Source organism: Oratosquilla oratoria, chromosome 22, assembly GCF_046742065.1.
Source record: "Oratosquilla oratoria isolate Oo_2021 chromosome 22, ASM4674206v1, whole genome shotgun sequence".
Lineage (NCBI taxonomy): Eukaryota > Metazoa > Arthropoda > Malacostraca > Stomatopoda > Squillidae > Oratosquilla > Oratosquilla oratoria.
This window is the reverse complement of record NC_134798.1, coordinates 56193834-56265922: the sequence shown is the minus strand read 5'-3', so window position 1 is coordinate 56265922 and position 72089 is coordinate 56193834. Positions and strand designations below refer to the sequence as shown.

General features: G+C 41.1%; 3 protein-coding genes across 7 annotated transcripts in view; 2 read left to right on the top strand and 1 right to left on the bottom strand.

The window, feature by feature from the left end:
* The window catches only part of LOC143037605 (uncharacterized), a 152589-nt gene extending 147992 nt beyond the window's left edge, over positions 1–4597 (top strand). For all 4 annotated transcript variants that reach the window (XM_076206085.1, XM_076206084.1, XM_076206086.1 and 1 more), the window contains one exon: positions 617–4597. In XM_076206085.1, coding sequence (XP_076062200.1) covers positions 617–2388 — 1772 coding nt within the window. In that variant the 3' untranslated portion in view covers positions 2389–4597. The remainder of the gene's footprint in view (positions 1–616) is intronic.
* A 10279-nt stretch (positions 4598–14876) lies between these two features.
* Positions 14877–26890, bottom strand: LOC143037604 (methionine aminopeptidase 1D, mitochondrial). Of its 2 annotated transcripts, none has more exons than XM_076206081.1 (6): positions 26337–26890; positions 22554–22773; positions 22183–22374; positions 19124–19274; positions 17285–17395; positions 14877–15214 (listed from the first exon to the last, which is right to left on the bottom strand). In XM_076206081.1, the coding sequence occupies exons 2-6, from the start codon at positions 22647–22649 to the stop codon at positions 15018–15020; spliced, it is 747 nt and encodes a 248-aa protein (XP_076062196.1). In that variant the 5' UTR covers positions 22650–22773; positions 26337–26890; the 3' UTR covers positions 14877–15017. The 2 variants fall into 2 exon arrangements, with proteins under 2 accessions (XP_076062196.1, XP_076062195.1); XM_076206080.1 differs by having other exon boundaries at positions 26415–26890.
* Positions 26891–28678: 1788 nt separating this feature from the next.
* On the top strand, positions 28679–71094 carry LOC143037391 (uncharacterized). Its single transcript, XM_076205529.1, has 15 exons — positions 28679–28800; positions 33133–33312; positions 33421–33654; positions 35362–35457; positions 36332–36471; positions 36585–37238; positions 37654–37767; positions 57604–57699; positions 57864–58141; positions 58204–58241; positions 65309–65488; positions 65606–65839; positions 67628–67723; positions 68598–68737; positions 68851–71094. Exons 2-15 carry the CDS (start codon positions 33139–33141, stop codon positions 69503–69505), a joined length of 3129 nt encoding a protein of 1042 aa, XP_076061644.1. The 5' UTR covers positions 28679–28800; positions 33133–33138; the 3' UTR covers positions 69506–71094.
* Positions 71095–72089: the final 995 nt, after the last annotated feature.

The window sequence follows — 72089 nt, the reverse complement described above, 5'->3', positions numbered from 1 at the left end:
AAGAAGGGATGTAGTAATAGTGGACTTGCTAGTGAAGTTGTTTAATGTGTGTCTAAGGGAGGGTAGAGTGCCAGAGGACTGGAGGAGTGTCTGTAGAGTTCCACTTTACAAAGGAAAAGGAGACAAATGTGATAGTAGGAATTTTAGAGAAATTGGTTTATTGAGTATAGGAAGGTTTTGCGAGGATTAGGAGAGGAACAGAGGGAGTAATTGGTGAGGAACAGTGTGGGTTTAGGAAAGGTATGGGTTACATGGACCAAATTTTTGTGGAAGACATGTGGGAAAAAACCATCCCTAGGTGAGAAGTACACAGGAAAACAGACAAATCAGGAAAGACATTTAAAAAAAAGGGGAGGAGTTGAAATGAATGAAAGTATCAAGAGGAATAGTAAAGGTTACGGATGGGTAGTTTTTCAGGGATTTGTTAAATGTTGATTAGGTTAGGAAGGGAGGGTTTGATTGATTGATGAGAGGCTATGGATGGGTGTAGAGTGGGTATATGCTTTGATGAAGTCACTCTCAGTATTAGAGTGATAAGGCCCTCGATATGTATTTATTTATGTTTATGTGACTAGTGTTTGTTAGAAGATTTTAATGATTTTTTTTTCTCCGACAGAATTAGATTTACCTTCCCCGCCACCTTACTGGTTGTCAGGGGAGAGTCCACCGCAAGAGCCCCTTTACCCTTGGGAACAGGACTGGCACCTGGACAAGGTCATCATGAATGGCCCAAGAGGTATGTTGAAAGAAGAGGATGTCAAGACCGAGGAACCCGAACAAGAAGAGCTGGAAGAGGAAGAGGTAATGGAGCAGCAGGAGGAACAACAGGAAGAAGAGGAAGTAGAGGCGGCAATTCCATTCAAGGAAGCAGATGAGGCAGGGGAGGAAGAGAAGAAAGTGAAAGAAGAGAAAGTGGAGGAGAAGAAAGAGGAAAAGGAAGTGGAGGAGGAGGAGGAAGAAGAAGAAGAAGAAGAAGAAGAAGAAGAAGAAGAAGTAAGGAAGGAGGTAGAACCAGAGGAAAAAGTGGAGGCAAAGAAGGAACAGCCTGGTGTAGTTAATGTATATGACTTTGAGGAGGAAGAGGAAGAAATTCCCAAAGAAATTGAGAGAGATAAACCAGAAGTGAATGTAGGCAAGTTACATAGTGCATCGAGTCCTTCCCGGGTAGTCTCGATGGTACCCTCACAGGGGAGTAAAGAAACTATCAAGGGTAGTGATGATGAAAACACTAATATATTGACAGAAAAGCAGGGCTCAGATCTAGTGAATCTCCCCGTAACCGTTTCTTCCAATAGACCTGATGTGGTGGACGTGCCGTGTGCCAACAGTTTACCAACAACCAAGGGTAGCAGTCTAGAACCGCCGCTCCCAGTGTTTGTGTCAGGGTCACCGGTGGAGGAGGCCAAAATATCACCTCTACTTTACCTTGATGGAAAGAATTTAGTGTTACAAGACTGTATAGAAAAAGATAAGCGAGATAGGGATAAAGAGAAGAAGGATAAGCTAGATAGGTTGGAAAAGAGAAAAGAACGAAGTGAAAAATCTGAACGAAAGGAAAAGAGTGAAAAGAGAAAATGGGATAGGGTTAAAGAACGTCACAAAGAAGAGAAACTTAAAAAGAAACTTAAGATTAAGATTAAGCATAAATTGGACTTCGAAGAGCGTGCCATGGTTCCTCCACTTAGGATAAGTCGAAAGGAAGATCGAGGATCGGGATTGAAATTGACCCTCAAGAAACAAGAGGGCTCAGGAGCTTACTATAGTGTCGGTGAAGAAAGTAGAAAAGAATATAGGATTAAAAACAAAGCTGGTGGTGGTGGTGGTGGCGGCGGTGGCGGTGGGGTTGCGGCTGTTGTGAATGAAGAAGGAAGCGGCGAAGCTGCTCTGCATCCACCTCAGCCCCAGCCACAAGAACACCAGCAGCACCTACTGGAGGAAGACTTGGACGACCAGGAGCCTAACGGTAGAGTGCTGAAAGTGGTGCTGCAGGATGTTATGAAGGACAAGAGGTATATGGAAAGTATAGACACGAACCCAAGTAATATTAGGAAGAGATTACGTGAAAGTGATGGGGGGTGGAGTGACGGGGATGTCCCCAGGGCGGGAGTGATCATTGAAGGTGGGAAAATGGACGGGAGTGAGGGTAGTGATCACAGTGAACTTGTCACTCCCCTGAGAAGGTCCTCGGCAAACAGACACCCAGGTTTAGAAAATAGAACTATCGGAGAAAGTACTTTAAATCAAAAGAGTAGCGACCAGCATTCTCATCATCGTTCAAGTCACCTCCCCCATGACAGATATAATTCCTACGAACATCATCGTCACCAGCTTAGTTTTACCTCGTCCAATGAAGCCGTATCAGACATTTACAGACATCACCACTATTGAAGTTTGTGCAGTCTGGTTCATTTCATTTCAGATTTACAACCCAACAGTGGAGAAACCTGTAAAGATTCTCTCCTCTCTTTTCTCTTCACTCCTCTCTCTTTCTATCTCTCTCTCCCCTCTCTCTTTCTATCTCTCTCTCCCCTCTCTCTCTCTCTCTCTCTCTCTCTCTCTCTCTCTCTCTCTCTCTCTCTCTCTCTCATCTCTTTCTCTCCTATCTCTCTCCTCTCTCTTCTGTCTTTCTCCTCTCTCTCCTCCTCCTCCAATCTCTTTCTCCTCTCTCTTCCATCTCTCTTTCTCCTCTCTCTTCCATCTCTCTTTCTCCTCTCTCCCATCTCTCTTTCTCCTCTCTCTCTCTCCTCTCTCTCCTATCTCACTTTCTCCTCTCTCTTATTGCTCTTTCTCCCATTTCTCTTTTCTCTTTATCTCCTCTCTTGCTCACTCTTTTCTCTTTAGCTCTCTCTCTATCATGTGTGTCTTAAGATTTAGTTATGAGGATGATTAAGTACTGTAATGATATTTAGTTTTAAAAGTTTTGTGGAAGAGTGTATCAGAGGTTGGTAGACTTCAGTACTATCTGTGATCCTTTTAAATGATATGAGTTCTACCTCTGTTGGGTACTTAGATGTGAAAGTACAAATGAGACAGTGTTTATTTTGCTTCTCCTGGGGGTCCTAGTGTTGTGTTGTAGCTTATGGCTGGGTTGGATTTTGTAGATGTGTGTGGATGGAAGTAAGTAGGGCGTAGGCACACGGGGAATTACAGGGTTGTATGGTTGTAAACATGTTCTTGGTCACCACACAAGTTCAACACATGAATCTAGTCTCCTTTCAGCCATTTAGCCTTTTTTAATTTTTAATAATTTTCCAGATATTAGTCTGCCCGTTGTCCTGTTTGCATACCTTCCTTGTTTCATTTGTAAGCCATTCATTGTGTTTTTCCGTTGGAGCATTCACGTGCAAGGGACTAGTACCATGTCTGTGCTAGTGTAGCTTATTTATCTTTTAAGAAAGAATATTAGCATAATCAGTAGATGACGAAGCCTTTTGATACTTTTTTATGAAACGGATGTTCTCATGGTATGTGATCTCAAGCGTGATTTATTATTCTTTGTGACAGTTCCAGGTCGACAGAATTACGTACGTATGTGTATATTTTGCCCAGTACTTAACGTTGCTTATTACTTCCTGTTTGTGACAGCTCTTATTTCAGGGGAAATTTTCACATTACTCTCCTTGAGTTATTGTGAGTGTTATTTATTAGTATACTACTTAATATATACATATCACATATGTATATATTTAATACTTTTTTATATTGAGATCACCTTAACTAGTTGGAACATTTTAATCTATGCATAATATGGAAAAATCAAGGCTATGCTTCATTATGAATACCCTCCCCCCCCCCTCCCATTTTTAATTTATTTGTTACATTTTTTTCATCATTTGTGTAATTGAGTCCAAAATGGCCTTTTTACTTGCATTTTGTGAGGATAACTGGTTGTTGGTGTATTTTGTGTTACCCCAGTTGCTAAAAACACCATCATGAACCATCAGGAATGAGTGGACCTTGGGTCAACAAACACCTGTAGGTGAGGAAAGTGCAGCTACAGAGTATTTTAAAAGTGTGCAGGTTTCGATTTCTTTGAACATAAGCCATTAAAACATGTGCAGGTTTTGACTTCCTCGAACGTAAGTGATTCTTTAGGATTGGAGAGTTCTTCCTTTACGAGCTTGGAAATTGTTGTGGAACTGTATGCATTTCCCTAAGCTTACTACACACTATTCAAACAAGTTCCTCAAAATGTGCGAGAATTGTGTGTTGTCATCCTTTCAGTTTCGGTTGAATGCATTGTTGTGGTCAATGTCTTTGTTGAGGCTTGTCACTGGCAAATTGCACAATGTCCTAATTCTCAAGGTCCTGCCTGGAGGGAAACTTCTTCCTGGTTACTCTGAGACAAAGACTTTCAGTGGCATTAATATTACTGAAATTTTTTTGATACTAGAAACGAGGACGAAAAAGTGACATATTTTTTATTAAGTTATTTTTTTATACTTCCCTTCTAAAGTTAAACGTAAAGAAGTTGAGACGAGATTAGAAGGGGCCTATGTTTCTTTCTCAGGGTCCACCGAATAGAAATTAATGATCCATTAGTAAGTGATGTGGCAAAATTAAATGTATCTTTTAATAGTAAAATCTCAAATCTAAATTGCATATGATTAATCCTTTTTGAGCTTTGCAAATGACCACCAGTGATTGCCACTTGCCCAGGCTGTGAGTAAATAGGGTAAAGGTGACTTCTTTGGCTGCTGCTGAGCACCTGGTGTATGCTCCTAATTATGTATCCATTTTGCTTGTTTCTTTGATATTTGCTTTGCTCTTGGTGCAATAAACCATCGGTAGTGTTGGAAAAAGAGATGTATGTACTAGGAATGGTTGCAAAGAAGATATAAGGAAGGGCGGCTATAAGAAGTAATAGAATGAAAGGGTGGGACCAAGGGCTAATGGATACGAGGTAGGGTGTTTATTTAAGAATTTTGAAAGTAACAAAGGCAGATGTGGAGGGAGTGAACATGAGGGGACGTCCTAGGATGAGGTGGATGGATGGGGTGAAGGGGGCTTTGGGGAAGAGGAGAATGTCTGTTGAGGAAGGAAGGGAGAGGACGGAAGACAGAGGTGAGTGGAGAATGGTTGTATATGGATGATGTTGTGATTGCATGAGGAGGAATGGGCGGGGGGGTGGGGTAGTATGTGTGAGTAAATTTTGATGCAGCCCGAAGGGATTTCTTCCCGTCCTCTCCTTATATGCAAGGGGGGGTCGCCGATTAAATGAAGCGGCCTTGCTGTGGATGTGCTGTGTCTTGCGACACTGCTTCTGAACCAGGGCGGTGGGCAGGGTGCAGGGATGACCCGTCATCCAGGAGGTGCTCAGATGAGAGGGAGGGTGGGAGGGGTGTGGAGTGTATTTAGGGATGAAATGGGTGGGAGTGCTTTTATGCCTTTCCCTTTTTGGCTACCTCCCTTGTAAGGGGGAAAAAGCCTTGGTATATGTATGTATGTATGAAAGTAACAAAAAGACATTTTTCTGCATGAGGGGATGGAGAGTGGGGGAAGGGTCGCCAATTAAGTTTAGCAGCCTTGCTGTGTCTTGCTGCATTGCTTCAAACCCAGGACAGTGGATGGGATACAGGAACAACCTGTCATCCATGAGGAGCTAAGAAGAGAAAGGTTTTGAGGGTGAATGTATGTCTTTTGACTTTGGTTACCTCCTTTGTAAGGGGGTAAGAAGCCCTTGGTATATAAATAGAAAAAGATGTTTTGGAAGGAGGTGAAATCCCCAAAAAAGCCAGTGAAAGAGAGGGTAAAGGGAACAGAAGGACAGATGTTGATAGAGAAGGCAAAGAGAGAGAGAGGTGGAACATTTGAAGTTGTTGAATGCAGAGGGTGAGCTGTGGAGGTCAGGGTTGCTAGAAGAGAATGATTGCTTAACCCCTTCACTCCGGGCCAAAATCTCACGGGCAGCATTAGCTGCCAGATGTTGCGTCATAATACTCGCATTATAAAAAATAAAAGTCACTTCTGTATTGCTCGTTCTCTCTTTCACCCGTGAATTTTGATAACCATAGAAAATATGATGAAGCCAGTTTACAGAGTATGGGGGTCACGCAGGTACAACCACAATAAATATAATCAAGACGCCGACATCGGCATCCTCGCGTACCCACTTGCTCCTCATGATGCCTACGTTGGCGTCACCGTATGGAAGGGGTTAAGGAAAGGTACAAGAAGCATTGAAATTTAGAAAGGCACCAGATTAGTACGAGTGTCATGTGGGATGTCTGACAAAGGGTAAAGTGGCTTGTCAGATTTTCATTTACATCATAAAAAGAATGTGTATATATATATATATAGATCTGAAGAAGTGTATATGTAGTCCGGCTATACAAGGGGAAGGGAAACTATTATGAATAGTAGTTTTAGAAGTTGTCAAAGTGTGGTTGGTAAAATGTTTTAATTTATTATTAATATGATTTTTTTTTTTTGCATCCGACCTAGATATGGATCAAAAGGTCTCCTGTCGGCATGCTCCGCCTTTGTAATCCTTTGTAATCCTTTGTGCGTTGCTTGGGTGCTAGCAAATGGGTGAAGAACTGGCATAGGTGAGGAAGGAGGTGTGTTGATAAAAGTTTTTGTGGCAAGACAGGCAGGTAAGAGGTAAGGATGATTTGTGGGTTTTTGTGGACTGATAGGGTGGACAAGAAGCTTAGCGGTGTTACAAATATATACTGTCTTGCGACACTGCTTCTGACCCAGGGCAGTGGACAGGATGCAGGGATGATCTGTCATCCAGGAGGTGCCAAGATAAGAGGGAGGGAGGGGAGTGGAATATATAGGAAATGGAATGGGTGGGTTTGAAGTGAGTGGTTTGAAGTAAAGGTGGGACTTCGTCAAGGATGCGTTATGTCATCCTGGCTGTTTAATCTATACATGGATGGGATGGTGCGAGAGGTGAATGCTAGGGTAGTGAGTCAGGGATTGGAGATGGTTAAAGAAAATGGAGAAAAGTGGGAGGTGAGCCAGCTGTTGTTTGCGGACGACACTGCGCTTGTGGCAGGGTCAGAGGAGGGATTGAGGAAGCTGGTGGCAGAGTTTGGGAGAGTATGTGATAGAAGAAAGCTAAAGATAAATGTGGGTAAAAGTAAGGTGATGAGATGTACAAGGGGTGAAAGTGGCAGTAGACTGGAAGTGAACATTAAGGGAGAGCGACTGGAGGAAGTGGATAGTTTTAGATACTTGGGTGCAAGTATAGCAGGAAAAGGTGGAGTGAAGGTGGAGGTAGAATGTAGATTGAGAGAAGCGAGTAAATGCCTTGGTGGTTTAAAGAGTGTAATGAGGAATAGACATTTGGGAATGGATGCGAAGAGTCGACTGTATGAAGGAGTGATTGTGCCAACAGCACTGTATGGGGCAGAAACGTGGAACATAAGAGAAGAAGAGAGAAGGAGTTTGAATGTGTTTGAGATGAGGTGTCTGAGAAGTATGGTGGGGGTTACTAGGCTAGATAGAGTGAGAAATGAGGAGGTGAGGAGGAGAACAGGGGTGAAAAAGGATTTGGGAGATAGGGTTGATGAAAGAATATTAGGATGGTTTGGACACATGGAAAGAATGAGTGAAGAAAGACTAGTAAAAGAGGTATGGAGGGCAGATGTGGAGGGAGTGAACATGAGGGGACGTCCTAGGATGAGGTGGATGGATAGGGTGAAGGGGGCTTTGGGGAAGAGGGGAATGTCTGTTGAGGAAGGAAGGGAGAGGACGGAAGACAGAGGTGAGTGGAGAATGGTTGTATATGGATGATGTTGTGACTGCATGAGGAGGAATGGGCGGGGAAGTGGGGGGTGGGGTAGTATGTGTGAGTAAATTTTGACGCAGCCCGAAGGGATTTCTCCCCGTCCTCTCCTTATATGCAAAGGGGGACGGAGAGGGGGGGTCGCCGATGAAATGAAGCGGCCTCGCTGTGGATGTACTGTGTCTTGCGACACTGCTTCTGACCCAGGGCGGTGGGCAGGGTGCAGGGATGACCCGTCATCCAGGAGGTGCTCAGATGAGAGGAAGGGTGGGAGGGGTGTGGAGTGTATTTAGGGATGAAATGGGTGGGAGTGTTTTTATGCCTTTCCCTTTTTGGCTACCTCCCTTGGAAGGGGGAAAAAGCCTTGGTATATGTATGTATGTATGGAATGGGTGGGAGTGGTTTCTATGCCTTTCTCTTTTTGGCTACCCCCGTGTAAGGGGGAATATCCTTTGGTATATGTATGTACAAATATATACAAAAACGAGAAGTTGAAGGCAGTCGAAGAGTTTTTACTTGAGCAGTGGGGTATGTGTAAGGATTGGAAACGGAGAGGGTGAATGGTTGGAGGCAAATGTGGGACTACATTAGGGTTAGGTGATATTACCAAGTTTGTTCAATGTGTCCATGGATGGGGTGATAAGGGAGGTATGGAAGATTGTTAAGCAGAAGTTTGGAATGAGTGGGCGAGAACAATTGTTATTGGTCAACGACACCACTTGCAGATGATTTGAAGAGAGACTGAAGAAGTTGGTGAGTTAAGGATATGTGAACAAAAGTAAAGTGATAAAATGCACAAGGAATGATGATTGTTGCAGTTTAAATGTAAGTTTTGGGTAAGAGGTCTACAGTGGAGTTTTGAGAATTTGGTTGCATGTGACGAAATTGAGGGATAGGTTTTTTGAGTAAAGGGAATGAGTAAAAATCAGAGTGGGGTGAAAATGTTATGAGAATTAAGTATTTAAGAATGAATGCAGAGAAAGTTTTATAAAGGTGATTTTAACCCACACCACTGCTGTAAAAAGTCAAAACGCATCAACTCCAAAATCTTTGTTTTGAGAAAATCAGTGGTAAAGGTTTGAAGGCTCATTGCTTTTTTGCTACTTATATCTATATCTTGCAGTTTTTCAAACCTGGGGATAGCCATTAGAACTTGCTTTGTGGTACAGTGAGACCTCTCATTAATGTCTGTTAATGAGAGGTCTCACTGTATTAGATTCCCACTAAGTGTTACGCAAATAGTTGATGTGTTATATATACATATACTAAAGGCTCTTTTTTTTTTTTTTTTTCCTTACAAGGAAGGTAGCCAAAAATCAAAGGCACAAAAACCACTCCCACCCATTCCACCCCTTCTAATAATGTAGAAAATGTGGAGTTAATGCAATCTGCCCATTGAGACACTGATATAATGGTAAGACAGGATTAACCCACCTTAAGAATAAGGTTTCTGTTGATTCCATAGATAACAATATTGCAAAAAAATTTTTTTTTTTTAAGTTAATGCCTTCTGCCTTTTTACAGCATTACTGTATGGAGTACCAAGTTAGATATAAGGGAGATGGATGATTTTGAGATGGCAATTGGGAAATAATGTTGTTATAAGTACAGATTGAGTGTGGAACTGCAGGGTTGGGTAAAACTGTGCTTGAGGTGGTTTAGATGTATAGAAAGAAGCTAGGGGAGTAAAGTGGACGACGTGAGCTGTAAATGAAGAACGAATATGATGGATAGATGGAGTCTTCATGGAGGTTTTGATGCATATGAAGAATGTTGAGCAGAGAAGAAAGGGTGCAAAAGATAGAAGTGAATGAGGTGAGGATACTCACATATACCAAAGGCTTTTTTCCCCCTTACACGGGAGGTAGCCCAAAAAAAAAAAAAAAACGGCATAGAAACCACTCCCACCCATTCCATCCCCTACATACTCCACCCTCTTCCCTCCCTCACATCTTGGCACCTCCAAGATATTGTCAGATATTCAGTGTTAACGAGGATATTGTCAGATAATTCGATGTTGACAAGAAGCTGGGGTTCAGCAATGGAGAAATTGTTCAATCTGTCACCCTAATTCTCCTGCAGGAGATTCACATCCTCCAGATAACTGGCAAGAAGCAGAACCCAGATTGGGTGCTGTGTTGTTTGGAGAAAGCAAGAGTAGGGTATGTAAGGATGCTCACTGGCCGAGGGGTTTAGGGTGTCGTTATTTGTGGCGAAGGTCGAGCTGATGACGATTCAAACCCTGCTTGTGGCGAGTTGAACCAAGGGCATGGTTTATTAAATTCCACACAACGAAGTCCACTGTAAGGGGTACCGTTCTAGCCTCCTGAAAGGGGGAGTTTGTGATGTTAAACTAAATCAGGGCATGTCAGATGAGGTGAAACAGTGGGGGTAAACCAGCTCATGTTGTCGGGTTACTTTTAAACTCTTGGTGGGGACCAAATTCAAACAACTGAATTAGCAGGCAAGCATATCACAACATATACAAGGCATTTGTGTGATTCACCATGGTCTTGGATCACGTGTTGGACTCGTGATCAACAGCTATTACCCTTCCAGATGAGAGCTCATATATGACCGATCTATGGGTAATGTTGTGACCTTACACACACACACCCCCCTAACTCCCCGCCCACAAGGGTTGGAGTAATGACATGCAGCACAGTGATACTGAAATTATTTCATCCCTGGGTGGGATTTGAACTCAGACTGCTGTAGTAGCAGTTGTGAACACTACCACTATGCCATTGAGTGTAAATGTATGTGTGTGTGTGTATATATATATATATATATATATATATATGCAAAGTAATCCCATAAACATGTGATAAACTATATCTGCCAAAACCACTGGGAAAATTAAAAAAAGGTGACAACGTTTTTATCTATTAAGACATCTTCAAGAGTACCCTTGAAGATGCTTGTTTGGTCACCATTTTTCAATTTTCTCAGTGGTTTTGGCAGATATATATATATATATTTGTGTATGTATGTATGATTTGTATACAAGTGCTGGTCCCCCTCTCCCCTCTTTTTTTTTTTTTTTTTTTTCCTCTTTTCTTTCTTGAGAATATTTTGCCTTAGCTGAAATAGGGACAGCAAACTCCAAATAGATTATTCATGTGTGGAAGTGGCAAGGGGCACCCCCAACCAACTTGGTTGTCATATTGTACTCAATTTTGTGTCGGGCTGTGAACTTAACTCTCATATCTTCACTTTTTATAATAAAAAAAATAATGCTTTTCATAATATTATCCACTAAAACATAACCATGGACTGGGAAATAAATTAACAAACAATTTTATTAACAAGCAAGGTTCTGCATCAATAAGACAATTTTCCTCTCCTCACTGAAGTTGCTGCTTTAGGGAATGGTGGTGGCATAATTGGAGGCATGCTGGTCTCTCATTTGTTTATAGTATTGGATCCAACACTGCCTTCCAATTCTCAGCAGTGACCTATCTGGCTCAACAGTCCAAGCATACATACATATACCAAAGGCATTTTCCCCTTACACAGGGGAGTAGCCAAAAAGAAAAAGGCATAGAAATCACTCTCATCCATTTTATTTCCCATATATTCCACTCCCCTCCACCCTCCTCCCTCCCTCCTATCTTGGCACCAAGCATACATATATGTACCAAAGGTTTTTTTCCCCCTTACACAGGAGGTAGCCAAAAGACAAAGGCATAGAAACCACTCCCACCCATTTCATCCCCTACATACTCCACTCCCCTCTTCCCTCCTTCTTATCTTGGCACCTCCTGGATGACGGGTCATCCCTGCATCTTGTCCACTGCCCTGGGTCAGAAGTAATCCAAGCACATACAGCAAACGTGATGGTTTTGGCTGCAGCCGTACGCCTCTTGTCGTAGGGCTCTCACTTTGATTTCAAAATTGTATACTCCAGATACCATGGTTCTGATCTTCGATTTTCATTTTTTTTTGTGGTGCAATCATATACACAAATACACTAAAAAATTGCAAGGAAAAAAAGTTATAAATAAATAAAAAATATAATAATGTAAATGATAAATAAAATACATAAATGTATAGGTATAGTTAAATAATAAACAGGTAAATAGTAAATAATAATAAATTTACATATAACTAATAATAAATGAGAAGCAAATAATAATAAACAGACAAATGATAAAACAAACAATATAAAATAAATGATAGTCATTACAGCATCTTACTTATTTCCATTATGGTTCTCTTAAAAAAACAAAGAATACAGATATGTTTAATCATTATTACTACTTGAAATAATTATCATTGAAAGGACTCCTCATATAGAGCAAAAAAGTGCTAAGATCAGAACATTGACTCCTTATATCAGCAAAAAAGTGTATATAGCTAAGATCAGAACATTTCTTACAAGTTCGTACAAATAATAATCTTTGACAACTCATCATGTAAAGGAAAAATACAGGCACCTGAAGTATTAAACAAATAAGATATAATAATAATTATGAAAAAATTAAAGTAATAATATACAATAATAATGATGATGCATGACTTATACTGACAACTTTAGTACAAACAAAAATTGACTAAAACTATAATAGCTGCAATTACACAAAAAAATTTACATGTGTACACGAGGAGAGAACAAATTTAAGTATTGTGAGTAGCACCATGCTATATAAGAAAACAATAATAAAAGATTCCTGATTTCTGGCTATCAATTCAGAACTTAAAATATTTTTAATCTGACCCTTAAAGGCTTTTTTGGTTGGTAACTTGTGTTTGAAGGGAGGTCATTCCATAGTACAGTAATATTGTGATAGAAAAGCTGCTTTTATGGGAGTCAGGGTGTTTGATTTGGTAGGAGCCTGAACTGTTTCTGATGTGGCTAATTATGAACTACTGGCTGGAAATTGTATCCCAAGTACTTTGGTGCATTGTTGTTGTAGATGTTGTATACATAATTTAGTTTTAGTTATTTAACATGGTAATCCATGGGCAACATCCCCACTTATATTTTTCCTTTGTACTTGGGACCTTCCTTCTCTCTTCTACAGTACTTATTCATTACTGCAAAGCTAATCAAATTCTTCTGGTACCAGAAGAATTTACTGAAGGAAAATTGTCTTGATTTTGAGATTCAGTTTAGGATGTTGAAGCATATATTTGTATATATATATGTGTGTGTGTGTGTGTATAATATATATATATATATATATTTATATATACAGTATATACACATATATATATATATATGGCATTGACACTAGTTAGCTAGGATGCTCGCTGGGTGAGCGGGTTAGGGTGTCATTATTACTTGCGGCGAAGGTCGAGATGATGACGATTCGAATCCTGCTCGGAGCGAGTTGAACTAAGGACATGGTTCATTAAGTTCCACTCTACAAAGTCCATTGTAAGGGGCACTGTCCTAGCCTCCCGATAGGAGTTTGTGATGTTAAACCAAATCAATCATATGTATATATATATATATATATATACACACACACACACACACCAAGGGTTTTTTTTCCCCATTACAAGGGAGGTAGCTATGTCAAAAGGCAAGTTCCAACTCCTATCCACCCATTCCTCCCTCTCATCTTAGCCACTCATGGATGATGGGTCATCCTTGTATCCTGCCCACTGCCCTGGGTCAGAAGCAATGCAGCAAGACACAGCACATTCAGAACAAGACCACTTAATTGGTGACCCTTCTCTCCATCTCCTAATGCAGAAAAAAAAAGAGTTGGGGAGAAATCCCTTTGGGCTGCGTCAGATCCTTGTGTCACAGTGTCGTCCATACACAGCCATTCTCAATTCACCCCTATCTTGTGCCCTCTCCCTTCCTTGCTCAACAGACATCCCCTCTAGTTCATTGCCCCTTTCACCCCATCCTCAGTTGTCCCCTCAAGTTCACTTCCTCCATCTCCACATTCCACACCTCTTTTGCTAATCTTTCTTCACTCATTTCAATGTGTCCAAACCATCCCAATACTCTTTCATCAACCATATCTGCCTTCTTTTCCACCCATTCTCCTCATTTCTTACTATCAAACCTTATAAGCCCTACCATACCTCTCAGACATTTCATTTCAAATACATCTAAACTTTTCCTCTCCAACTCTTAATTTCTAGATCTCTGCCCCATACAGTCCCATTGGCACAATGGTCTCCTTTTTGCATCCATTCCCAAGACACTTTTTAATGCCCCAAGGCATTTACTTGCTTTTCTCAGTCTACAATTTACTTCCACCTCCACTCCTGCCTTTCATACCACATGCAACCCCAAATACTTATAGCTGTTCCCTTCCTCTGTCCTCTCTCCTATAAGACTTACTTCCAACTTGCTGCCATCCTCTCTCTATGTACATATATTATATATATATAATGTATGTATGTACAATATTACAGCATCAAAGGATTCCAATACTCTTCACCATGGTTTATTCCACAAATCAATTGAAAAGTGCCACATGACACAACCAAACATTAGTGGGTCATTATGTCAGACTGCAAACTGACATTTTCTTTTCCTTTCTTTCTTTGTTTCTCATTTAGACTGTTTAACCAATGGTGCTGCAAATAAGATTTTTTTCTTAAAGATTTCTTAAACTCAAATTTCTGTAGAACCAGCTGTCCATTTTGTAGACTTAAGAAATATTAACATTTTCTTTTCCTTTCTTTCTTTGTTTCTCATTTAGACTGTTTAACCAATGGTGCTGCAAATAAGATTTTTTTCTTAAAGATTTCTTAAACTCAAATTTCTGTAGAACCAGCTGTCCATTTTGTAGACTTAAGAAATATTATACTGACCAAATATTTTTGTGTACTGAATCTTCTGGATCAGCAAAGAGTATCCATCCCATATTTCACCCTCAGTATTTGTAAGCTTTTGTTTATCAGGTGTCAAAATATATGTGAAGAGGACATTGTGTATAATGTAGGGCTGCCTTCTTTGCAGTCACCTGACAGGAGATGGACACATGACATTGCCAGGCTTAAGCCTTACAGGTCTGAGAGCTAGACATGTCTGAAATCGATGGTTCAAACAAACTTTGCCATACCGGATAGCTTGTTGACTATATTAATTACAGAGACCATTTTTCTTAATATTGGGAAGTGTGGCATTTTAAGGAGTTTTGAGGTTTCGTAGGAGGTGAATAAATAAAACTTTTCATGAGTGATGTATTTAATTCCACATAGTATAAAATGACTGTCAAAAATTTCTATTTGGCAAGAAACATTATGGCATCCTGCAAATATATTTTACACATACTTTAGGAAAGGTCCGGAAATAATTTCCTTCAAAGAATCAGAAGTAATCGGTCAATATTTCATGACCAGAACTTGTGATAAGAACAGTATGTTCAAACTGCGCTGCTCTTGCATTATCCAGCATTACTGCAGTCCAGCCATCTTCGAGTATAATAGCATCCTGTGATCCTTGAGTGAGTATAGGCTCGATAGTAAAGGTCATTCCCTCTTCCATTGAGCCAGGATAGCTATTATCTGAAAAGAAGTCAGATCTCAATTAAATAAGTTCAGGAATACTCAAAATGTTCTTCGGGCAAATGTGTTCAACTTGTCCATACCAAAGGATGCAGTGGAAGTGAACAAAACCACATAGCCCACTACATTCAATCAATACATGGAGTTAACTCTCTCGTTCAGAAGATCCACGGCTCCCAGGTAACTGGTATCAGCCACCAAATTGGCCCACAAGTCATTAATGGAAGAGACTGTATTTACCTAATTGTAGTATACAGGAAAGGAGCAATGCTTATTGGGTCCTATTTCTTATTCTCTAATTTCTTTTCTTTATTATACCTAGTATCAAATTCATGTACAGTTTGAACTTAATCTACATCCTTGATTTCCAAATATATCTAGTGGGAACAAATGTGACTGTAATAACTTCAGAGGGATCAGTTTGTTGAGTGTAGTTGTGAGGGTTTTGATTGAGAGGAATAGGTAAGGAACAGTGTGGATTTAGGAAAGGTATGGAATGTGTGGATCAGATGTTTGTGGAAAGGCAGATATGTGAGAAAGCTTTAGGAAAAGGTAAGGACATTTTTTGGGCCATTATTGATTTAGAAAAGGCTTATGATAGGGTAGACAGGAAGGCACTGTGGGAGGATTTGTAGATTTATGGGGTAGGCAGAAAGCTATTAGAGCAGTCAAGAGTTTTTACAAGAGTAGTAGAGCCTGCGTTAGAATTAGAAATGGAGAGAGCGAGTGGTTTGAAGCATAAGTGGGACTTCGTCAGGGATGTGTCATCATGGCTGTTCAATGTGTTTGTGGATGGGGTGATGCAGGAGGTAAATGCAAGGGGATTGGAGATAAAGAAAATGAAGAAAAGTGAGAGATGAGCTAGTTGTTTGTTGATGACACTACTTGTAGCAGGATCAGAGGAGGGATTCTTTAAAGTTAGTGACAGAGTTTGGGAAGGTGTGTGAAAGGAAGTTGAAGATAAATGTTGGTAAAAGTAAGGTTATGAGATATACAAGGGGAAAGGATGGCAGCAAATTAGGAGTATTAAGGGAGAGATACTGGAGGAAGTGGATAGCTTTACATACTTGGGAGTGCATGTGGCAGGAAAGGGAGGAGTTGAGGTGGAGGTAGAATGTAGATTGAGAGATGCAAGTAAATGCCTTGGGGGATTTAAAAGTGTAATGAGAATTAGACATTTGGGAATGGATGCTAAGAGGAGAACATATGAAGGGGTGATTGTGCCAACAGCACTGCATGGGGCAGAAACATGGAACATAAGAGAGGAAGAAAGGAGTCAAGAAAAGAGGGAGGGAAAAAGCCCTTGATATATATATTCCTGGGAGAGTGATGAGGTGAGATCCTGGTATGGTTTAAGCAGGTAATAGTGAGATGGGCTCATACGCGAGTGAAAGGTGTAAGGGTTTTCCTCTCCCTTGCTAGCCATCTCATTTTGAGGTAAAAATAAAGGTTAATCAAGATCTATTTAACCCCTTCACTCCAGGCCAAAATCTCGCGGGCAGCATTAGCTGCCAGACGTGCGATGTTGCATCATAATACTCGCATTATAAAAAATAAAGTCAACGCTGTATTGCTCGTTCTCTCTTTCACCCGTGAATTTTGATAACCATAGAAAATATGATGAAGCCAGTTTACAGAGTATGGGGGTCACGCAGGTACAACTACAATAAACATAATCAAGACGCCTACGTAGGCAATATCGTATCGAAGGGGTTAACCTTTCTGCTGAAGGCTGAATAAAATAATCTAGAAGCAGCAACAAAACATACTGATTAGAATAAATTTATGCTAACTAGAATAAATATCTAAGTCATAAATGTAGTGAAAGGGTTGCTGTAGAGTATTCTTCAGTTAAATGACAGCAAGTAGAAAAACACTCAGCAAAAAACATTAAAATTGGATGAGTTTTGCTATAGAGGACTTTTTCTCTAGTTGAATGAAAATGTCTACAAAATATAAGTCATAAATTACAGAATAGGCTCAAGGTAAGTTCAATGTTTTTGTTCACATAAGAGGTGTCTTTTCTTCTTCCAGTTATTAACAAAACTAATTTGTTTTTTATTAACTTACAGCAGTGGTAGATATCAGGCGGCCCATGAAAATAAGAACCTATGCCATGGCCAATGAAAGCAGGAACAATTGTGTAATTATTCTGATATGCTACCTCCTCAACCTTATGTCCTGAAAAGAATAACTATATGATAGTTCTTCCATCTATAAGATAATTTATGTATGTCAAGAATATGAATGGTGGAAATATTTATTTATATGGTACTCCAGATATCACTAATATCAATCCTGGGTCACTATATAAACACTTCTTCCTTCTAGGATATGCATTTCTCATTCATGAATTAGAAAAAAAAAAAAAAAAAAAAAAAAAATACCCAAAATATAACTGAAGTATTATGACATTCAGAAGTAAAGCTGAAAAAACATAATCTACTTTACTTCATACAAGTGATTACCTATTTGCACATCTGTTGCCAAGTATTCTATAGTTTATATAAGATTTTTTTTTTTCAAATTAATTTGTACAAGTTCTCAGAAAAAAAAAAAGCAAAAATCTATATATGTGGAGGTTTACGTTGTATGAAAGTGTCCATCCTAATATCTATTTCTCATGATACTTTCCATTCCCCAAGACATTTACATATTTCCTTCACTCTACAGTTTACCTCCACCCCATCTCCATTCCCTGCTACATGTACCCCTAAATACTTAAAACTATCCCTGACCTCCAACTCACTGCCACCCTCGCTCCTTGTTCATCATATCACTTTATACTTTCACCCACATATACTTTCAACTTTCTCCTCTCATATACCTTCCTGAACTCTTGATATTAACTGCCTGAGACCTTCTCTCTGACCCAGCCACAAACTGTCATCAGCAAACAATTGGTTCACGTTCCACTTCCTATCACCCTCATATTTACCTCCAGTACCATCTCTTCCATGTACATTCTGAATAACCATGGTGACATTACACAACCCTAGTACATCCCCACCTTCACGTCAAATCACTCATTCTCACCATTTTGAACCATAACATAAGCTCTATTACCCACTTAAATACAAGTTTCCCCTTATCCCATACAGCTAGCCCACAATGCTTTCCCGTCAACCCTGTCATAAGCTTTCTCCAGATCTGTAAAGTCAGAAAGATGTCCTTTTGCCAAAAACTCCTCACATATCTGCTTTACTATAAAAATCTGGTTCACACACCATCTACCTTTAATGAACTAGTGGCATAATTGACTGTAAGCTGGTCTCGCATTCACAGAGTTGGCTTGAATCCTGCACTTCTCTCCAATTCCCAGTAATGCCAACTGTATTTCTTCCACCTTTTCACATATCTCTGAATAGTGGGCAACTGCTCCCTTCCTCCCACTACAGTACAGTGAGACCTCTCATTAACGGATGTTAATTACCTGTGTTTGCGGTGTTTTGGAGTGGTTTTTGGGTGGCATAGTGATTACACGCACTAAACAACAGCACCGAAAACACAGCCGCAAACACAGCCAATTAACGTCCGTTAATGAGAGGTCTCACTGTACTTTCATCCATTGACTGACACAGAAACAGTCCCATACTAATATAATAAAAACAATTCAGTGAAACTTGAGGCAACAATTATACAGTATTTCCCATCCTGCAAGACCACCACAAGGAGGTTCCCATTGTTGGTTTTATTGTAAATATTCTATAAGAAAAACTAGCTATCAAACACTTGGCAACAAATGTTATATTTACATACATACATATACCAAGGCTTTTTCCCCTTTACAAGGGAGGTAGCCAAAAAGAAATGTTATATTTGCAAAGTGAAAACTATAAAACTGGTGCAAGACTTCTGTTTGTGACTATATATATGCTTAAGGAAAGAAAAAATGGTTACAAAAAATACCAATCGCAGCGAAATGCACTCCTGGAGCACAAATAGCAATGGCCTCATCACGACACTTCCTGGCAGCTTCTACCAAATCTTCTCCAGCTGCATCCACTTCACCGACCAAGAAAGTTTCGCAGCAGTCCCCGTGATATCCGTTCAAGTAAACCTTTGGAAGAAAAGGAGATGTTACCATTATTATAACCATACAGTGAGACCTCTCATTAACGGACATTAATTAGATGTGTTTTTGGTGCTGTTGTTTAGTGCGTGCGTGCACTCACTATGCCACCCAAAAACCACTCCAAATCAATGGATTATTCACATCAACAGACACCGTTACCCCCCTTTTAGTCCATTAATGAGAGGTAGTACTGTACATACATATACCAACAGCTTTTTTCCACTTACAAGGAAGGTAGCCAAAGTCAAAGGCATAAATCCACTCCCACCCACCCATTTCATCCCCACATACTCCACTCCCATTCACCACTTCTCCATCTCTCTTCTTGGCTCCTCCTGGATAATGGGTCATCCCTGCATCTCACCCACTGCACTGGGTCAGAAGCAATGCAGCAAGACATAGCATTATAGCCATACATCCTATAATGTCTCCCATGTTTAAAGGAGAGAGTTTAGCACAACTACGAACCATTATAGATTATGCAATGAAGCAAAGCAATGGGGGTTACCCTGCTTCAACCGTCAGGCCCTACGGTAGAGGTGGTGTGTTTTGTTGCGTTACCTCATCTGTCAGGCCCTACTGTAGAGGTGGTGTGTTTTGTTGCGTTACTTCAACTGTCAGGCCCCACTGTAGAGGTGGTGTTTTGTTGCGTTACTTCAACTGTCAGGCCCCACTGTAGAGGTGGTGTGTTTTGTTGCGTTACTTCAACTGTCAGGCCCTACTGTAGAGGTGGTGTGTTTTGTTGCGTTACTTCAACTGTCAGGCCCCACTGTAGAGGTGGTGTTTTGTTGCGTTACTTCAACTGTCAGGCCCTACTGTAGAGGTGGTGTGTTTTGTTGCATTACTTCAACTGTCAGGCCCCACTGTAGAGGTGGTGTGTTTTGTTGTGTAACTTCAACTGTCAGGCCCTACTGTAGAGGTGGTGTGTTTTGTTGCATTATTTCAACTGTCAGGCCCTACTGTAGAGGTGGTGTGTTTTGTTGCGTTACTTCAACTGTCAGGCCCTACTGTAGAGGTGGTGTGTTTTGTTGCGTTACTTCAACTGTCAGGCCCTACTGTAGAGGTGGTGTGTTTTGTTGCGTTACTTCAACTGTCAGGCCCTACTGTAGAGGTGGTGTGTTTTGTTGCATTACTTCTACTATCAGGCCCCACTGTAGAGGTGGTGTATTTTGTTGCGTTACTTCAACTGTCAGGCCCTACTGTAGAGGTGGTGTGTTTTGTTGCGTTACTTCAACTGTCAGGCCCTACTGTAGAGGTGGTGTGTTTTGTTGCGTTACTTCTAACCCAGACAGCGAGTGGGATCCAGGGATATCCCTACATCCATAAGGAGCTAAGATAAAAGGGAAAGCAAATGAGCATGGGATAGATAAAGGGAGAATACATGCCCTGGCTGGTTACCTCCCTTCAAAATGGGGCCTTTTGGTATATGCATGATATGGTATATATGTATGTATGAAGAATGGACAACAAAATGAGTGGCAGGGTGGTGAGATAAACACCGAGAATTGTTGAAGTTTTTAATTACTGATGTTTCACTCTTAACAGAGCTTCTTCAGAGTGTACAAACATGGTCAGGAAATCAACAATTTATACCTCACATCATTCTGCATTCCTTGGGGTGGGTTAAGGAAGGAATGTGGAATGATGTGAGGTATAAATTGTTGATTTTCTGACCATGTTTGTATACTCTGAAGAAGTTCTGTTGAGAGCGAAATGTCAGTAATCAAAAATTTCAACGATTCTCGGTGTTTATCTCACCACCCTGCTATTCATGTGTATGTATGTATGAGAGGGAGGGAGGGGTGGTGAATGGGGATGAAATGGGTGAGAGTGGAATTATGCCTTTAGACTTTGGCTACTTCCCTTGTAAGGGGGGAAAAGCCACTGGTATATGTATGTAATGTAATGTATGTATGTCTTCTATTTGGCAGTCCATCAGTTTTGATGATAATTGCAGTGTGAAGGATTTTTTTTTTTCTCACTCTCTGTCTGTCTGTCTCTCTTGTTCAAACTGTCATTGTTGGTAGTGTGTGACGAGTTTCATGTTTCTTAAGGTAGGACTTGCAATGTTTCTTCTCCACAGCTGTCTTATGTAATGATGTATGTATACATGAATTATCATGGTATTGTCTCCTCTGACTGCTTGATATTCTAAACACAAATTTATTCAAACAAGAATTTGATACACACATTTACCACACCAATATGAACCAAGCTGGTTTCAAGAATAAAGTGAGTGTGATATTACAAGGCTATGCACAAATCAAGACACGTCTTACATACTTCTGCCATGTTACCACATATGATATGTTGTCTTCTGACTGTCCAAAACCAGTCCAGAAACAATGGTTCACAGCTTTCTAAACTATGGTATAGGAAGTTAAAATCAGTATTTCCAAGGCCTCACAAACACTATACAGTAAAGTGTTGCAAAACAGTGTTGCTGGTCTACTATGAGACACTCTAGTCACAATCAGCAGAAATATGAGGTGATATAATTGGAAGTATTCAAAACATGAAAGAAATTGACATAACTGACAAAGAAGACTTAATATTCTAAGACAAGAACAACAAGAAGTCATGAAAAGAAACTGAAAAGTACTTAGAGCTTGAAGGATATTAATACAGCTTTCACTAAAGATGAACTGGAATGATATAGAAAAAGAAACAGGACAGTCAGACAACATAAATGAATTCAAAACTTATTTCTATCAATGGGAGCAAAGATAGGAACCCTTAAACATAGCTCTTATCCTATACCTTACAATTAGGTAAATACAAAAACAAAAATCTAGAAACTTAAGAGACTTCATAATACCATTCAAGTACAACATATCTTAGTATGGTAAAAATATAAGAAAGTTTACATTCTTTGTCCGTTCCTTATACTCACAGTCACATCAACAGATAGGATGTCCCCATCTTGAAGAGGTCTATCATCTGGGATTCCATGACATGCCACGTTATTGACACTTGTGCAAACACTCTTTGGAAAACCACGGTAGTTGAGAGGTGAGGGGTATGCTCCATTATTTATGGCAGTTTCATGCACAATGGCATCAATAGCATCTGTTGTCATTCCAACCTACCAACATAGGTTAAACATGAAAATGAGGAATCATTAACATGACAACTAAGTAAACATTTCATGCAGATTATAAAATAACCATTGAAAGCTAAGTCATCAATATATTTGGTGACACAACACCATAGGAAGAATGTTTAAATTGATAAACTACATCAAGAAACTGATATCTCTACTACCTGAATGGAATCTCTAACTTCATTTAAGGTCTTCCTTGCTAATATACAGGCCTCTCTCATACCCTCTATTTGCCAGTCCGCCTTGATTTCCGGCATGCGAGGCCCAGGCAATGGTTCCCCAGTTTCTGCGTAGGAAGGCTTTTTAATGTGACGTGGAACCACACGAGGCTCGGATACTTCACTAGGACAGTCAATGAGGGCATAATTCCCAAAATTAGGTCTGAAACAAGTTTCTGAAATCAAAACTCTGAACAATGAAAGTTACTTGTCTATGTACCATGTTTATAATTATCCTGTTCTTCTCTTGATAATATTGAATTACTACACCCTCCTTTAAATTCAAAGTTTCTGCCCTATGCAGTGTTGTTGGCACAATCATCCCTCTATATAATCTATTCTTTGCATCCATTCCCAAATGTTTCTTTCTCATTACACTTTTTGGTCCCCCAAGGCATTTACTTGCTTCTCTCAATCTACAGATTACTTCCACCTCCATTCCTCCTTTTCCTGCCACATGCAACCCCAAATACCTCCAGCCTTTGTCCTTTCTGACTTACTTCCAACTTGCTGTCATCCTCTCCCCTTGTACATCTCATCATCTTACATTTACTCACATTTACCTTCAACTTTCTCCCATAGTAAACCTTTCCAAACTCTGTCACTCTCTCCCTTAATCCTCCCTCTGACCCTGCCACAAGCAGTATTGTCAGCAAACAACAACCGGCTCACGTCCCACATTTCTCCATTTTCTTTAACCATTTCCAATCCCCTGTCCATTACCCTCACATTTACCTCCCACACCACCCCCTCCATGTACCCATTGAACAGCCATGGCAACATTACACATCTCTGATGCAGCTCCACCATCTTTACTTCAAACCACTCACTCTCTCCATTTCCAATTTCAACACAAGTTTCACTATTCTCGTAAAAACTCAAATGCCCTCAACAGCTTTCCCCCAATCCCATATATCTGCCAAACCTCCTATAGTGCCTTCCTGTCTACTGTCATAAGCCTTTTCTAAATCGATAAAGGTAAAAAAAAAAAAATCCTTGCCTTTTCCTAAAGCTTTCTCACATATCTGTCTTACAACATAAATCTGATCCACACAACTCCTACCTTTTCTAAATTCACTTTTCCTCATCAATTACTCCCTCTGTTCCTCTCCTAATCCTCTCAACTAAATCTCTCCCATTCCTAAAATAGTAAAATTAAATATTTAGAAATGCCACCTACTCCTAAGGCTACTACAGTGTGTTTGCTGTGATGTCACAAAAACCAGGAAATCCCATATGCGCCACCATGTTGGTGGTACTTGGATTTGACAGGCAATCGTAAACAATGCAGAATGTACACACTAATCATTTTTATGGATCTTTCATGCCCCCTTTTCTTTGTGTGGTAAATGATACCCATGTAAAAAAATAAATAAATAAAAAATGGAGAAGGATGTAGAAATCACTTTTTTTTGTATAATTCCTATATGACTGGATGAAGTTCCTGTTTACAAAATTTGCAGAACTGTTGATATTATTTAGTTGAACTTGGGGACTATTGCATGGTGTAATGCTTTTAAGTTTTCCTACATAATGCAGAATTGCAGCTAACCATTGTGATGACATCACATGCAAGCACTCTACATTCTTGGTAGCATATTTTTTAATGATCTGGCAAATGTGACCTACTTATCCTTTGCTTGTATTTTGTTATAAAAATTGGGTCTACTACTATTCATTTGAGGAACTTCTGTGTTAAATAAATTTCATAGAAAAAATAGATCTCACAAAAGCAAATAAATGAATTAACAAATCCTGCATATATATTATGAAAATAGTACTAGCTCATGAAATTTTTTATCATTATCAAAACCAGCTATGCAGGTACTGGGAGGTTTTGCAGATATATGGGATTGGTGGAAAGCTGTTAAAGGCAGTCAAGAGTCTTTACAAGAGTAGTAGAGCAAGTGTTAGAAAGGGAAATGCAGAGAGTGAGTGGTTTGAGGTATAGGTGGGACTGAATCGGGTGTGTCATGTTGCCATGGCTGTTCAATGTGTACATGGATAGGGTAGTGTGGGAGGTAAAGGTGAGGGTGATAGGCAGGGGACTAGAGATGGTTAAAAAAAAATGGAAAAAAGTGGGAGGTGAGCCAGTTGTTGTTTGCTGACGACACTGCACTTGTAGCAGGATTAAGGGAGAAAGTAACAGAGTTTGAGAAGGTGGTATGCAATAGGAGATAATTGATGGTAAATGTGGTCAAAGTGAGGTGATGAGATGTACAAGGATAGAGGGTGGCAGTGAGTTGGAATTAAGTCTAAAAGGAGAGAGGATGTAGGAAGTGGATTGCTTTAGGTATTTGGGGTCACTTGTGGCAGGAAAGGGAGGAGTAAAGGTGGAGGTAAGTTATAGATAGAGAGAAGCAAGTAAATGCCTTGAGGGGATTAAAAAGTGTTATGTGAGAAAGGATGCAAAGAAGAGATTGTATGAAGGGATGATTGTGTTAACAGCATTGTATGGAGCAGAGACTTGGAATTTAAGAAAAGCAGAGAGGAAAAGTTTATATGTGTCTGAGATGAAACATCTGAGAAGTATAGTAGGAGTTACTAGATTGGACAGAATGAGAAACAAGGAGGTGAGGAGGAGACTTGGAGTGGAAAAGGAGATGGCAGACAGAGCTGATGAAAGATTATTGGGATGGTTTGGACATGTGGAGTGATGAAAGATTAGCAAAAGAGGTGTGCAAGGCAGAAGTGAAGGGAGTGAACTTGAGGGGATGACTGATGGTGAAATGGGTGGATAAGGTGAAGGGGGTGCTGAGTATGAGGGGAATGTCTGTTGAGTAAGGAAGAGAGAAGGCAAGAGATAGGGATGAGTGGAGAATGACTGTGTATGGATGATACTGTTATGCAAGGAGGTGGAAGGAGTGAATTTGGAGGGTAACTGAGGATGAGATGAATGGATGGGGTGTAGGGGGTAAATTGAGAAAGAGGAGAATGTTTGTTGACCAGGGAAGGGACAAGGCAGGAGACAGGAATGAGTGGAGAGTGGCTTTGTATAGATGATAGTGTTATGCAGGGAAGGGAGGGGGAGGAGCAGGGCATGGGGGGGTTGCTTGTGAGTGAATGATATTTTGACACAGCCCAAAGGGATTTCTCCCCATCTCTCTTTCTGCATGAAGGGATGGAGAGGGGGGGGGGGGGTTGCCAATTAAATAAGGCAGTCTTGCTGCATTGCGTCTGACCTAGGGCAATTAGTGGATGTGGGGATGACCTGTCATCCATGAGGAGCTAAGATGGGAAGGGAGTGAAATGGGTGGGATTAGGTACATGCCTCTGACTTGACTACCCTCCTTATAAGGGGAAAAAAGCTCTTGGTATATAGAGATAGATAAGTAGATGAAGATATTGTATCTTGCTTCATTACTTTTCACCCAGACAGTGAGCAAGGATGTCCCTTCATCTTCAAGAAGCAAAGATACAAAGGAAAACAAATGATTTGGAATAGGTAGAGGGTTAGCTATGTGCCTTGTCTGGCTACCTCCTTTATAAGGAGGAAGAAGGATAGGTAAAATTCCAGAATCACACAAACACAAATATTTAACATGAAACTTAATCATCCAATAGCTCCTAACTTAATATAACCTAACCTAATGTAACTATTGAATAGAAAAAATATCCTTTCAAATACAAAAAAGGAAAATGTGAAATATTTTTTTTTGCATGATACTGGGAGGATTTTGGTATAGAGACTCAATTTTACATACTAGTGTACACTTCATTTGTTACCTTTAGTAAATGCTTCTATGTTAAGGTCACGCATAACAGCTTTCTGGCTTATTATTGGCACTTTTTTGTCATCATTACCTTTTGAATGGATTCCAAAGATGCATCCTGGGTATTACTTCTAATCTATTGTCATAATCTAATATCTTATTTTTTCGAGCACCTAATACACTATCACAGTTCCTTGGGGATATGTAAAAGGACCTCTTGGACATTACTAAATTCGATGGATTTAGCCTTATTTTATAATCATCATAACAATTTTGAACTGCTGAACTTGGCACAAGCTTTTCCGTTTGTCTTTTGAATCGGGATGTATTATATTTTTTCCCCATTTTCATATGTTCAGTTAAAGAAGAATAGGTGCATGCAGAATGAACTTGACGTCGATTTTTCATGACTATTTTCGAGATAAGCTGAGTATCATTGAATGAGTATAACAGAGAATACCCATTCTTTGACAGGATTCTACTCATTCTCACAAGTTTATCAGATAACTTTATGTAAACAAACAAGCAGACGATAATCAGTGTCTTATACAAGCACACCAAGAACAGATCATTTGCTAGTTGGTAGATCATACTATTTGATAAGGCATAATATATATATGCATGTACATATCCTATAACTAATTTTTTTTTTACCTTTGATTATTTTCATCTGCATAGCCATATGTAACCAGATAAGTGATAACTTGATATAGAATAGTAGAATTCTTAAATTAGTGGGAGCATTTTTCATCTACCTGTCTTATAGATATAAAGTATTGAGCAAATTTATATATGTATAAGACATTCAAAAGCTGGAGCTAATAGGTTACTAGTATTTTTTTTTTTTTGTAAATATCTATACTAAAGATCCCTGTGCTCCTTTAAGTTCTGCACAAAAAAAAAAAAGCGAGAATACTCTAGTTTACTAAATAAACCCCAGGAAAACCAAGAAAAGATAAATCAATACTTGGAAAATCTCTAACAAAAAAAGAAGAATAGCATAATTGAAAATTACTTGGCATATCAGTGAACCCGTAATCCCGCGAAAGTCATAATAAAGACATACATACATGCATATACCAAGGCTTTTTCCCCCTTACAAGGGAGGTAGCCAAAAAAGGAAAAGGCATAAAACAATTCCTACCCATTCCATCCCTGAATACACTCCACCCTCCAAAAATATTAGAGGCAAGTGCCCAAACTTACTGCCGAGAGCTCCATGAATATCAAAGAGGTGTTTAAGTAGATCGAAGGCTTTAACAAGGGTGATGCAAACAAGGTCATCATATTAAGACAACAGGGCAGGAGTCACAGTAATGGATTTAAACTGGACAAATTTAGATTTAAGAAGGAAATAGGCAAGAATTGGTTTACTAATAAGGTGGTCAACCAATGGAACAAACTTAGTAACCATGTAGTATCGAGCGCTGAAAATATCAGTTGTTTTAAGAAACGGTTAGACAACTTTATGGATGGGGATGACAGGTGGTACTGGACATGGAACTGTCTGGTGAAGGCCTCATGGTCTCTTGTAGTCTCCTTCATTCTTATGTTCTTATGAACTGTATCATCCAAGACATGGGAGAGCCTGCAGAGGAGGAATACCCGAATTCGGTGTCTCTGAGCGACTTAGATCTTTCCACGCTAACAGTTTTACACATGAGAGACCCAAACTATTCAGCTGCCTACCAAGAAGAATCAAAGATTTGACGGGTGATTCCTCGGTTCTGGCACCAGTCTGGTCGTCCTGTGTTGGACTTGCTTAAGTATTTTAATATCTCTTAGTTAGTGAGGTCATCATGCAGCAATGGGCTCCGTAATCCAGGATGGGTCTGATTAACTTTGTGTAGGGGGAACATAGGATCTCCTTGTTAATGTTCATGTAGCTCTCCTTGATAATATTAAATTTGCTGTTTGATTTAACCGCCACTTTCGCTGTATGCACCGATAATTTCAGGTCTGATTGTTTGTGCACCCATTGAAGTCTTGGCCGTTATAGCCCCATTTCCTGCGATTCACCATGGTCTTGAATCACGTGTTGGACTCGTGATCGACAGCTATTTTCCTCCCAGAAGAGAGCTCAGAGCTTATATATAACCGATCTATGGGTAATGCTGTGACCTTGCACGCATACACACACTCAACTCCCCGCCCACGAGTGATCTCTAATTCAGTACATACAGATAAACGCTACCTACATTCTTCCTCTTTATTTTGGAAACAAACTTTTAATAATAAACATTTATGGAATGATGAATTTTTAACGATGGATCTAAGCACTGTATGGCTTTGGTTTGCTATAGTTATCCCTGATAACATCCATTTTTTGTTAGTCCATATGTCAGTTTTCTTCGTCTATGGTAAGGTTCGTGGTTCAAAAGACAGGATTGTAAACGTAAAGAAAGTACTGGCAAAGTTACAGAGTTGCGTTCTGGAAGTTGCATCAGTCAGCTTGAACTTTGAAGCGGATTGTAAAGGTAAATTGAAATGTTGTTTAAATATGTAAGTTAGAAATCCGGCCTTAAGAAATGTGGAACGAAGGAAACATAATAATAGGAGTGAATGGACTGAGATCATCATCATGAAAGGATGACATGAAGGAATGTTCTCATCCAATTCAAGTTATTGAATGTCAGCAAGTGGTTGTTGGATAACTAATTGTCTCTACATCTAGGTAAAACAGTATCTATTCTCTTTGGCTCCAATCAAAAACTCAATAATGCTCCCAACTTCAATATCCAATGTAATGATACTGGTATTCAACCTAGGTCTGTTGTTAAATATCTTTGAACAGAAATTGATCAATATGTGTCGGGAGAAGTTATGGCACAAAAAAATAATTAAAAGGGTCAGCTCCAGAGCAAATTTTTAAGCAAGAATACAAAAATACCGAGATGTAGAGACAATGAAGTTACTATCTTCGGCCCTGGTACAGTGTCATATTGACTATCCTTGTTCTTCCTGGTATAGCAACCTGAACCGGGTCTCACTAATTGCCGAACAAACCGAGAAAAGCCGAACAAAACAACAAAACCCAAACAAGGACGGGTTTTGCTCAAATGCACACTTCTATATATATATGGTTGCATTATTTGAACTATTTTCTTTAAAATGTGTGATTTCCATGTAATATGATCAAAGAGAACTTACGTTTTTATCCTCTGCAATTTTACCGACCCCAGCTACGATTCGTCCAGCCCGCCGTCTATGATCACTGGTGGTATGGATCAAACTACACTCTTTTAAGTTTCTTACTGTTGTGTTATTAGTGTAATAGACTGCATATAGTTGAATTATTTAAACTCTTTTCTTTAAAATGTGTGATTTTCATGTAATTTAACACAACAGTAAGAAACTTAAGAGTGTAGTTTGATCCATACCACCAGTGATCATAGACGGCGGGCTGGACGAATCGTAGCTGTGTTCGGTATTTTTGCAGAGGATAAAAACGTAAGTTCCCTTTGATCATATTACATGGAAATCACACATTTTAAAGAAAATAGTTCAAATAATGCAATCATATATATATATAGAAGTATGCATTTGAGCAAAACCCGTCCTTGTTTGGGTTTTGTTGTTTTGTTCGGCTTTTCTCGGTTTTGTTCGGTTTGTTCGGCAATTAGTGAGACCGCCTGAACCTATCTAAAAAATCTAAGAGTAATCTTCAAATATCAGGACCGTTTTGAAACTTCATCTGCGTACTCATCTAGATTATACATATTTTAAACTGTTAAATTGGTTACCTGTTGAGAAACGTGTTGTTCATTTAAAGCTTAATCATGTTCACCAAATTGTATACGACTCTTGTCCCAGTTATTTGTCAGACACGTTTACACTTGTTAGAAATGCCCGTTCCCTGAGAACTCGTTCTAGTAGGTCATCTGTCATTGTACCTAGGTTTAATAGTTCGTTAGGGAAAAGTACTTTCAAATACACTGGTGCTATTGTATATGAATATCCACTCGTGAAGTTTGGAGACTTAGATGATGTGATCTGCAGTGATGACCCCGTTGTGAAGGTCATAACATTTTCCAAAAAGGTGGGTCTTGTGTTTCTTGAATATTACCAACTTTTTCAGCATATTTTACTTGGCTAGGCAATTGGTTGATCTTTCCCAAGTTCTAGGTTAACTCTTGGTTCCTAGAGCCCTTGTGGATGATCCAAGTCGTTTTGTCAAAGGTATTAGGTCACTACCTAAGTCAATAAGTTGGTCTCTTAGATGTCTGACAATGTTTTCTCACTACTTGGTAGATTAATAAACATAATTTGTATTCAGTTCTTGCCTTAATAGGTAGCCATTGAAGTTGAATTAAGCAAGGAGTAGCCCTGTTTTTTTTTTTTTTTTTTTTTTTATGAATTTGGCTACTTTGTTCATTATCACCTATAGTATTTTCAGTAAATAATTTCATAGTTTGTGATAATTGGAGTTGCAATAATCAAGTCTACTTATAACATAATTCTGAATAAGAAACAGTGTTTTTGCTATCAGGGTACTTTTTTATGAAGGCGTATGTGATAGTTTGTAGACTTTATCTTGCTATTAATTTTGTATTCAATTCTTGCCTTTATAGGCAGCCAGTGAAGCTGAATTAGGCAAGAAGTAGCTGTCTTGTGGCTTTTTGTTGTAAAAGATGAGTTTGGCTACTTTGTTCATTATCATCTGTAGTATTTCCAGTAAATAATTTGATAGTTTTTGATAAATGGAGTTGCAATAATCAAGTCTACTTATAACATAATTCTGAATAAGAAACAGAGTGCTTTTACTATCAAGGTACTATTTTTATGAAGGCAATATTGCATGTGTGATAGCTTGTAGACTTTATCATGCTATTAATTTGTTTTTTCACTGTCAAAATCCATCAAGGATAACCCCAGATATTTTACACTTTTATAAAGGGTAATGCGAGTTCTGTTTGCAGTGATATATTTAAGATTTGAGTAATGCTTTAGTTTATTATTTGATACAACAATCATTACCTCTGTTTTATCTCATTTAACTTGAGTTTCCTTCTAATCATCCATGTTTTTATTTCCTTCATAAGTATCTCTATCTTGTTACCGTGTCCACCCCTTCTTTAATTTAAAGATTGCAATCAGGTCCTCTTTTTCACTCCAGTCTTTAACATTGCCACATTACTTTCCAGTGTATTTGTTTACCAAGTTGCTCCTAATTCTTCTTTATATCCAGTTTTAATATACAGGGTTGGAACTGTGCTTGAGGGGTCCTGTCTCTACATATTTATTTATAAAATGCTGTCTTAAATTCATTAATGTCATTGGCCTGGAGTATATTTTCTTGTAGGTTAGCCCACAAATATCTGTATGAAAAGATGTAATTCATTAAATCTTTTATGCAGTCTCTTTTAGTTATTTACTATGGTATTTAATCCATTCATCCCATACCAGCAGATCATCAATACCCATTTAATTTTATTGAAAATGAGTTGGGAGATCAGGTTGATGAAAGAGTATGGGGATGGTTTGGACACAGAAAGAATGAGTGAAGAAATTTGCTGATGATACAAAACTGTGTGAAATGGCAAATGGTCACTTAAACCAATTAGATATTCAGGAAGATTTAGATAAATTACAGCAATGGTCTGAAAAGTGGCTAATGAAATTTAACACAAGTAATTGCAAGGTAATGCACATAGGTAAAAATAACAGTAAGTACGATTACAAGTTATTTGGAAATTCGTTAACAAAAGTGAATAGTGAATTTGGAAGTGGGTAGAAACAACTTTGCCAACCATGTAGTTAATGAATGGAATAAATTTCCTCCAGAGGCAGTGCAATGTAGTTCAGTTCAAAGCTTTAAGAATCATCTAGATAAACACCTAAGCAAGATGCTGTAATGATTATCATTTATTTTATATTATTTGTTTATTTGTTTTGTTATCATTTGTCTGTTTATCTTTATTTGGTTGATTCTCATTTATTAGTTATATCTCATGTATTATTAACTATTTTCCTATTTGTTTATTATTTAACTATACCTATGCATTTATTTATGTATTTTATTTATTATTTATATTATTATAGTTTTTTATTATTATTATTATTTATTTTTTTTTTCCATTTGACCTAGATATGGACCAAAAGGTCTCCTGTCAGCATGCTCCACCTTTGTAATCCTTTGTAATACATTGTACCAGGTAATGACAGTGAGTGATTGTATTCTGTGGTAAAATTATTAAGACATGTAATAGTAAGATAAAATTGTAAAACTTCATTTTGTCACCAGTCTGTTAGGGTCATGAGGAATTTATAAACCCACTTGACCTCAAATGTGGTATTGACTAATTAAGTTTTGTGTAATAAATATTTTAGGGACCTGTGTTACATTGCTATAGACCATGATTGATGATTAATTAAAAAAAAAAAATGATACTAATTTACTGTCTACAGTCCCTCCATTCTGCTACTTCTTAAATCTCTCCTATACCACCTCTGAATCTACATTTTTGTCTCAATGTTGGCTCTAGCACATACACCTAGGTCCCTTAATTCAACACTCGCCATCCACTTGTGGGGATATTTGGGCCCAGGACATAAACCCACTTCAGGAATTGGTGGCATTTTATGTCCTGGGCCACTTCCTGAAGTGGATTTGTCCTGGGGCCAAATGTCTGCACAAGTAGCAATTGACGAAAGTTGGATGAAGAGACATGGGTGTACTTTGTGTCAATATTGTCCAAAAGAGCAGAAGTGGTGATTGTTTCTAACAAAAATTCTAAATCTAGTTGAGAATATGATAAAGGAATGGTTGCATAACCTTGAGTTTAATGTGCTTTTACATTTGAACACAGGTTTTTATGGTTGAAACAGACATGGACGAGTCAGCAGTTACCACAGTTAAACCAAGATGTCAGGATGGAGGATGGCAGTTGGCACTACAAAATGTCACAGAGCGCTTACAGTATTTGTATTCAACACGTGAACATACTGATCTTGAAATTGTCCTTCCAGAGTATGATGAAAAATTCAAGGTAAGATTGATTTATTTTCCTTTTATTATTATTATTGTTATTAATAATAAAGGAATAAAGAAGAAAAAGTGGGAGACTTGTCTTGTATCATTATTTTACAATATGCAGGCCCACAGGCTGGTGCTCATCATGAGTTCCCCTGTTTTTGAGACCATGCTCACAGGCTCTATAGCTGTGGAAAAGGAGCTCACTTTGTATGAAGACTCCCCAAAGGCAATCCGTAGACTTCTGGACTGCATGTACAAGGACAGCATGGACCTAGAATCTATAGATGAGGCTCTCGAGGTATATGCTGCAGCCCACAAGTACCAGCTTGATGTTGCCAGAAGAATTTGTTCAGAGGTAGGAGGATTTTGTTATTGGTTTAATGAGAATGTAGTTAATTTAATGTTGATTTTTTACCCATCAGGAAAATGCTATTTCCAGTCTCACAGTTGTTGATTTTTTTGTCATTTAATTTGCACAATGTGTAATTGAAGAGTGATGTGACCTGCTAGGAGGTTCTTATCTACTGGGTTTATTCTTTTGAGTGGATATAAAAAAGATGATTGCAATACAATAAGCTATAGAATTATTGCTCCAAGTCACTTGAGTTGAGCAAGGCTTTGCAACCCTTCTTCTCAGGAATTCTTCCTGGGCTCCCTTGGAGATAGTGTTACACTGGTTGGAAACTCCTGCTATAAATGATGAATATGATAGCAGAATATTAATTGCTTACATGTACTAAAAAGACTTTATCCTGTATAAGTGGGTGATCGGACCAAGACATATGCTCACCGTCCACTCAAGCATTACCCACTTGTCCCTTTTTTATTATAGGTCTCTATTGATTTCATAATAGATATATAGTTCCAAGTGCCTTTACATTTTTTTTTTTCTGTGGAAATTATATTCCCAGTTCTTCATTGTGGCATGGTCGAAGGAGGGATTGAGAAAGTTGGTGACTGAATTTGGGAGGATGTGGAAGAGAGGGAGTTTGAAGGTAAATGTGGATAGGCGTGTGGTGATGGGGTGTGCGGGGAGAGAAGGTGGCAGTGGACTGGAAGTGAGTATTAAGGGAGAGAGACTGGAGGAAGTGGATAGTTTTAGATACTTGGGTGAAATGTGGTGGGAAAGGGAGTGGAGGTTGAGGTAGAATGTAGATTGAGAGAAGCATGTAAATGTCTTGGGGGATTAAAAAGTGTAATGAGAAATAGACATTTGACAATGGATGCTAAGAGGAGATTCTATGACGGAGTGATTGTGCCGACAGCACAGTATGGGGCAGAAACAAGGAATATAAAAAGAGGAGGAGTTTGAATGTGCTTGAGAAGAGGTGCCTGAGAAGTATGATGGGGTTACTAGGGTGGATAAAGTGAGAAATGAGGAGGTGAGAAGGAGAATGGGGATGGAAAGGGAGTTGGGAGATAGGGTTGATGAGAGTATTGAGTTGGTTGGGACACATGGAAAGAATGAGTGAAGAAAGACTAGTAAAAGAGGTGTGGAAGGCAGAGGTAGAAGGAGTGAACATGAGGGAGCAACCAAGGATTACATAGATGGATGGGGTAAAGGGGCATTGGGAAAGAGGGGAATGTTTGTTGACGAAGGAAGGGAAAAGACAGAAGATAGAGGTGAATGGAGAATGGTTGTATATGGATAATGATGTGATGCATGAAAGGGAATGGGTGGGGGTGAGGGAGTATGTGTGAAAAATAAATTGACGCAGCCTGAAGGGATTTCTCCCCGTCTTCTCCATTTCTGCATAAGGGGATGGAGAGGGGGTCGCTGATTTAATGAAGCGGCCTTGCTGTGGATGTGCTGTGTCTTGTAACACTACTTCTGACCCAGGGCAGTGGGCAAGATGCAGGGATGACCCGTCATCCAGGAGGAGCCAAGATAAGAGGGAGGTAGGGGGTTGGATGGGAGTGGAGTATGTAGGGGATGGAATGGGTGGGAGTGGATTTTATGCCTTTGTTTTTTGGCTACCTCCCGTGTAAGGGGGAAAAAGCCTTTGGTATATGTATGTATTTCATTGTAATGTTTTATTCATGATATCAAGTACCTTTGCAGTATATCATATCCAACCTGACAGAAGAAAAAACTCTGGTAGCTTTGGATGCATCATTGTTGTATGAAGACCTCAATATGAATAACAAGTGTAATGAAGTGAGTACTGTGCCATTTCCTTCCAGTAGTGCAAATTCATTCAAGTTCTTAATTGTTGGCCAGGGTGTTCAAACATTTTGATTATCAGAGAAACTTGTTTCATGTTTGATAAGGTCTTGATGCTCTTTTAGCTACATTTTTTTTTTATTGTAGATACTTTTAGTTTAGATATCTAAATGCTTCAATAATGTAATGTACAAAAAAGTCTTCCTATAGTATCCAAGTCATGTATTTTTGATGAGCTGCCCTAAGTCTTTGAAAAAGTGGTTTGGCAGGAATGTAGATATTAATTACAAAGTATATTATTCATGAATGAAACTTTTACAACAGTGTGGAGGTACAAGCAGCTAAAGTAGCACTCGTGCTTTGTGGACAAAGAATAGTTGTAATTGTTGGGGCAGCCATAGAATTAGAGTTAATAGTATGGTTTCATATATAATTCTTCATATGTTCAAACACTTGAGCTCACCTGACTCCTTATACAGACAGAGCTCAGAGAAACAAATGCAGTACAACTCCTTGATGCCACTAGCACACTACCCTTACATGAAAAGCTAGGTCATAACTATGTGGCAAAAGAGACCACTTCCTTGGCTCTAGGACAGCATTTCCCAACTTGGGATACTGTGAAGTGATGCCTAGGCTACATACACTTTCCTTAATCCATCTAGTAATAAGATATTAGTTTGGAGGTGCTGGACTGCTTAGGCCAGACAACAGGGGTTGCTGAGGTCAGAAAAGTTTGGAAATGCTGCTCTAGTGACCTAAAAACTTCTAGACCAAAGTGGGTGCTGTCCATGCAGTATTAGATCTCAGTTGAAGTAATTTTATTTATCATTATTATTTATTTATTTTTTAATCCTGTGTTGGTCAGTTATTGGATGAGAATCCTGATGATGTTATGGGTGCTGACTGTGTGTCCATGATCAGGAAGGAAACAATGAAAAATCTGCTGCAGAGGGAGGACCTTGAGGTGTCATCAGAAATGGTTTTATTAAATGCCATCATTACTTGGTGAGTGCTCTTACTTTCTTATAACATCATGGTAATTATTTTTATTGCTTTACTTTGCAAGATAAGCAGGAATGATGACATACAACTTTCTCATTTTATACTGCATATTTTAGGGGTAAAGCTCAGATTTACCAGAGAGAAGAGGAACCTTGCAATAGTGCTCTACGGAAGGAGACTGAAGACCTTTTGAAGGAAGTGCGGTTTATGACCATGTCCAGTGACGAGTTCATTGATAAGGTCATTGATACGGATATTTTTAGTCACACAGAGTGTATTCACATCTTGAAGTGCATTCGGGGTAAGGATATATCAACCATACCAGAGTCAATACCATTGAATCCCTCAGCCTTTTGCAGAAGGAAGGGTATTTTAAAGGCTGATTTAGGAGAAGTTGGGAAGTCTTTTAGTACAATTGTATGTACAGGTGATAAGAAATATAGATTTAGTTCAGAAATAAGAACTTCAGAGGACATAGTGGTTTACCAAATTGAATCTAAATTCCCTAGACTGGTAACAAATATACGTGATGAATTAAGTGGAAGTTGCTCTGAATCATATTTGAATAAAAGAGTTAGCACTTTAAAGAAACCATTTGTGATGAAAAAGGGTAGAGCATATTCCATACATGGTGTCTTTCCATCAAACACTAAAATATGGTGTTCAGGGGATGGTTCTTATACCACCACTGTAAGAAATGTATCTATATCTTATGAGAATTGTGATAAATTGAACCTCAAATTGTATTTCACTCCCATTATGAATCCTTGAAGAGTAAATGTAGGTGGGTGATGTTTGACTTTAGTCCATAGGGATACCCCCACAAACAGTATTAAAAGTATTGTCTGCATGTCACCTTGGAATGAAGAGCCAGCAAAAAAGAGTGTGGAAGATGAAGATGGGTGGAGTGAACCCGAGGGGAAGACCAAGACTCAGGGCATTGGGTTTAACAGTAATAATGTCAATTGATGAAGGAGGGAAGATGTCAAGAGACGGGTGTGAGTGATGAGTATTTGTGTATGGATGAGGGAATAACATGGCCCAAAAGTATTCCTTTTCGTTTGCTCTGTATTTTATCAAGTAGATCAAGGGAAGGGGATCAACATGTAATGAAACCTTGGAGGGTAAGTCAACTTTCAACTGTCAACACCTGTTGTAGATGTGCTCTGATTTTGTACATTGCAGTGAGCAGGGGAGAGGGATGACCCAATATCCACTAGGAGCTAAGATAGGAGAGTCAACAGTTGTGTTTTTTGAAGGATGTGGTATGAATGTATGCTTTGACTCTGCCACCCCTTTGTAAGAATGAAAAGGTCTTTTAGTATCTGTGTATTTACACATGAAAAGTATAGTTTTATTGGTTACCCATATTGTAAAGGTAATTGTGGGTTTTGATTAGTACATACATTTACATACATACATATACCAAGGCTTTTTCCCCCTTACAAGGGAGGTAGCCAAAAATGGAAAGGCATACATATACCAATGACTTTTTCCCTCTTACAATGGAGGTAGCCAAAGTCAAAGACATAAGTCCACTCCCACCCATTTAGCACCCCTCCCTCCCCCTTTTCTTGGCTCTTGGATGACTGGTCATCCCTGCATCTCACCCATTACCCTGGGTCTGAAGCAATGCAGCAAGACACAGTAAGGCTGCTTCATTTAGTCAGGACCCCCCTCACATCCCCTCATGCAGAAAAAGAGAAGACGGGGAGAAATCCCTTCAAGGCTGTGTCAAAATACCATTCACACATGCTCCCTCACCCCCGTAACCCCAACCCACTCCCTTCCATGCATCACAGCATCATCCATACACAACCATTCTCCACTCGCCCCTATCTTCTGTCTTTTCCCTTCCTTCCTCAACAGACATTCCTGTCTTTACCAATGCCCCTTTTACCCCATCCATCCATCTCATCCTTGGTTGCCCCCTCATGTTCACTTCCTCCACCTCTGCCTTGCACACCTCTTTTACTAATCTTTCTTCACTCATTTTTTCCATATGTCCAAACCATCAACTCTATCTCCCAACTCCCTTTCCACCCCTGCTCTCCTCCTCACCTCATTTCTCACTTTATCCAGCCACTATAGTAACCCCTACCATAATTCTCAGACATTTCATCTAGAACACATTTAAACTCTTCCTCTCATATGTTCTATGTTTCTGCCCCATACAGTGATGTCAACACTAGTTTTTACAATATTTGGTGTTATATACAATACACCCTTTTAAAAGATGCCTCTTTTTTACTAGAGTGTTTGAATGTTTCATTGTACATTTGGGAGAAGATACTATATCCAAGATAGTTTTGTATAGAAAAAAATATATGATTGTGTGCATGTAAATACAATATTGTGACATTGTTATAAAATAAAATATGAAATCTAATTCAACCTCTCATTAACTTTTAAAGCAATTTGCCACAACATCAGTGTCAGCGATTACTGGAAGATGCAATTGAAGTAAAAATATTACAAAATATGTTCCAAAATAGTAAGCCATGTACAAAAAATGTACAGACAAGGCTAATATTTCACTAATTAATACATATCAACCTTATTGTATGTTACCAAAACTGGTAAATAAATTTTGACATATAAAAATTTCACATGGAAACATATTGGTGAATGATTTGTGTTGTTATTATTATGAGAGGGGGAGTTGCCGATTAAATAAACCCTTTCTGTGGATGTGGTGTGTCCTGCTGAATTGTTTCTGATCCAGGGCAGTGGGTGAGGAGCCAAGAAAAGAGAGTGGGAGGGATGGTGAATGGGAGTGGAGTGTGTAGATATGAAATGGGTGGGAGTGGTTTTATGCCTTTTAACTTGAGCTACCTCCCTTGAAAAAGAGGAAAAAGCCCTTGGTATGTGTGTGTATTATTATTATTTTTATTTTTGTATTTATTTATTTATCATTATTTATTTATTTATTTATTTTTCAAAAAAGTTGTGGAAGGGGCAATCAAGACCTTTGAAAAATGTAATTTTCGCAGGAAAATTAATTTTTCCCTGATACAAACCTAAGGTACTCCTTACAATAGGATACACTTCGCGTAGCGCAAATATTTCTACCGCTAAATTAAAATCTTCACTCTGTGGGTCTAGGCAACGCTTATCCTCAGTAAGGGGCCCTATTGGGGCAAGGGGGCCCTTCCCCTCCACCACAAGTCTCGCACACTATACTCCATTCTCTGAGCCAGGTATGAAATTAAGCACAAGGTTTGTCAGGCAAGGAGAAGGAACTGTTTAGAGGGGTGGTTGAGGAGGGCCATTAGAGGTAAGGAGTACCTCAGGTTTGTATCAGGGAAAAATTAATTTTCCTGCGAAAATTACATTTGTTCCGAAGAATACAAACTCTTCGGTACTCCTTACAATAGGAGACTCGGACTTAGGAGGGAAGGAAGTTGTTATCTAGCCTGGAAAACCCCCGTAAGGAAAAATTTAGTGTGCTAAGACTACGTTGACCAGACCCCTATACATTCCCCTCACTTTGAAGTGCACCCTTTTCTGTTCCCTGGAGTGGGGACAGACCGTGACCGGATTTTTGGCCGAAGGACATTTGGCCGACGGACATTTGGCCTAATGGACATTTGGCTTAGTGGACATTTAGCCTAATGGATATTTGGCCGAATGTACATTTAACTAAGGGACGTTTGGCTTATTGGACATTTTGACTAATGGAAATTTGACTTAGTGGACTCACTCTTACTGTCTCTCTCACTCTCATATTTGTCTGTCTGTCTGTGTTTAACACAAAGAATTTTTTATCTGAAAATTAGCCAGTTTACGAATAAGATATTTGAAATACTGAATTGTATGTATTTATAGTAACTGCCATTCTGAACTCACCAAACTTAAACAACACAACTAGCTCAGTCCTTCACCTTATTGGTTAAACATGCAGTTCACTCGCTCATGTTTATATGAGCGAGTGAACTATGACATTTGGCCTAATGGACATTTAACTAAGGGACGTTTGGCATATTGGACATTTTGACTAATGGAAATTTGACTTAGTGGACTCACTCTTACTGTCTCTCTCACTCTCATATTTGTCTGTCTGTCTGTGTTTAACACAAAGAATTTTTTATCTGAAAATTAGCCAGTTTACGAATAAGATATTTAAAATACTGAATTGTATGTATCTATAGTAACTGCCATTCTGAACTCACCAAACTTAAACAACACAACTAGCTCAGTCCTTCACCTTATTGGTTAAACATGCAGTTCACTCGCTCATGTTTATATGAGCGAGTGAACTATGACATTTGGCCTAATGGACATTTAACTAAGGGACGTTTGGCATATTGGACATTTTGACTAATGGAAATTTGACTTAGTGGACTCACTCTTACTGTCTCTCTCACTCTCATATTTGTCTGTCTGTCTGTGTTTAACACAAAGATTTTTTTTTTCTGAAAATTAGCCAGTTTACGAATAAGATATTTAAAATACTGAATTGTATGTATTCATAGTAACTGTCATTCTGAACTCACCAAACTTAAACAACACAACTAGCTCAGTCCTTCACCTTATTGGTTAAACATGCAGTTCACTCGCTCATGTTTATATGAGCGAGTGAACTATGACATTTGGCCTAATGGACATTTAACTAAGGGACGTTTGGCTTATGTTTATATGAGCGAGTGAACTATGAATTCCTTCAGTTTTTACTACAATAAACTATTTTTAATTTAATTTCCTCTCTGCAATAAACATCTTGTTAATCAAATGAGTTTTTACAATATACTTTAAAGTCTTGGCTGTTACTATACTTTTTTGGCCAAACGTCCCTTAGCTAAATGTACATTCGGCCAAATTTCCATTAGGCCTAATGTCCACTAAGCCAAATGTCCATTAGGCCAAATGTCTGTCGGCCATATGTACGTCGGCCAAATGTCTTTCAGCCAAAAGTCTGGGTACCGGGACAGACAGGTTATACTCACTTTTGTACCACTAAAGGGCTTGAATTGATTCCCTTGGAATGCAGGAGTATGAGAAGGACTTTCGAAAGTTATCCCTGCGGTTGCCGAGCCAGAACCTGGATGAGTTGTTGTTGTCGTTCCCTAGACTGTCTGTCCGAGCAGTCCCGTCTCCCCAAGGAAGGCCACAGCCGAAACTGGGTTTTCCCACAAATCCTTTATAGAGTGTATGTTGTGTTGTTTGAGTGCATGATTGTGTATAATGCAGTCTTCCATTATGTGTTGTATGGTATGGGGTGAAGTGTTACATCCTGGGCAGCTGTTCACAACACGGTCGTCCAGCCTCTTCTGGTAGCTTAGAAGTGCTGGGTGGTGACCGCATCGCAGTCTGGCCAAGTGGACTCTGTCCTTTCGTGGGAGAGAGGATTCAGAAGGGTGGATATCAGGGGGTCTGGCATGCAGCAGTGTGTTGTCTTTCAGTGTGTTAATGGAGCGGTGAGTGATATGATAATGAATATGTTTCCGGAGGCTGGTATTTGGTGGTTGTGGAGGAAGAGAAGAGAGTATCTGTGCGTAATAAAGGTCTTTGGGTGTAGTTTTAATGTTTCTTGGTGTGTGTGGGTGTTCTGCTATGTAGTGTAGCGGGTGTGATGTGTTTGTGGTGGCTGCAGCAAGTGTTTGTGTGCCTCTCATGTCAAGGTGGTCCTTGACTTTGAGGACTTTTGTTTCATGGTGTAAATGGTCTGTAGGTGTTGTATTTGTGCAGCCTGTAATTGTTTTTAGGGGTTTGTTTTGTATGATTTGAAGGGTGTTGTGGTGTATCTCACTGAGATTAGGAGCCCATGCAGGACTCGCATAATTCATCACTGAGCGTATGCATTGTTTGTATATTGTTATATTAGTTTCTTTGTTTTGTCCAAATGTTGTTCCAGTGATTGACTTAAGTGCGTTAAGTCTAGGTGTGCATTTGTTTTTCATGTTTGTGAGGTGTTGTTTGAAAGACATGGATGTATCATATGTTACACCAAGAATTTTCGGTGTGTTTGTGTGTGGTATTAGAGTGTTGTTGATGTAGAGATGAGGTATGTATTTGTGTTCTTTTATCCAGTTGGTGAGAAGTGTTGCTGTAGATTTGGTTGGAGCTATTTTGAGTCTGTTTGTGATGAACCATGTGTTGAGTGTGTCAAGGTAAGGCTGGATTATTTCTGCAGCTTTGTCTGTGTTACGATGTGTGCATGTGATTGTTATGTCGTCTGCGTAGGAAGAAATTTGTATTTCTGAGGTGTCTGGTGTGGGTAAGTCATGCATGTATAGATTAAATAATGTGGGGGATAGAACTGAGCCCTGTGGTACTCCGTTCTTAATGTTTCTGATGTGCGATGATTGGCCATTATATGACACATGAGCATTCCTGCCTGCCAGATAATTGGCCAGCCATCTTTTGGTGTTATTGTGCATCTGTGTTGTGTTATATTTTATTTGTTAGGTTGTGGCGGGGGATAGCATAAAAAGCTTTACTAATGTCCAATGTTATAAGAAGTGTTCTGTGGTGGGGCCTATCTGAATTGATGCCATCTAAAATTCTTTGTGTGAGGTTTGTCAGAAGAGTGTTTGTGGAGTGTAGTGGCCTAAAACCGTGTTGTGAGTCAGCAAGGGTAATATATGGTGTGACAAGTTTAAGTATTAGGCGTTCAATGACTTTAGAGGGGGTGCAGAGAAGTGTGATTGGGCGGTGCGATGTTAGGATTGTTGGGTCTTTGTTTGGTTTTGGAATGGTGATTATTTTACCATGCTTCCAGATGTCGGGTATAGTGTTGTGTGAATAGCTGTAGTTTGCAATGTTTGTGAGTGCGTGTATACCTTGTGGTCCAATGTGTTTTAGGTGGATGTTGCTTATGTTATCAGGGCCATAGGCAGATGAGTTTTGTCTGACTGTCTATGAAGGGTGTATAGTCTGAGTCTGTGGGGAAGTCTTTCTTACGTCGAATGGTGCGTCGGTCGTCAGGGTGAGATGTAAGATGGCTCGTCTGTGCAAAATGACGTATGAGTGCGTTTGCTTGTTGTCTGTTTGAGGGTAGATTATCTGTTGTTGTGATTATTGCTGCGTGAGAGCGTGTAGTGTTAGTGTTGGATAGTGTGATGCTGTTGAGTGTTTTGTACAATTTGCTGGTGTTTGTTTTGTGATCAAGTGTATTGATAAAGTTTTGCCAATTTTGTGTTTTTTGTTCATGTATTTTATTGGCAATCACAGTGTTTAGTGTTTGTATTTGGTCTGCTATGTTTTGAGGGATAGGTGTGGGGGTATCGTGTTTAAGTGTGTCACGTTGTCTGATGAGGCTTTGGATTTCTGGTGTGAAGTTGGGGTTGTGTGATTTTCTGTTGCCTCTAGGGATGTATCTCTTGTCTGCGTTTTGTATGATTGTATTAAAAGCGTGCACAGCATTGTTTATGTTTGTGATTGGTGTACTGTTAAGTGTTTCAAAATGTTGTTCTGTCTCTTCAGTAAAGGCTTCCCAGTTAGCTCTCTTGTAATTGGTGTAAGTGTGTCTGTGGCCAGCTGGGGTGCATCTTGTTTTGGTGGTGATGATGATTGGAAGGTGGTCAGAGCCAAGGGCTCCGACCACTCTCCATGATGTTGTTGGGGTTAGGCAGGGGGAGCAAAAGGTGATATCAGGAGGGAGTGTAGAGGGCTTGGTATGGGATATGTGTATGATTATGCGTGTTGTTCATGATAGTCAATGAGTCGAATTGAGTCTGTATATCAAGCCCTCTGTCTGTGTCAGGGTTGTCGACATACCAGGCAGACGACTTGGCGTTGAAGTCACCACCCATGATCAGGTTGGGGATTGAGGTTAGTTGGCTAAGTTGAGGTCTGAAGGTGTTTGGAACTGTGGTGGATGATTGGGGGGGAATGTACATGTTAACTATTGTCAGTGTTGAATTGTTGCCTGTGCGGATACGAATGGATTGGGTTTCTGTTGTGTTATCTGTGGTAGGGAGGAGAATTTTGGTTGTGGCACTTGTGTCCACAAAACAGATGGAGAGGTGGATCAGGGTGATGAGTCCACCGCCATTGCCGTCAGTCCGGTCTTGTCTGATGGTGGTGTAATTATGAAATGATGGTGTTTTGTGTGAGTGTCTTAGTTTTGTTTCTTGTAAAATCGCAATGTGTATGTTGTGTTGTTTAAGAAAGTGTTCAAGTTCATGTTTTTTAGTGTTAATACCATCAATGTTGTGTTGTAATATGTTGATGTTGTGTGTTTTGTATGTGTTGTATGTTGCCGTTTGGGGTTGAGGTTGGGGTGGTAGTGGGGAAGGTGTAGGATCTGGGTCAGAGGGGGGGAAAGGAGAGATCGGGGACAAAGGAAGGGGAGTACTAATCGGGGGTAAGGGCAAAGGGAAATTGGGAGTGGGTAAGGGTGTTGGCTGTGGTTGGGGAGGTGGGAGTGGGGTTACTGGAGGGCAGGTAGAACATGTCCAAGTGTTTGTATATTGGTTTGTGTCAGCAAGTGTTGTACAAGTGAGGTGGGCCCAGTTTTTGCACATATTGCACTGAACTGAGCCCTTTGTCTGTCTGCTCGAAGTAATGGGTTTAGAGCATGTTGGGCATGTGTATTTTGTTGTGGGCCCAGGATTGCTCTCTACATCTCCGGCTAAAAGTAGAAGAAGAGGGGTGATCGCCGGAAAATCACCCCTCAGTGCAGAAAAAACGTAACATTGTATGTTGGAAAAAAGGATTGTGGTACTCCCCCAGGTAGGCGTAGCTCCTCCTTGGGGATCGGTGCCATCTGCGTAGAGCTGATGGCCAGGGGTGGTTGCTGCTGATTGGCCCCCAACTCTTGGGGTTGGGGGGTGGTCCCACGACGTAGACGTTGCAGCTCCAGGACCACCTGGATGAGTTGTCAGGGTCGGCTGTGTGCTCTTGGGGAGGGGTATATAATTTCAGGACTTCTTGGGCGGCCACTATGGGGCCCAAAAAGAAGTTCCCTAAAGATTCCCACATAACTTCTTTGAGGTAAAAGGAAGTGAACGTATTCTGGCTCCCATGTACCTGCTTGAAGAACCTGGTTGACTGACAGATTCTTTCTGAAGACTAGGGAGGTCCCTACTGCCCTCAGGTCATGGGCTTTCGCCTTAGGGCAATCTGTGTGGTTCATGTCGTAGGCTCTGCGGATGACTTCCTTGATCCAGTAAGAAATGGAATTCTTAGTGATGGGCTTTGTTTACCTTTAGTAGAGACGAACAACCTTTTAATTCTGGTCTAAGATGTTCAGTTCTCTTGAGGTAGGTCCGGATGGCTCGTACTGGGCATAGTACTGTTTCAGTCTGTTCTCCCCCTACAAATGCGTCTAAGGACGGAACACTAAAGAACCAGAATGTAGGGACGGATTTGGCAGGATCTTGGTTTTTGGCAATGAATTGAGGCATGAAAGTGAAGGAGACCTCTTTCCATCCTTTGGAATGGGCGACTCTATAAGAGATGGCGTGTAACTCCCCTACTCTCTTGGAGGATGCCAGGACTAGCAGAAAAACTGTCTTCAAGGTGAGGTCCTTCAGATGTGCCTTTCGGAGGGGTTCGTAAGGGGGACCCCTCAGAGAGTTCAGGACTGATGCCACATCCCACGGAGGAAATTGAGTGCTGAAGGGTTCTTGTGCCAAGCCCCGTTGATGGGTTGATGTAGAAGATCTGGTCTTCCCTGAAGGGCCCGAGGCTCTTCTACTGCTAGATCGAGGGTGTCTGGAAACCATGGGGCTTCGAGTCACCAAGGAGCAATCAAAGTCATCCGAAGGTTGGATGCGTTTCTTGCTCTCTGGAGTACCTTGTGGAGCAAGGGAAACGGTGGGAAAGCGTAGGTGTCCAGGTTGTCCCAACTTTGCAGAAGAGCATCTTCTCCTGCTGCCAGAGGATCCGGGAGAGGGCTGAAATATATTGGGAGTTGGTGATTCCATCTCGTGGCGAAAAGGTCCACTAGAGGGGAGCCCCATTTGCTGAGGATGAAGTTCGCTAATTCTTGATGGCGCCACGACCTTGCCCTTGGGACCAGGTTCCCTCCGTCTACCTCGCCGTGACCTGTGGACGACTCTCTCCCTCTGGAGTAAGTTTGGGCCAAATCGGAGACATGACGATTTTTAGCCAAATCTGTGGGTAATTTTGGGGGTCATTTTGGTCACTTGGCCCGATTGGGTCACCACCTCAGCCACAGGTCGAGGGTTACCAGGGCTCTTGCGGACTCCACTTAGATACTGCTCAGGGTAAAATTACGGGCGACAAGAGACAGAAATGAGAGGGGAAAAACACACACAAATTTGGCTGGTCGCCACGACCTTGCCCTTGGGACCAGGTTCCCCCCGTCTACCTCGCCGTGACCTGTGGACGACTCTCTCCCTCTGGAGTAAGTTTGGGCCAAATCGGAGACATGACGATTTTTAGCCAAATCTGTGGGTACCCCTTTGGTAGTTTTAGGGGTCATTTTGGTCACTTGGCCCGATTGGGTCACCACCTCAGCCACAGGTCGAGGGTCACCAGGGCTCTTGCTGACTCCACTTAGATACTGCTCAGGCTAAAATTATGGGCGCCAAAAGACAGAAATGTGAGGGGGAAAGCACACACAAATTTGGCTGGTCGCCACGACCTTGCCCTTGGGACCAGGTTCCCCCGTCTACCTCGCCGTGACCTGTGGACGACTCTCTCCCTCTGGATTAAGTTTGGGCCAAATCGGAGACATGACGATATTTAGCCAAATCTGTGGGTTAACCCCTTTGGTAATTTTGGGGGTCATTTTGGTCACTTGACCCGATTGGGTCACCACCTCAGCTACAGGTCGAGGGTCACCAGGGCTCTTGCGGACCCCACTTAGATACTGCTCAGGCTAAAATTACGGGCGCCAAGAGCCAGAAACGAGAGGGGAAAAAACACACAAATTTGACTGGTCGCCACGACCTTGCCCTTGGGACCCGGTTTCCCCCGTCTACCTCGCCGTGACCTGTGGACGACTCTCTCCCTCTGGAGTAAGTTTGGGCCAAATCGGAGACATGACGATTTTTAGCCAAATCTGTGGGTTAACCCCTTTGGTAGTTTTGGGGGTCATTTTGGTCACTTGGCCCGATTGGGTCACCACCTCAGCCACAGGTCGAGGGTCACCAGGGCTCTTGCGGACTCCACTTAGATACTGCTCAGGGTAAAATTACGGGCGCCAAGAGACAGAAATGAGAGGGGAAAAACACACACAAATTTGGCTGGTCGCCACGACCTTGCCCTTGGGACCAGGTTCCCCCCGTCTACCTCGCCGTGACCTGTGGACGACTCTCTCCCTCTGGAGTAAGTTTGGGCCAAATCGGAGACATGACGAGTTATTAAACTACCAAAATGACCCCCTTTGGTAGTTTTGGGGGTCATTTTGGTCACTTGGCCCGATTGGGTCACCACCTCGGCCACAGGTCGAGGGTCGCCAGGGCTCTTGCGGACTCCACTTAGATACTGCTTAGGCTAAAATTACGGGCGACAAGAGGTAGAAATGAGAGGGGGAAAACACACAGAAATTTGGCTAGTTGCCACGACCTTGCCCTTGGGACCAGGTTCCCACGTCTACTTCGCCGTGACCTGTGGACGACTCTCTCCCTCTGGAGTAAGTTTGGGCCAAATCGGAGACATGACGATTTTTAGCCAAATCTGTGGGTTAACCCCTTTGGTAGTTTTAGGGGTCACTTGGCCCGATTGGGTCACCACTTCCGCCACAGGTCGAGGGTCACCAGGGCTCTTGCGGACTCCACTTAGATACTACTTAGTCTAGAATTACGAGCGACAAGAGGCAGAAATGAGAGGGGAAAAACACACAAATTGGGCTGGTCGCCACGACCTTGTCCTTGGGACCAGGTTCCCCCCGTCAACCACGTCGTGACCTGTGGACGACTCTCTCCCTCTGGAGTAAGTTTGGGCCAAACCGGAGACATGACGATTTTTAGCCAAATCTGTGGGTTAACCCCTTTGGTAGTTTTGGGGAGCATTTTGGTCACTTGGCCCGATTGGGTCACCACCTCAGCCACAGGTCGAGGGTCACCAGGGCTCTTGCGGACTCCACTTAGATACTGCTCAGGCTAAAATTACGGGCGACAAGAGGCAGAAATGAGAGGGGAAAAACACACACAAATTTGGCTGGTTGCCACGACCTTGCCATTGGGACCAGGTTCCCCCCGTCTACCTCGCCGTGACCTGTGGACGACTCTCTCCCTCTGGAGTAAGTTTGGGCCAAATCGGAGACATGACGATTTTTAGCCAAATCTGTGGGTTAACCCCTTTGGTAGTTTTAGGGGTCATTTTGGTCACTTGGCCCGATTGGGTCACCACCTCAGCCACAGGTCGAGGGTCACCAGGGCTCTTGCGGACTCCACTTAGATACTGCTCAGTCTAGAATTACGGGCGACAAGAGGCAGAAATGAGAGGGGAAAAACACACACAAATTTGGCTGGTCGCCACGACCTTGCCCTTGGGACCAGGTTCCCCCCGTCAACCACGTCGTGACCTGTGGACGACTCTCTCCCTCTGGAGTAAGTTTGGGCCAAATCGGAGACATGACGATTTTTAGCCAAATCTGTGGGTTAACCCCTTTGGTAATTTTGGGGGTCATTTTGGTCACTTGGCCCGATTGGGTCACCACCTCAGCCACAGGTCGAGGGTCACCAGGGCTCTTGCAGACTCCACTTAGATACTGCTCAGGGTAAAATTACGGGCGACAAGAGGTAGAAATGAGAGGGGGAAAACACACAAAAATTTGGCTGGTCGCCATGACCTTGCCATTGGGACCAGATTCCCCCCGTCTACCTCGCCGTGACCTGTGGACGACTCTCTCCCTCTGGATTAAGTTTGGGCCAAATCGGAGACATGACGATATTTAGCCAAATCTGTGGGTTAACCATTTGGTAGTTTTGGGGGTCATTTTGGTCACTTGGCCCGATTGGGTCACCACCTCAGCCACAGGTCGAGGGTCACCAGGGCTCTTGCGGACCCCACTTAGATACTGCTCAGGCTAAAATTACGGGCGCCAAGAGGTAGAAATGAGAGGGGGAAAAACACACACAAATTTGGCTGGTCACCACGACCTTGCCCTTGGGACCCGGTTTCCCCCGTGTACCTCGCCGTGACCTGTGGACGACTCTCTCCCTCTGGAGTAAGTTTGGGCCAAATCGGAGACATGTCGATTTTTAGCCAAATCTGTGGGTTACACCTTTGGTAGTTTTGGGGGTCATTTTGGTCACTTGGCCCGATTGGGTCACCACCTCAGCTACAGGTCGAGGGTCACCAGGGCTCTTGCGGACTCCACTTAGATACTGCTCAGGCTAAAATTACGGGCTCCAAGAGCCAGAAACGAGAGGGGAAAAACACACACAAATTTGGCTGGTCGCCACGACCTTGCCCTTGGGACCCGGTCTCCCCCGTGTACCTCGCCGTGACCTGTGGACGACTCTCTCCCTCTGGAGTAAGTTTGGGCGAAATCGGAGACATGACGATTTTTAGCCAAATCTGTGGGTTAACCCCTTTGGTAGTTTTGGGGGTCATTTTGGTCACTTGGCCCGATTGGGTCACCACCTCAGCCACAGGTCGAGGGTTACCAGGGCTCTTGCGGACTCCACTTAGATACTGCTCAGGGTAAAATTACGGGCGACAAGAGACAGAAATGAGAGGGGAAAAACACACACAAATTTGGCTGGTCGCCATGACCTTGCCATTGGGACCAGATTCCCCCAGTCTACCTCGCCGTGACCTGTGGACGACTCTCTCCCTCTGGAGTAAGTTTGGGCCAAATCGGAGACATGACGATTTTTAGCCAAATCTGTGGGTAGTTTTGGGGGTCATTTTGGTCACTTGGCCCGATTGGGTCACCACCTCAGCCACAGGTCGAGGGTTACCAGGGCTCTTGCGGACTCCACTTAGATACTGCTCAGGGTAAAATTACGGGCGACAAGAGACCGAAATGAGAGGGGGAAAACACACACAAATTTGGCTGGTCGCCACGACCTTGCCCTTGGGACCAGGTTCCCCCCGTCTACCTCGCCGTGACCTGTGGACGACTCTCTCCCTCTGGAGTAAGTTTGGGCCAAATCGGAGACATGACGATTTTTAGCCAAATCTGTGGGTTAACCCCCTATGGTAATTTTGGGGGTCATTTTGGTCACTTGGCCCGATTGGGTCACCACCTCAGCCACAGGTCGAGGGTCACCAGGGCTCTTGCGGACTCCACTTAGATACTGCTCAGGGTAAAATTACGGGCGCCAAGAGACAGAAATGAGAGGGGAAAAACACACACAAATTTGGCTGGTCGCCACGACCTTGCCCTTGGGACCAGGTTCCCCCCGTCTACCTCGCCGTGACCTGTGGACGACTCTCTCCCTCTGGAGTAATTTTGGGCTAAATCGGAGACATGACGATTTTTTGCCAAATCCTTTGGTAGTTTTGGGGGTCATTTTGGTCACTTGGCCCAATTGGGTCACCACCTCAGCCACAGGTCGAGGGTCACCAGGGCTCCTGCGGACTCCACTTAGATACTCCTCAGGCTAAAATTACGGGCGCCAGGAGGCAGAAATGAGAGGGGAAAAACACACAAATTTGGCTGGTCACCACGACCTTGCCCTTGGGACCAGGTTCCCCCCGTCTCCCTCGCCGTGACCTATGGTCGACTCTCTCCCTCTGGAGTAAGTTTGGGCCAAATCGGAGACATGACGATTTTAGCCAAATCTGTGGGTCCCCTTTGGTAATTTTGGGGGTCATTTTGGTCACTTGGCCCGATTGGGTCACCACCTCAGCCACAGGTCGAGGGTCACCAGGGCTCTTGCGGACTCCACTTAGATACTGCTCAGGCTAAAATTACGGGCGCCAAGAGGCAGAAATGAGAGGGGAAAAACACAAATTTGGCTGGTCGCCACGACCTTGCCCTTTGGACCAGGTTCCCCCCGTCTTCCTCGCCGTGACCTATGGACGCACAATTGAAATACATAGACTCATCATTTCCAGTTTTTTTCTTTTTCTTTTCCTGCTCTAACTGGTTTTAGTTTTGATTTTAGAATGTGGTACTTTTCTATCAGTTATTTATATATATATATATATATATATATATATATATATATATATATATATATATACATGTGTGTGTGTATGTTTGTGTATTTATATATTCGTTACCACACATACAGAAGTAATTAAGTCCTACTGGCGTTCATCATCTGCCTCCTCTTTTACGCGCTGTGCAGGCACTAATCCGAAGGCAAAGGTCAGGCGAAAGCAATTGCTCCATGTTCGGTATTCAGAGAAGCCACTCAGGCCCGACGCTTGGGAAGTCTAAAACATGGACGGGAGGAAGGGGCTGCTAGGGCGGAGCCGGTGGGGAGGAGGAGGGAGGGAGCGGGTTTGAAGGGTAGGGGGAGGGGAGATGCAAACTCGGGTGAGAGGAAGGAGAGTGGAATGGGTCCAGGCCACTGGAGAAGTCCATATCGACACGGGGAGGAAGGTTTTTGAAGTAACTGTTATGTAAATGCACACACATGCATAAACATATGCAAGTTTGCAATTACGCACGTGTGTATACGGTCACATGCACACCTTTGTACATGCCCCCACCCAAATATATATATATATATATATATATATATATATATATATATATATATATATATATATATATATATATATGTATATATATATATATATATATATATATATATAGTAAAGATCACTATAACTCGCAACACTCTCTCACACACCCTTGTTAGTTTCTGCCTCTTGCCTTTTGTAACGAGCATCACCTTCCAGTTGTCTGCTCTCTCTCTCTCTCTCTCTCTCTCTCTCTCTCTCTCTCTCTTTCTCTCTCAAAATTTGCGTTGTTCTGCAATATCAAAATTCATCTACCAATATCTGCAATTCGCCCTCGTTGTTGCCACCCTCTTTGGTCCGGGCTCTCCCGGGACAAACTAAGACAAACGGTTCCATTTCCACGAATAACTGCGGGTGGTTGGTTGCCATCTAGTGTCACAACAGGATCGAACTCCCTCCACTCCACTGTATTGCAGTGGCTGAAGTCTTTCCGGTAACCGTGGGTGACGCTGCATCGATGGGTCATAGCAAGATCTAAGGATATAAGGTCTAACCACTTCCGACCGAATTTCGAGGGAGTTGGCGCAGCGGGCCCGTGAACGTCACCTGGCTGTTCAAAGTGGGGTTGGCGGGTCCTATAGCTGTCAGTTGAAGCTGGTCCGTCGTTCGGGAATGTTGTTGCCTTCGCTCGCACCGCTCCACGCAATTAGTTATATTCTGACAAATATTATATAAAATATATATATAAATATATATAAAATATTATAGTTCCTGTCTATATATATGAATATATAATATATATGATATATAATATATATGATATATAATATATATGATATATAATATATATATATAATATATAAAATATTATAGTTCCTGTCTTCCTTGGCGTTTCACAGTTTTCTTCAGTGTTTCACAAAGAGAAAACGGACCCAGCCTAATGACGTCAGAAGCTGCGCACAATAATTCAAACGGTCTGACCTGTATATTTAGACCTTGGGTCATAGATACACGAAGTGAACGGAGCACTCGAGGGTAAAGCCATCTGTGGATATGAAACAAACCTGGAGATATCACACTTCTATTGAGGTGAGAATTTTCTTTTTGATGTACTGAGCAATGAACTCACGTAGTGACTACATAACAATGATAATAATAATAATAATATAGTAATAAAGATAATAGTAATGACGAGGGTAAGAATAATATAAATAGTAATGGTAGTAGTAACTTACTATTGCCATTACCAATGGTAATAGTAATATTACCATTATTTAATGGTAATAGAATAGGAATGGTAGTAGTATTACTATTAGATAATAGTAATAGGGTAATAGTAGTGGTAATAGTATTAGTTACTATTACCATTACTATTATTTATTGGTAATAGAATGGTAATGGAAATTATAGTATTGGTTTTCTATTAGGTAATGGTAATAGTTGTATTACATTTACTATTACTAGTATTTAATGGTAATAGAAATTATAGTAATGGTAGTATTAACATTACTATTATGTAATGGTAATGGGGTAATAGTATTAGTTATTATTATGTAATGGTAACTGAAGGTGAAGTAGGTGAGGAGTAATGGGAGAATTTCTTTTTAATGCTTTAACGTTTCGACCCACAGGGTCTTGATCACAAAGCTAACAATGAAGTACAACAACATGAAGATTTTATACACAGGCAAGTCATCTCTTGGGACGCCTAGGAGAACTTGTGGCTTTTGCTAAGTTTATAAAACCTTCTCTATTGTTAATGCTATTATTGCTGTTAGTATAAGCTGCTTCTATCGTCTTTCTCAATATTTTTGTTGGACCTTTATTACTATTGTCCCAGTCTGGAAGGTGGTCATACTTAGAAAATCAGTGGGTTTTTACACTGTTTTCGTGCTCGTATGACATTTTATTTAGTCCACGACCTGTTTCTCTAAACTATAATGGGCAGCTTTTGCATGGTATCTTCTATACAATACTCTTTTCGTTAGTCGAGTTATTATTACTACGTGTGACCAAATGTCCTACTTTGTTTCCTGGTGTTGTAGCTGTCCTAATGCCTGCTTTTAAGAGGTATTTGTCTAGGAGTGAATTAATATTGGAGTTTGGAACTGTCATAACATCGGGTTTCATTGTTGCATTTATTGTTTCTCTTACTAATTTCTTTAGCTTTTTTTTTCTCAATTCACATAGGAGACCTTTTAGACATTTCAGTTTGTTGAAGGTTTCTGTGATATGATTTAGTTAATCTTCCAAGAACTCTTCATTACATATTGGACTTGCGGACTCCACTTAGATACTGCTCAGGCTAAAATTACGGGCGCCAGGAGGCAGAAATGAGAGGGGGAAAACACACACAAATTTGGCTGGTCGCCCCGACCTTGCCCTTGGGACCAGGTTCCCCCCGTCTACTTCGCCGTGACCTGTGGACGACTCTCTCCCTGTGGAGTAAGTTTGGGCCAAATCGGAGACATGACGATTTTTAGCCAAATCTGTGGGTTCCCTTTGGTAATTTTGGGGGTCATTTTGGTCACTTGACCCGATTGGGTCACCACCTTAGCCACAGGTCGAGGGTCACCAGGGCTCTTGCGGACTCCACTTAGATACTGCTGAGGCTAAAATTACGGGCGCTAAGAGGCAGAAATGGGAGGGGGAAAACACACACAAATTTGGCTGGTCGCCACGACCTTGCCCTTGGGACCAGGTTCCCTCCGTCTACCTCGCCGTGACCTGTGGACAACTCTCTTCCTTTGGAGTAAGTTTGGGCCAAATCGGAGACATGACGATTTTTAGCCAAATCTGTGGGCCTTTGGTAATTTTGGGGGTCATTTTGGTCACTTGACCCGATTGGGTCACCACCTCAGCCACAGGTCGAGGGTCACCAGGGCTCTTGCGCACTCCACTTAGATACTGCTCAGGCTAAAATTACGGGCGACAAGAGGCAGAAACGAGAGGGGAAAAACACACACAAATTTGGCTGGTCGTCACGACCTTGCCCTTGGGACCAGGTTCCCCCCGTCTACCTCGCCGTGACCTATGGACGACCCTCTCCCTCTGGAGTAAGTTTGGGCCAAATCGGAGACATGACGATTTTTAGCCAAATTTGGTAATTTTGGGGGTCATTTTGGTCACTTGACCCGATTGGGTCACCACCTCAGCCACGGGTCGAGGGTCACCAGGGCTCTTGCGGACTCCACTTAGATACTGCTCAGGCTAAAATTAAGGGCGACAAGAGGCAGAAATGAGAGGGGAAAAACACACACAAATTTGGCTGGTCGCCACGACCTTGCCCTTGGGACCAGGTTCCCCCCGTCTACCTCGCCGTGACCTGTGGACGACTCTCTCCCTCTGGAGTAAGTTTGGGCCAAATCGGAGACATGACGATTGGGTCACCACCTCAGCCACAGGTCGAGGGTCACCAGGGCTCTTGCGGACTCCACTTAGATACTGCTCAGGCTAAAATTACGGGCGCCAAGAGCCAGAAACGAGAGGGGAAAAACACACACAAATTTGGCTGGTCGCCACGACCTTGCCCTTGGGACCAGGTTCCCCCCGTCTACCTCGCCGTGACCTGTGGACGACTCTCTCCCTCTGGAGTAAGTTTGGGCCAAATCGGAGACATGACGATTTTTAGCCAAATCTGTGGGTTAACCCCTTTGGTAATTTTGGGGGTCATTTTGGTCACTTGACCCGATTGGGTCACCACCTCAGCCACAGGTCGAGGGTCACCAGGGCTCTTGCGGACTCCACTTAGATACTGCTCAGGCTAAAATTACGGGCGACAAGAGGCAGAAATGAGAGGGGAAAAACACACACAAATTTGGCTGGTCGCCACGACCTTGCCCTTGGGACCAGGTTCCCCCCGTCTACCTCGCCGTGACCTGTGGACGACTCTCTCCCTCTGGAGTAAGTTTGGGCCAAATCGGAGACATGACGATTTTTAGCCAAATCCTTTGGTAATTTTGGGGGTCATTTTGGTCACTTGGCCCGATTGGGTCACCACCTCAGCCACAGGTCGAGGGTCACCAGGGCTCTTGCGGACTCCACTTAGATACTGCTCAGGCTAAAATTACGGGCGCCAGGAGGCAGAAATGAGAGGGGAAAAACACACACAAATTTGGCTGGTCGCCACGACCTTGCCCTTGGGACCAGGTTCCCCCCGTCTACCTCGCCGTGACCTGTGGACGACTCTCTCCCTCTGGAGTAAGTTTGGGCCAAATCGGAGACATGACGATTTTTAGCCAAATCTGTGGTAATTTTGGGGGTCATTTTGGTCACTTGACCCGATTGGGTCACCACCTCAGCCACAGGTCGAGGGTCACCAGGGCTCTTGCGGACTCCACTTAGATACTGCTCAGGCTAAAATTACGGGCGACAAGAGGCAGAAATGAGAGGGGAAAAACACACACAAATTTGGCTGGTCGCCACGACCTTGCCCTTGGGACCAGGTTCCCCCCGTCTACCTCGCCGTGACCTGTGGACGACTCTCTCCCTCTGGAGTAAGTTTGGGCCAAATCGGAGACATGTGCTCTTCCCCCCTCCCGTCCTCTTCTTTCGTTTCCCTTCACTTCTCCTCTTCCCCTCCTTTCTTCATTCCCCTTCCTTTCCTTTCCTCCCTCCCTGCCCTTCTCTTTCTTTTCTTTCCTTTCTTCCTTCCCTCTTTCTCTCTTCTTTCCTTCGCCCACGATACAAAAGAAAACGGAAATAAAAGAAAACCTTCTTGAACCAGAAGACGACTCTTTGGTGATCTAAATGCCTTTCCCATTGTCTCCACTCGTAGCTCTTGCATTTTCGCCTTGGCTGGCTGTGCACTAATTAAGGCAGATTACAAGAATGGTGAGCGTTTTCGAACATATTGTCATTTTCATCGACGAAGACACATTACAAGTCTCCTGGGCCTCCGACAGGTGAATTTATTCATTTCAGGGATCTCGAGGGAAGTCAGTCAGCTAGAAATGATCCCTTTTAGCGATGTCACTCTCAAAGTCGACTTTTGAGTTCTAATCCTGCCTCCTCCGGGTGGTTTTATTCAGCTGAGGGGGGCCTTCAGTCCCCAGGAAGAGTTGAAACTCGTTCCAAGTCATTTATGGGCTTTCCAACGGCGCCGTTCCTTCCAGTGGCTCTTAAGGTCAACGGCTCTTTCTTTAAGGTCAGAGGACGCTCCTGGCTCTGCGGCGTCCCTCAGCCCTTCCTAGTGTGGGCGTTCCTTCAAAGTCCCGAAGAAGAGCTCCTCCGTCCCTCTTAGGTTGTCTGTCCGCAGAAGTCACGTCTTGAGATAGGCGCTCTCGAGGTCCGTTTCCAACGGGTCGTTCTTCTTCGCCCATTGGGGGGTCAAAGGCCTTCGGAGGTGGGCGTCTTGACGTCGGATGGACGCACTTTCCCAAGATCTTTCCAGATTTGATTCAAGTAATCTCTTTGGCGGCGCTTTCAGCCACGCAGGGCTGAGAACCCAAATTTCTATGTGGGCTTTATATTTTTCCCCCTTTTCTGTTTTATCTTTTAACTTGTTTTATTTTTGGGCTTAGGCATTTATATATATATATATATATATATATTTTTTTCTGGGCTTTTGTTCTCTTTTTTCTAAATTTTCTTCATTTTTTCATAAATTCTTTTGTTTTTTTCTTTTTTCAGCCACTCTTGGACGCAGCACTTTCAGATGCCATCTTCCGTCGACCCGCTTGGTGATGGAGAACAGGAAGAGGAAGGGCTGCACCACTACAGCCAGGAGCAAGTTCTCCGGGCTGAAAATGATGAGGCGCCATTCCTCTGACCTCAGCAAGTCCTGCAGAGGGACTTTGTGTGGAACCACGGGCTTGGGCTTTGGGCGGCGACAGAGGCCGCAGATACTCAGGAATGGATGGTTGAGGTTCAGGCACGTCCTGTCTTGGCAGATCCATTCCTGAGGCTGTCGCCGACGTTTCAGAGGCCCGGGGATCCCGATGGGGAAGCTGTCCGTTGGAGTGGGAGGTGGAGGGACGACCTCCTGATCCCTTTCCTTCCCTCCGGCTTCCCTCGGGCCTTCGGTCTTTGGGCTTTGATTCCTTGGTCCATCCTTTGGTACGAGGGGCAATTCGGTCCATCTTTTCTGAAGGCACGAGGACGGACGCTGACACTCCTTGCGTCTCTGGCTTTCCTCGTGCCTTTGGGAAGCCCTTTGGACCTTCTCGAGGTATTTTTTGACGATGTAGGGACGTTCAGGTTTCAGGATCGGGAATTCCTATATTCCTGCAGGATCCTTTTGGGCCGTCGAAGAACCTCGTCCCGCTCTCGTAGGGACTTTGGTGGCTTTCGGAGGGGTTCCTGTTGATTCAAAATATAAAAATAATAACGAATAAATAAGTAAACAAATAGAATAAATAAATATATAATGATAAATCATAAACACAAATAATAATAATTAATAAAAAATTATTAATAAATAGTAAAAAAGAAAATAAACTGATGGATAATGAACAGATGAGTGATATTGAATGAATGAATACAAGTAAATCAATTGCAGGCATCACAGCATTTTGCTTAGGCGTTTGTGACCCGCGCAAGTTTTTCTTTTGTAAATACTTGCAATCAATAAAAAAAAAAAAAAAAAAAAAAGCCGACACGACCAGTTCTCTCCCGGGCACATCTGCAAGCAGCAATTCTCTCCAGCAAGTCGCCTTGGGACCAGTTCTCCCCAGCAAGACGCCTCGGACGCAGTCCTCTCCAGCAAGTAACGTCGCCAAGCTTCAAGCGGCCCTTCGCACCAGCCCACGACACTTGATGAGACCCTCACTCCGGACCTTCCCTCTACGACCCCTCGTCGGTGACCTCCGAGCCTAGTAACCATTAAATCTTAGTGTTAGTGTTATTGTGAGTCTCATTTCCCTGGCTTGTCTGAACCAAACCACAACAGTACCATAAGTGGACCCAATGTACCCATTTGACATGTTGTTATCAGATGTATTATGGTTTACATACTTTGGATCAATTGTAGAATTTCCCACCCCCCGTGTGCTGATCGGTTGGGGTCTGGGGTGCTCCGCCGTCGCTCTGCGCCATCACTCAGGCACGCCGTCGCTCAGGTCATGGTAACGTTTTTCATTACTTAACCTGACCATTAATCACGGGCGTATATTCGGGGTGTGCTATGTGTGTGCCGCATACCTTCAGCCAGAGAGAAAAATGCATGATAGTTATAAATAATTTCAGCAGTAAGTGGGAAATTATACTTTCCTATTATTTTAACCGTTATAGTATTTTGCGCTATAGATGTGTTGTGATTAGGTTCGGGCAAGCCAGCAGGGAAATGAAACTCACAACACCAAGGCACTACGGTTTTAATGAACACTAACCTCGTAGAGTGAAGGTCGTAGACACTAAGGCACTCGGGTTTTTATGAACACTAAGCTCGTGGAGGGAAGGTCGTAGTCTGAGAGCGAAGGGCAACTTGAAGCTTGGAGAGGACTGCTGATTGGAGATGTCGTGCCCGAGAGTGAACGACTTACGACTTGCAAGGTAAGACCACCGCCCGTTTGCTCGCTCGCGCGGGATCGGTTTTTGTGGGAGGGGAAGAAGGTCTGTAAGAAAATGAAAAGATACTAGTGTATAAAAGAGGGCTATTGCCACCAGGTGTGAACTGAATTCTGAATTCCTAGGAAAGACCAAACGCTTGCGCGGGATCGGTTTTTGTGGGAGGGGAAGAATGTCTGTAAGAAAATGAACAGATAGTAGTGTACTGTATAAAAGAGGGCTGGTGGATCTCCGGGGAGCTTTCCTGAGTTTCTGATTGGCTGGAGGAGTGCCGTAACAAATTCAATGAGGAACAACACGGTTTTTGTAGTGGTTGGTCATGTGTATCACAACTACCTAATCCAGCATTATGACGTACTACCTGAGACTGTCAGTAAGAGTATCAATTTGGATGTTATATGCCTCGATTTCGCCAAACCGTTCGATACGGTAGACTGTGATATCCTCTTAAGAAAGGCTAAAGAATTGGGAATTGGAGGAAAATGGGTATATGGTTGCACAGTTTCTTACACAACAGGAAGCAGGTGGTACTCGTCAATGATGAAATGTCTGATAGCTCCCATGTTGCAAGTGGAGTCCCCCAGGGATCAGTATTTGGACCCTTACTATTTTCAATCATGATTGGAGACATAGATAAAGATATTAGGTACTCACGTGTGTCATCGTTGGCGATGATCATATCTCTTCCAATACAAAGTCTCCCGCAGATACAGCAAACGTACAACAAGACCTTAAATCCATAAATGACTGGACAAGAGAAAGCAATGTCAAATTCAACAGCGAATATGTTGAGCTGATTCGATATACAATTAATGAACATTTAAGAATAATGCCCTATTATGCCAATGAACTAAGCTTTGAAGAGTATATAGACATTATTACGAAGACTGCAAACCTGCAGACGGGCTGGATTTTACGCACTTTCAGAACTCGGTAGGCCAAACACCTACTAACGCTCTGGAAGTCGCTCGTGCTCTCGAAACTTGAATATGTCTGCCAACTGTGGCCACCAAACAAGATATGAGACACTGAACAACATGAACAAAATCAAAGGGTGTTCATTTGATAAGTAAATACTGGAACAGATCAAGATTATTAGACGGAACTAAAAAAAAACTGGAACTTCGCTCGGTGCAGAGCAGAAGAGAGCGGTACGCCACCACGTATATGTGGAAAATATTAGAGAGGCAAGTGCCCAAACCTACTGCCGAGAGCTCCATGAATATCAAGAGGTGTTTAAGTAGATCAAAGGCTTTAACAAGGGTGATGCAAACATGTTCATCATATTAAGACAACAGGGCAGGAGTCACAGTAATGGATTTAAACTGGACAAATTTAGATTTAAGAAGGAAATAGGCAAGAATTGGTTTACTAATAAGGTGGTCAACCAATGGAACAAACTTAGTAACCATGTAGTATCGAGCGCTGAAAATATCAGTTTTAAGAAACGGTTAGACAACTTTATGGATGGGGATGGCAGGTGGTAATGGACATGGAACTGTCAGGTGAAGGCCTCATGGTCTCTTGTAGTCTCCTTCATTCTTATGTTCTTATGAACTGTATCATCCAAGACATGGGAGAGCCTGCAGAGGAGGAATACCCGAATTCGGTGTCTCTGAGCGACTTAGATCTTTCCACGCTAACAGTTTTACACATGAGAGACCCAAACTATTCAGCTGCCTACCAAGAAGAATCAAAGATTTGACGGGTGATTCCTCGGTTCTGGCACCAGTCTGGTCGTCCTGTGTTGGACTTGCTTAAGTATTTTAATATCTCTTAGTTAGTGAGGTCATCATGCAGCAATGGGCTCCGTAATCCAGGATGGGTCTGATTAACTTTGTGTAGGGGGAACATAGGATCTCCTTGTTAATGTTCATGTAGCTCTCCTTGATAATATTAAATTTGCTGTTCGATTTAACCGCCACTTTCGCTGTATGCACCGATAATTTCAGGTCTGATTGTTTGTGCACCCATTGAAGTCTTGGCCGTTATAGCCCCATTTCCTGTGATTCACCATGGTCTAGAATCACGTGTTGGACTCGTGATCGACAGCTATTTTCCTCCCAGAAGAGAGCTCAGAGCTTATATATAACCGATCTATGGGTAATGCTGTGACCTTACACGCATACACACACTCAACTCCCCGCCCACGAGTGATCTCTAATTCAGTACATACAGATAAACGCTACCTACATTCTTCCTCTTTATTTTGGAAACAAACTTTTAATAATAAACATTTATGGAATGATGAATTTTTAACGATGGATCTGTATATTCTAAGCACTGTATGGCTTTGGTTTGCTATAGTTATCCCTGATAACATCCATTTTTTGTTAGTCCATATGTCAGTTTTCTTCGTCTGTGATAAGGTTCGTGGTTTAAAAGACAGGATTGTAAACGTAAAGAAAGTACATGTACTGGCAAAGTTACAGAGTTGCGTTCTGAAAGTTGCATCAGTCAGCTTGAACTTTGAAGCGGATTGTAAAGGTAAATTGAAATGTTGTTTAAATATGTAAGTTAGAAATCCGGCCTTAAGAAATGTGGAACGAAGGAAACATAATAATAGGAGTGAATGGACTGAGATCATCATCAGGAAAGGATGACATGAAGGAATGTTCTCATCCGATTCAAGTTACTGAATGTCAGCAAGTGGTTGTTGGATAACAAATTGTCTCTACATCTAGGTAAAACAGTATCTATTCTCTTTGGCTCCAATCAAAAACTCAATAATGCTCCCAACTTCAATATCCAATGTAATGATACTAGTATTCAACCTAGTCCTAGGTCTGTTGTTAAATATCTTGGAACAGAAATTGATCAATATGTGTCGGGAGAAGTTATGGCACAAAAAATAATTAAAAGGGTCAGCTCCAGAACAATTTTTTTTAGCAAGAATACAAAAATACCTAGATGTAGAGACAATGAAGTTACTATCTTCGGCCCTGGTACAGTGTCATATTGACTGCTTGTTCTTCCTGGTATAGCAACCTATCTAAAAAATCTAAGAGTAATCTTCAAATATGCCAAAACAAACTAATCAGGACCGTTTTGAAACTTCATCCGCGTACTCATCTAGATTATACACATTTTAAACTGTTAGATTGGTTACCTGTTGAGAAACGTGTTGTTCATTTAAAGCTTAATCATGTTCACCAAATTGTATACGACTCTTATCCCAGTTATTTGTCAGACACGTTTACACTTGTTAGAAATGCTCGTTCCCTGAGAACTCGTTCTAGTAGGTCATCTGTCATTGTACCTAGGTTTAATAGTTCGTTAGGGAAAAGTACTTTAAAATACACTGGTGCTATTGTATATGAATATCCACTCGTGAAGTTTGGAGACTTAGATGATGTGATCTGCAGTGATGACCCCGTTGTGAAGGTCATAACATTTTCCAAAAAGGTGGGTCTTGTGTTTCTTGAATATTTCAACTTTTTCAGCATATTTTACTTGGCTAGGCAATTGGTTGATCTTTCCCAAGTTCTAGGTTAACTCTTGGTCCCTAGAGCCCTTGTGGATGATCGGAGTCGTTTTGTTAAAGGTATTAGGTCACTACCTAAGTCAATAAGTTGGTCTCTTAGATGTCTGACAATGTTTTCTCACTACTTGGTAGATTAATAAACATAATTTGTATTCAGTTCTTGCCTTAATAGGTAGCCATTGAAGTTGAATTAAGCAAGGAGTAGCCCTGTCTTTTTTTTTTTTTTTTTTTTTTTTTTTTTTTTTTTTTTTTTTTTTTTTTTTTTTTTTTTTTTTTTTTTTTTTTGTAAAGGATGAATTGGCTACTTTGTTCATTATCACCTATAGTATTTTCAGTAAATAATTTCATAGTTTGTGATAATTGGAGTTGCAATAATCAAGTCTACTTATAACATAATTCTGAATAAGAAACAGTGTTTTTGCTATCAGGGTACTTTTTTTATGAAGGCGTATGTGATAGTTTGTAGACTTTATCTTGCTATTAATTTTGTATTCAATTCTTGCCTTTATAGGCAGCCAGTGAAGCTGAATTAGGCAAGAAGTAGCTGTCTTGTGGCTTTTTGTTGTAAAAGATGAGTTTGGCTACTTTGTTCATTATCATCTGTGTTATTTCCAGTAAATAATTTGATAGTTTTTGATAAATGGGGATATTCAGGAAGATTCAGGAAGATTTAGATAAATTACAGCAATGGTCTGAAAAGTGGCTAATGAAATTTAACACAAGTAAATGCAAGGTAACGCACATAGGTAAAAATAACAGTAAGTATGATTACAAGTTATTTGGAAATTCGTTAACAAAAGTGAATAGTGAAAAAGATCTTGGCGTAATTATCAGTAATGATCTCAAATCATCCAAGCAGTGTATTTCAGCCTCTGAGAAAGCAAATAAGATTCTAGGACTGATTGCGTGATCTTTTGACTTCAAAAGTCCATCACTCATTAACAAGCTATATAAATCGTTAGTTCGTCGACATTTGGAATATGCTGTTTGCATATGGTCACTGAATCTCATTAAAGACATTGACAGATTGGAAAAAGTACAATGGCGAGCCACAAAACTGATTTCAAATATAAAAAATAAATCATGAGAAAATCGACAAAAACATATAAATCTATTTTCCCTAAAAAAGTGTAGACTCAGAGGTGACTTGATACAGGTCTTTAAGATTCTAAAAGGAATTGACAACATCAAAAGTGACAAAATGTTCACACTGAATGAGAATCAGACAAGAAATAATGGTCTCAAACTGTCAGGAAATAGATTTAATTTGGAAGTGGGTAGAAACAACTTTGCCAACCATGTAGTTAATGAATGGAATAAATTTCCTGCAGAGGCAGTGCAATGTAGTTCAGTTCAAAGCTTTAAGAATCATCTAGATAAACACCTAAGCAAGATGCTGTAATGATTATAATTTATTTTATATTATTTGTTTTGTTATCATTTGTCTGTTTATCTTTATTTGCTTGATTCTCATTTATTAGAAATATCTCATGTATTATTTACTATTTTCCTGTTTGTTTATTATTTAACTATACCTATGCATTTATTTATGTATTTTATTTATTATTTATATTATTATAGTTTTTTATTATTTTTATTTTTTTGCATTTGACCTAGATATGGACCAAAAGGTCTCCTGTCAGCATGCTCCACCTTTGTAATCCTTTGTAATACATTGTACCATGTAATGACAGTGAGTGATTGTATTCTGTGGTAAAATTATTAAGACATGTAATAGTAAGATAAAACTGTAAAACTTCATTTTGTCACCAGTCTGTTAGGGTCATGAGGAATTTATAAACCCACTTGACCTCAAATGTGGTATTGACTAATTAAGTTTTGTGTAATAAATATTTTAGGGACCTTGTGTTACATTGCTATAGACCATGATTGATGATTAATTAAAAAAGAAAAAAAAAAAAAGATACTAATTTACTGTCTACAGTCCCTCCATTCTGCTACTTCTTAAATCTCTCCTATACCACCTCTGAATCTACATTTTTGTCTCAATGTTGGCTCTAGCACATACACCTAGGTCCCTTAATTCAACACTCGCCATCCACTTGTGGGGATATTTGGGCCCAGGACATAAACCCACTTCAGGAATTGGTGGCATTTTATGTCCTGGGCCACTTCCTGAAGTGGATTTGTCCTGGGGCCAAATGTCTGCACAAGTAGCAATTGACGAAAGTTGGATGAAGAGACATGGGTGTACTTTGTGTCAATATTGTCCAAAAGGGCAGAAGTGGTGATTGTTTCTAACAAAAATTCTAAATCTAGTTGAGAATATGATAAAGGAATGGTTGTGTAACACTGAGTTTAATGTGTTTTTACATTTGAACACAGGTTTATATGGTTGAAACAGACATGGACGAGTCAGCAGTTACCACAGTTAAACCAAGATGTCAGGATGGAGGATGGCAGTTGGCACTACAAAATGTCACAGAGCGCTTACAGTATTTGTATTCGACACGTGAACATACTGATCTTGAAATTGTCCTTCCAGAGTATGATGAAAAATTCAAGGTAAGATTGATTTATTTTCCTTTTATTATTATTATTGTTATTATTATTATTAATGATAAAGGAATAAAGAAGAAAAAATGGGAGACTTGTCTTGTATCATTATTTTACAATATGCAGGTCCACAGGCTGGTGCTCATCATGAGTTCCCCTGTTTTTGAGACCATGCTTACAGGCTCCATGAGTGTGGGAAAGGAGCTCACTTTGTATGAAGACTCCCCAAAGGCAATCCATAGACTTCTGGACTGCATGTACAAGGACAGCATGGACCTAGAATCTATAGATGAGGCTCTAGAGGTATATGCTGCAGCCCACAAGTACCAGCTTGATGTTGCCAGAAGAATTTGTTCAGAGGTAGGAGGATTTTGTTATTGGTTTAATGAGAATGTAGTTAATTTAATGTTGATTTTTTACCCATCAGGAAAATGCTATTTCCAGTCTCACAGTTGTTGAATTTTTTGTCATTTAATTTGCACAATGTGTAATTGAAGAGTGATGTGACCTGCTAGGAGGTTCTTATCTACTGGGTATATTCTTTTGAGTGGATAAGGAGGAGGGTCGCCCCATATATAGGAGCAATTATGATAATGATTGAAATGCACTTTTGCATAGAAAGAAAAACAGGTATGATATAAAAAAGATGATTGCAATACAATAAGCTATATGAGAATTATTATTGCTCCAAGTCACTTGAGTTGAGCAAGGCTTTGCAACCCTTCTTCTCAGGAATTCTTCCTGGGCTCCCTTGGAGATAGTGTTACACTGGTTGGAAACTCCTGCTATAAATGATGAATATGATAGCAGAATATTAATTGCTTACATGTACTAAAAAGACTTTATCCTGTATAAGTGGGTGATCGGACCAAGACATACGCTCACCGTCCACTCACGCATTACCCACTTGTCCCTTTTTTATTATAGGTCTCTATTGATTTCATAATAGATATATAGTTCCAAGTGCCTTTACATTTTTTTTTTCTGTGGAAATTATATTCCCAGTTCTTCATTGTGGCATGGTTGAAGGAGGGATTGAGGAAGTTGGTGACGGAATTTGGGAGAATGTGGAAGAGAGGGAGTTTGAAGGTAAATGTGGATAGGGGTGTGGTGATGGGGTGTGCGGGGAGAGAAGGTGGCAGTGGACTGGAAGTGAGTATTAAGGGAGAGAGACTGGAGGAAGTGGATAGTTTTAGATACTTGGGTGAAATGTGGTGGGAAAGGGAGTGGAGGTTGAGGTAGAATGTAGATTGAAAGAAGCATGTAAATGTCTTGGGGGATTAAAAAGTGTAATGAGAAATAGACATTTGACAATGGATGCTAAGAGGAGATTCTATGACGGAGTGATTGTGCCGACAGCACAGTATGGGGCAGAAACAAGGAATATAAAAAGAGGAGGAGTTTGAATGTGCTTGAGAAGAGGTGCCTGAGATGATGGGGTTACTAGGGTGGATAAAGTGAGAAATGAGGAGGTGAGAAGGAGAATGGGGATGGAAAGGGAGTTGGGAGATAGGGTTGATGAGAGTATTGAGTTGGTTGGGACACATGGAAAGAATGAGTGAAGAAAGACTAGTAAAAGAGGTGTGGAAGGCAGAGGTAAAAGGAGTGAACATGAGGGAGCAACCAAGGATTAGATAGATGGATGGGGTAAAGGGGCATTGGGAAAGAGGGGAATGTTTGTTGATGAAGGAAGGGAAAAGACAGAAGATAGAGATGAATGGAGAATGGTTGTATATGGATAATGATGTGATGCATGAAAGGGAATGGGTGGGGGTGAGGGAGTATGTGTGAAAAATAAATTGACGCAGCCTGAAGGGATTTCTCCCCGTCTTCTCCATTTCTGCATAAGGGGATGGAGAGGGGGTCGCTGATTTAATGAAGCGGCCTTGCTGTGGATGTGCTGTGTCTTGTAACACTATTGACCCAGGGCAGTGGGCAAGATGCAGGGATGACCCATCATCCAGGAGGAGCCAAGATAAGAGGGAGGTAGGGGGTTGGATGGGAGTGGAGTATGTAGGGGATGGAATGGGTGGGAGTGGATTTTATGCCTTTGTTTTTTGGCTACCTCCCGTGTAAGGAGGAAAAGCCTTTGGTATATGTATGTATTTCATTGTAATGTTTTATTCATGATATCAAGTACCTTTGCAGTATATCATATCCAACCTGACAGAAGAAAAAACTCTGGTAGCTTTGGATGCATCATTGTTGTATGAAGACCTCAATATGAATAACAAGTGTAATGAAGTGAGTACTGTGCCATTTCCTTCCAGTAGTGCAAATTCATTCAAGTTCTTAATTGTTGGCCAGGGTGTTCAAACATTTTGATTATCAGAGAAACTTGTTTCATGTTTGATAAGGTCTTGATGCTCTTTTAGCTACATTTTTTTTTTATTGTAGATACTTTTAGTTTAGATATCTAAATGCTTCAATAATGTAATGTACAAAAAAGTCTTCCTATAGTAGCCAAGTCATGTATTTTTGATGAGCTGCCCTAAGTCTTTGAAAAAGTGGTTTGGCAGGAATGTAGATATTAATTACAAAGTATATTATTCATGAATGAAACTTTTACAACAGTGTGGAGGTACAAGCAGCTAAAGTAGCACTCGTGCTTTGTGGACAAAGAATAGTTGTAATTGTTGGGGCAGCCATAGAATTAGAGTTAATAGTATGGTTTCATATATAATTCTTCATATGTTCAAACACTTGAGCTCACCTGACTCCTTAAACAGACAGAGCTCAGAGAAACAAATGCAGTACAACTCCTTGATGCCACTAGCACACTACCCTTACATGAAAAGCCAGGTCATAACTATGTGGCAAAAGAGACCACTTCCTTGGCTCTAGGACAGCATTTCCCAACTTGGGATACTGTGAAGTGATGCCTAGGCTACATACACTTTCCTTAATCCATCTAGCAATAAGATATTAGTTTGGAGGTGCTGGACTGCTTAGGCCAGACAACAGGGGTTGCTGAGGTCAGAAAAGTTTGGAAATGCTGCTCTAGTGACCTAAAAACTTCTAGACCAAAGTGGGTGCTGTCCATGCAGTATTAGATCTCAGTTGAAGTAATTTTATTTATCATTATTATTTATTTATTTTTTAATCCTGTGTTGGTCAGTTATTGGATAAGAAACCTGATGATGTCATGGGTGCTGACTGTGTGTCCATGCTCAGGAAGGAAACAATGAAAAATCTGCTGCAGAGGAAGGACCTTGAGGTGTCATCAGAAATGGTTTTATTAAATGCCATCATTACTTGGTGAGTGCTCTTACTTTCTTATAACATCATGGTAATTATTTTTATTGCTTTACTTTGCAAGATAAGCAGGAATGATGACATACAACTTTCTCATTTTATACTGCATATTTTAGGGGTAAAGCTCAGATTTACCAGAGAGAAGAGGAACCTTGCAATAGTGCTCTACGGAAGGAGACTGAAGACCTTTTGAAGGAAGTGCGGTTTATGACCATGTCCAGTGACGAGTTCATTGATAAGGTCATTGATACGGATATTTTTAGTCACACAGAGTGTATTCACATCTTGAAGTGCATTCGGGGTAAGGATATATCAACCATACCAGAGTCAATACCATTGAACCCTTCAGCCATTCACAGAAGGAAGGGTATTTTAAAGGCTGATTTAGGAGAAGTTGGGAAGTGTAATCGTACATTTGTATGTGAAGCTAATGTGGAATATGAAATAAGTTCAGAAATAAGAACTTCAGAGGACATAATGGTTTACCAAATTGAATCTGACTTACCTAGACTGGTAACAAATATATGTGATGATTTAAGTGGAAGTTGCTCTGAATCATATTTGAATGAAAGAGTTAGCACTTTAAAGAAACCATTTGTGATGAAAAAGGGTAGAGCATATTCCATACATGGTGTCTTTCCATCAAACACTGAAATACAGTGTTCAGAGCATGGTTCTTATACCACCACTGTAGGAAATGTATCTATATCTTATGGGAATCATAATAAAATGAACTTCAAATTGTATTTCACTCCTATTATGAATCCTTGAAGAGTAAATGTAGGTGGGTGATGTTTGACTTTAGTCCATAGGGATACCCCCACAAACTGTATTAAAAGTATTGTCTGCATGTCACCTTGGAATGAAGAGCCAGCAAAAAAGAGTGTGGAAGATGAAGGTGGGTGGAGTGAATCCGAGGGGAAGACCAAGAATCAGGGCATTGGGTTTAACAGGAATAATGTCAATTGATGAAGGAGGGAAGATGTCAAGAGACGGGTGTGAGTGATGAGTAGTTGTGTATGGATGAGGGAATAACATGGCCCAAAAGTATTCCTTTTCGTTTGCTCTGTATTTTCTCAAGTAGATCAAGGGAAGGGGATCAACATGTAATGAAACCTTGGAGGGTAAGTCAACTTTCAACTGTCAACCCCTGCTGTAGATGTGCTCTGATTTTGTACATTGCAGTGAGCAGGGGAGAGGGATGACCCAATATCCACTAGGAGCTAAGATAGGAGAGTCAACAGTTGTGTTTTTTGATGGATGTGGTATGAATGTATGCTTTGACTCTGCCACCCCTTTGTAAGAATGAAAAGGACATTTAGTATCTGTGTATTTACACATGAAAAGTATAGTTTTGTTGGTTACCCATATTGTAAAGGTAATTGTGGGTTTTGATTAGTATATACATACATACATATACCAAGGCTTTTTCTCCCTTACAAGGGAGGTAGCCAAAAAGGGAAAGGCATACATATACCACTGACTTTTTCCCTCTTACAATGGAGGTAGCCAAAGTCAAAGGCATGAGTCCACTCCCACCCATTTAGCACCCCTCCCTCCCCCTTTTCTTGGCTCTTGGATGATTGGTCATCCCTGCATCTCACCCATTACCCTGGGTCTGAAGCAATGCAGCAAGACACAGTAAGGCTGCTTCATTTAGTCAGGACCCCCCTCACATCCCCTCATGCAGAAAAAGAGAAGACGGGGAGAAATCCCTTCAAGGCTGTGTCAAAATACCATTCACACATGCTCCCTCACCCCCGTAACCCCAACCCACTCCCTTCCATGCATCACAGCATCATCCATACACAACCATTCTCCACTCGCCCCTATCTTCTGTCTTTTCCCTTCCTTCCTCAACAGACATTCCTGTCTTTACCAATGCCCCTTTTACCCCATCCATCCATCTCATCCTTGGTTGCCCCCTCATGTTCACTTCCTCCACCTCTGCCTTGCACACCTCTTTTACTAATCTTTCTTCACTCATTTTTTCCATATGTCCAAACCATCAACTCTATCTCCCAACTCCCTTTCCACCCCTGCTCTCCTCCTCACCTCATTTCTCACTTTATCCAGCCACTATAGTAACCCCTACCTTAATTCTCAGACATTTCATCTAGAACACATTTAAACTCTTCCTCTCATATGTTCTATGTTTCTGCCCCATACAGTGATGTCAACACTAGTTTTTACAATATTTGGTGTTATATACAATACACCCTTTTAAAAGATGCCTCTTTTTTACTAGAGTATTTTGGGGAGAGTGTTTGAATGTTTCATTGTACATTTGGGGGAAGATACTATATCCAAGATAGTTTTGTATAGAAAAAATATATGATTGTGTGCATGTAAATACAATATTGTGACAGTGTTGTAAAATAAAATATGAAATCTAATTCAACCTCTCATTAACTTTTAAAGCAATTTGCCACAACATCATTGTCAGCGATTACTGGAAGATGCAATTGAAGTAAATATATTACAAAATATGTTCCAAAATAGTAAGCCATGTACAAAAAATGTACAGACAAGGCTAATATTTCACTAATTAATACATATCAACCTTATTGTATGTTACCAAAACTGGTAAATAAATTTTGACATATAAAAATTTCACATGGAAACATATTGGTGAATGATTTGTGTTGTTGTTATTATTATGAGAGGGGGAGTTGCCGATTAAATAAACCCTTTCTGTGCATGTGCTGTGTCCTGCTGCATTGTTTCTGATCCAGGGCAGTGGGTGAGGAGCCAAGAAAAGAGAGTGGGAGGGATGGTGAATGGGAGTGGAGTGTGTGGATATGAAATGGGTGGGAGTTGTTTTATGCCTTTTAACTTGAGCTACCTCCCTTGAAAAAGAGGAAAAAGCCCTTGGTATGTGTGTGTATTATTATTATTTTTATTTTTGTATTTATTTATTTATCATTATTTATTCATTTATTTATTTTTCAAAAAAGTTGTGGAAGGGGCAATCAAGACCTTTGAAAAATGTAATTTTTGCAGGAAAATTAATTTTTCCCTGATACAAATCTGAGGTACTCCTTACAATAGGATACTTCGCGTAGCGCAAATATTCTACCGCTAAATTAAAATCTTCACTATGTGGGTCTGGGCAATGCTTATCCTCAGTAAGGGGCCCTATTGGGTCAAGGGGGCCCTTCCCCTCCACCACAAGTCTCGCACACTATACTCCATTCTCTGAGCCAGATATGAAATTAAGCACAAGGTTTGTCAGGCAAGGAGAAGGAACTGTTTAGAGGGGTGGTTGAGGAGGGCCATTAGAGGTAAGGAGTACCTCAGGTTTGTATCAGGGAAAAATTAATTTTCCTGCGAAAATTACATTTGTTCCGAAGAA

Coding starts and splice junctions, on each gene's coding strand:
- LOC143037604 (XM_076206080.1), bottom strand. CDS start 26,809: ATGAGTAGAATCCTGTCAAAGAATGGGTATTCTCTGTTATACTCATTC. Junction 22,774..26,414: donor CTTTGGAATCCATTCAAAAG/GTAATGATGACA, acceptor AACTTGTTTCAG/ACCTAATTTTGGGAATTATG. Junction 22,375..22,553: donor AAGTTAGAGATTCCATTCAG/GTAGTAGAGATA, acceptor CTATGTTGGTAG/GTTGGAATGACAACAGATGC.
- LOC143037391 (XM_076205529.1), top strand. CDS start 33,139: ATGGTTGAAACAGACATGGACGAGTCAGCAGTTACCACAGTTAAACCA. Junction 33,313..33,420: donor AGTATGATGAAAAATTCAAG/GTAAGATTGATT, acceptor TACAATATGCAG/GCCCACAGGCTGGTGCTCAT. Junction 65,489..65,605: donor AGTATGATGAAAAATTCAAG/GTAAGATTGATT, acceptor TACAATATGCAG/GTCCACAGGCTGGTGCTCAT.